The sequence below is a fragment of the Microtus oregoni genome, unplaced genomic scaffold (genome assembly GCF_018167655.1).
Source record: "Microtus oregoni isolate MIOR12 unplaced genomic scaffold, Mior012 000046F_ref0000063, whole genome shotgun sequence".
Lineage (NCBI taxonomy): Eukaryota > Metazoa > Chordata > Mammalia > Rodentia > Cricetidae > Microtus > Microtus oregoni.
The window spans coordinates 1356935-1429023 of record NW_024543220.1 but is presented as its reverse complement, the minus strand read 5'-3'; the positions used below and the strand labels follow the sequence as shown (position 1 = coordinate 1429023).

The window sequence follows — 72089 nt, the reverse complement described above, 5'->3', positions numbered from 1 at the left end:
CCTCAACTACATGGTCTACATGTTCCAGTATGACTCCACCCATGGCAAGTTCAAAGGCACAGTTAAGGCTGAGAATGGGAAGCTTGTCATCAACGGGAAGGCCATCACCATCTTCCAGGAGTGAGATCCCGCCAACATCAAATGGGGAGATGCCGGCACCGAGTATGTTGTGGAGTCTACCGGTGTCTTCACCACCATGGAGAAGGCTGGGGCCCACTTGAAGGCTGGGGCCAAGAGGGTCATCATCTCCGCCCCTTCTGCAGATGCTCCCATGTTTGTGATGGGTGTGAACCATGACAAGTATGACAATTCCCTCAAGATTGTCAGCAACGCTTCCTGCACCACCAACTGCTTAGCCCCCTTGGCCAAAGTCATCCATGACAACTTTGGCATCGTGGAAGGACTCATGACCACAGTCCATGCCATCACGGCCACCCAGAAAACTGTGGATGGCCCCTCTGGGAAGCTGTGACGAGATGGCCGTGGTGCTGCCCAGAACATCATCCCTGCGTCCACTGGCACTGCCAAGGCTGTGGGCAAAGTCATCCCAGAGCTGAACGGGAAGCTCACGGGCATGGCCTTCCGCGTTCCTACCCCCAATGTGTCCGTCGTGGATCTGACATGCCGCCTGGAGAAAGCTGCCAAGTATGACGACATCAAGAAGGTGGTGAAGCAGGCATCCGAGGGCCCACTAAAGGGCATCCTGGGCTACACTGAGGACCAGGTCGTCTCCTGTGACTTTAACAGTGACTCCCACTCTTCCACCTTCGATGCTGGGGCTGGCATTGCTCTCAATGACAGCTTTGTAAAGCTCATTTCCTGGTACGACAATGAATTCGGCTACAGCAGCAGAGTGGTGGACCTCATGGCCTACATGGCCTCCAAGGAGTAAGAAGCCCGCCCTGGACCACCCATCCCAGCAAGGACACAGCAAGAGTGAGGTCCTCGGCTGCTGAGCAGTCCCTGGCCTAACTAACCCTTGACACTGAGCATCTCCCTCACAGTTTCCATCCCAGACCCCCAGAATAGCAGGAGGGGGCTTAGGGAGCCCTACTCTCTTGGATACCATCAATAAAGTTCATTGCACCCTCAAAAAAAAAAAAATAACTTCTTTCGACAGGCATGAATCCCTTTTGAGAGAGATGTTTCCAATGACCTAATTACCTTCCACTTCCCTCCCTGTCATGGACCCACAACCTTTTATGTGGTCACACTGGGAAGTTATTGCACCATGTTGTGGAGAAGGGAACACTCAAGAAGAGCAACATAAGTGACCTATTACCAACTACCACCAACCAGTCAACTTGTAACTGAACAAAATATTCTAACTTAGCTTTTTCCTTGGCTTCCTAAGGAAACTGTAAAACGTATGTATTCCATTGCATAGTTTATTTAATAAAGTGAATATTCAAATGAAGCATATAAACTTTGTCTAAGTGGAAAATATTTTAAATGTAAATGATAATTCTTTCAAATTGACATTTCATAAATCTTCACAAATATCAGCGTGAAGTGAAACTCAGCTAAACAGCTGAGCTTTCCTACATCAGTGAGTATCCAAGAAATCTAAAGATAAAGGTCAATAAACCGTGGACCTTGGGGAAAGATCAGTGTTGTTTTAAAACTAAAACAAGGAAAAACAGCATTTCCTGTGTTTTCATTTTGCAGTGGTGGCTACTAAATATACGTGAACCCTAAATTCAGGTAGGAGCACTGATATCGCCCACAAAATCTTTGGGAAGAAAAAGGTGACTTGCAATGACAGAGAAAGGGATCTCACTGCAAATGAATAAATTAGCATGATTCTGAGAAACAGCTGCCCTAAGCCCTGGGATTTTGCTTTAAAGTGAGTCCAATCTTTTAATGACCATAAAGTCCCTATCACATAGTAATGTAAATTTTTGCTAAAACATTAATTTTCAGAATCCTATACCCCAAGCAGCTGATACATGACTCCCAGCATTCAAATTCTACCACAGCTTTATTTGACCTTGATATGTGGCAATGGACATGTTCACCCGCAGGTGCATTTAGGAAAAAAAATTAGATGGTATAATATTAATGAATAATTAAAGATTTATGAAGGTCTCTGGAAGTTTCCCAAAATATCACAAGGGTTCACCGTATTTTTTTTCTTTGGTTTTTGGTTGTTTTGAGACAGGGTTTCTCTGTGTAGCTTTGGTGCCTGTCCTGGAACTTGCTCTGTAGACCAGGCTGGTCTTGAACTCACAGAGATCTGCTTGCCTCTGCCTCCCAAGTGCTTGGATTAAAGGAGTACACTACCACCACCCAGCTGATTCACCATATTTTTAAGAAATTTAATAAATAAAAATATCTGCAAAAGAAAAGTAAATTTAAAAAAACAATAACAGAAATTACTGTAGCTAATAAAAATCCATAATCTGACTGCTAGGTACAATATAGTTATAACTCTTCCTACTGAGAGTGACAGAAGCTCAGTTTGTCATAGGCAATGGATTTGTTCTCATTGGAAACTAGCAGGAAAGGGTTAGATGGCTGGAGCACATCCTGCTCTTGCAAGGGACCCAGCACCCACTTAAGGAAACTTAAAACTGCCTTTAAGTCCAGTTTCGAGGGCTCCAAAGTCTCTGCTCTACTCCACGAGCACCTACGCTCGCAGCAAATATACCCACTCACAGGCACACACACACACACACACACACACACACATACACACACACACACATACACACACACACATACACACACACATACACATACACACACACACACACACAATTAAAAATTAAATAAACTTTTTAAAAAAGTCTTTTAAAAGTGGAGCCAGGGACATGGCTTGCTACTCTTCCAGATGTCTTGAGTTTGGTTACTAGAAGCCATATTAGGTGACTCACAACCATCTGTAACTCCAGATTTAGGGACTCCATCACCCTCTACGGCCTCCACGGGCATCCACTCACAAGCATGCACCTCACATATGTGGATGCTAGGAGTCCAACCTAGATCATCCAAGCTACCTAGAGGTTGAGGAAGGAAAGTCACAGGTTCAAGCCTGTGCTGCATAGTGAGACATGAAGAAATTTTTTAAAAGATGAAATGTAAGGGAAGGATGTGGGAGGTTAGGGAAAAGAGAGAAAGGGGGATTGAGGTAAGAACCATAGGTTGGGAAAGACTGCTGCCAAGTGTCTTCTGGACGTGGGAGGAACATTGACTCACCAACTCCCAGCAGTTCTCGTTGCCAGCACAAAGGTCAAGCCACCCACATTCCAGCATGGAGAGGGAAGGGACTCATGAGAAGAGGAGGGGAGGAAGAATGGAGGAGGGACGAAAGAAGGGAACAGATAGAAAAGGGAGGAAATGAAATGGAAGGGAAATCCCAGGAAGAGTCTTAGGGTTGATTTGGTCAGAAGTCCAGACGATTTTATCAGGGCTCAGGTTCTTTCTGTTTCTTTTCTTTGTCTTCGCCCTCCATTGTCTTTATTCTCACTATCTAGCTGTGGCTTGAGCTGCTGTTCCCACAAAGAAAAAAAGACCTTCTGCGATTCCTTCCTCAATACCTTTTGTACCTTCCATACATACGTATGTCTACTCCTGATTAGCCAGACCTTGGAGACATGTGGCACCTCTGGAGAGAGAAAGGAGCCCCCAACCAAGCTATAATCCTCATTGACTGACATTGCAGAGAAATTATTCTACAGAAACATACAATAAATAAATGAAATAATAAAATCAAATGAATTCCAGGTATCCCAATCTAAAAATATACACAATGGATGACTAAAACAGTAAATTTTTCCTATTTATATTTAAGGCAAAATTGGAGATGGTGGTGTAGCTCAGAGCTCAGCACTTGCCTAGCATGTATGAGGCACTGGATTCAATCTCAACACAGCGACAAGAAAAATGAAAGAACCCGAAAACCAGGGACTCCGATATTTGAGAGCTGGACCCTAAACACAGGGCACTGCAGTATTAAACCTTCGTTGTTTGGGAAGGCGGGGAAGATCCCAGGGACTTAGCGAAGGCAAATGCTCTGGGAAACAGGCAGAATGTGACTATTGTGTGGCCCCTCTAAAAATAATCCGAAAGCCTGGTGAAAGCCTGTTGCCTTTCTATGTTCAGATTCAACCACCAATGTACCGTCATCAATGTAGTACTCTGTACCTAAAATAATGACCTCATTTTCCACTGAGCCTTTAATGCATCCAACAAGTTCTTTCTTTATAACAAACACAGGAGTGTCTACATTTGTTAGCTGTCTGCTTTGGGTGTGTGCGTGTGCTCTCAGATATATCTTGGAATAGACAGTGACATCAATTTTAGTTAACAGACTGAAGATACTTGAATTCTTGAGCTAGAATTAGGCTGTGTAAAAGACTGACACTGTGACCTCAGTGTATTTCTCTAAACAAAGTGAATAGATGTTTTCCAATTAGCTCTCTCTCTCTCTCTCTCTCTCTGTGTGTGTGTGTGTGTGTGTGTGTGTGTCTGTCTGTCTCTCTGTCTCTCTCTCTCTCTGTCTGTCTCTGTCTCTCTCTGTGTCTCTCTCTGTGTCTCTCTCTGTGTCTCTCTGTCTCTCTCTGTCTCTCTCTCTCTCTCTCTCTCTCTCTCTCTCTCTCTGTCTGTCTGTCTGTCTCATAGTTACATCTCAGATAAAAGCTCTCAGGTGCTGTTACAGCACCATGCCTGCCTGACTGCTACTATGCTTCTCACCATGATGGTCATAGACTCATCCTCTGAACTATAAGCCCACCCCCCCAAAAAAAAAATCTTCCTTCTGTAAGCTGCCTTGGTCATTGTGTCAGATCACAGCAATAAAGAAGTAACTAAGACAAGAGTCTATCTCAGAGGCTGGAGAGCTGGCTTGGAGGTCAAAAGCACTTTCTGTTCTTGTGGATGATCTAGGTTGGGCTCCTAGCATCCACATGATGGCTTACAACCATCCTTAACTTCAGTCCCCCATATCTGGGGCCATTTTCTTGTCTCTGCAGGCACCAGGCATGCATGCAGTACACATGTATACATGCAGGCAAAATATTTAGAACTTACATACATAAAATAAAAATAATAAATCAAAGAGAGAGTTGTGTATCCCTATCTCAAGCAGGCCAATGATTAAACAAGGGCTCAGAATCATAGATCCCTGCTGTGCTCATCTAAACAGGCCACGGGACATGCAAGGGCCATGAAATCAGATCCACAATTTAAACACTAGTTATATTCTGTGACCATAAGCAAGTTATCTAGACTCTCTGAGCCTCATTTTTCTGACCTGTAAATCAAGTTGAAATAGCTCTAACCACGGTGATATGAGTCACTATCAATTAGTAGCTTACCCGTAATAGGCATTGAATGAGTGCTCATTATTAACATAACTACATACAGTCGGTTTTCCTGCTTCTTTCTCTGAAATTTCAAACCTGTGTATGGTGTGTGTTTGTAGGGGCATTTTAAGATGCATGAAGTCTGTAGACCAACATTCATATTGCTCTCCTCCTTATTTTTGAGATAGGGTCTCTCACTGACCCTGGAAATTATTGATTGACTAGACAGACTGGCCAGCGAGCTCCAGGGATCTCCCTGTCTTTTCATCCTCAGTGCTGAGATTATGGGTATGTGCCATTATACTCAGCTTTTTACATGGGTGTTGGAAATCTAGACTTAGGTCTTCGTGCTTACATAATAAGTACTCTAGCAAGTGAGCCATCTCCCCAGTCCAAATCCTATTTTATGCCACGTAATTAATCCAACCTAAAAATGTCAATCATCTACCATTTACATAATGTGGGCATATGCTTCTGGAATGATATATGAATGTATACATATATGTGTATACACACAAACACACACATACATATATATATATATATATATATATATATATATATATATATTGTATGTTGGTGCTGCAGCTAAATTCTTCTCTTAGTTCTGACACTAACCCTCTGAGGTAGGTTCTGCTATTATTCTTCCTTTATGAGGAAAGCGAACCCCAGAGAAATTAAGTGACTTACCTAAGGTCACAAAGTTGGCAAACATTATTAGATTGAGGGTTGGAACACAGAGAATCTTGTTCCTTCGTCTTTGTGGGGATGGGCGGTAGCTAACTATGTTACCCAGGCTCATCTCTAACTCTTGAATCTTGAGAGACTGGGACTGCAGACACACATAGCTGCACCCCGATGCCATTTGCTTTATATATTTGCTGTTCAGAGCAAAGATGACAAATAAAGACAGTTAAAAGATAGAGAAAAGAGCCACCAATCCCATCACTTATTTGTAAACACCTACTGCACTGCCGCTTTGGCTGCAAACCTTGACCCTTGCCAACAAATCCTCTTTATACAGTGGATGGCAGTTAGAAGGAGGCTCAACAGTTTAGGGTATTAGCAACTGTGGGGTGTTCATCACTAATTCACATCCCTTCCCCACCAAGGCTCAGAGAACATCACAGAAGGATAGTCAAAGGGAAAGGCCATAGGTTGGAAGACCCTGCTGCCAAAGATCTTACCAGCATGACAAAGCCATTGTACTCATGAGCTCATGGAAGCTGTGGTTGCCAGCTCGGGCATGCACAGGATCAAACCAGTCAGTCGGCACTACAACGTGGAAAGGGTAGGGTCTCACAGGCCCTGTCCATAGCTGCAGGGTTATTGGCAGCTCATAGCTGCTGGAGTAGGGAGAGTTACTTTACTTCAGGAGTTGGTCATGATAGGTTTTCCTGGTGGAAGGCACCTACATTCAAGTGAATATTGGCAGCAATAATTAGACCCAGTGAGACAAGAAGAGGAAAAGAAGTTGGGAGGGAGGTGTGTGGGGCGACCCCGGAGGAGCTAGAGAGTGGGGAACAGGGAGTGGATAAGACTTAAATATGTTTGTATTCAAATATGAAGTTACTAAAGAATAATTAAAAGTTATAAATAATTTTAAAGAGCACTTAAATGGCAGCTTATTGTATTTACTATAACACCCCTATGAAGTAGGTGATACTATTACTGTCATTTCAAGCATAAAGAAAACAAAAGTTTAACCTGGGCAGTGGTGGCACATGCCTTTAATCCCAGGCGGATCTCTGTGAGTTCGAGACCAGCCTGGTCTACAAGAGCTAGTTCCAGGACAGCTAGGGCTGTTACATACACAAAGGAAACCCTGTTTCAAAAAAAATTAATTAATTAATAGTTAATTAATTGAAAAGCTTAAAAATATAAACTATTTCCCAGGGTTGCATGAGGGGCGAATAGTGAAGGTAAGCTCCAATCCTGGCCATCTGGCACTTGTGTTTAAGTACAACCCTCCCCTGACTCCCCGACCTGTGGGGTAAGTGTGGCGATGCTATCACTATTAAAAACCATGTGTCTGTTTATTCAGACTCCATTCAGAGGCCACTGGCCACTGACACTGTTGTCCTTTAAAGACGGTGACGTGTAGCCACCGAGGCTCCAATGACACGCAGCCGGTCTAGTCACTGCAAAAGCAAACTGCGGGCAAATGTGTGAAGCAAATTGACGTTTCCTCTGGGGCTTCCAAACTCTTTCTCAAACCTCTTTCCCTCATCTTTAAGATTCCCCTCAGTGCTATTGGAAAGGAATATGTCCTCTTCAAATTATTATGACTCGATTAAGAACTCAAAATGGGTTAATATAGAAATATCAGTGTGAACTTCTCTGAATGCTAATGCTGTCGGTAGAAAGTTCAAAGGCATGATGCTTCGGTGAAATGTGAATTTCAAACATTCCAGGGTGTAGCCAAGGACAAGAACTCTCTGCCACCCAGAGCAAAACTGTGGAAAAGCTGGAACTTTGAGAGAATTTTTGGTTTAAAACATTAAAATATATGGAGAACATTTTAGAAGCAGACAACTTAATATGCTGGAAATAGAGTTTAATTTATGGACTTTTTGTTGACAGAGTCCAGGGATGTGAAGGTTCAAGTAACTCCTAGGGAGGCAGGTTCAACCTAAAGCTGAAAGGAACATCAACACAGATAGCAAACACAACAAATTCTCATACACTGTTACTCCTCATAGCCTCCTTGGGTATCCATGAACAAAATGTTTTATTAATGAGCAAAATGATTTTTTAAAAAATAGTTTGGATGTGAGCTTGAGGCCAGCCTGGTTGGTTTACAGAGCAAGTTCCAGGACAGACCCCAAAACTAAAGAGAAACCCTGTCTCGAAAAAAAAAAATAGTTTGGGGTAGGGAAGATAAATGCCTAGTTTTGACTCCACACATTTTTATTCTGTTCCATTAGGCTGCGCCTCTCCCGGGACCACAAAACCCACCCAGGCCAGGGGAACTACAAAAGGCTGCAGAGAAAAGGAAGCAATCTGCCCCCAAACTGTGCCTGTAATTAACATACACCATCACAGCCCTGAAGCAGGAGTTGGCTACCCTAGGCTGTGTCAGTCTCGGGCTTACCTCTGTTACATTTCAGAAATGAACTATTCCACGTAAGATCACTTTTTGATCCCAGCTGATGGAATTATCTAGGGAGGTTCTAGAAACTTTAGAAGATAGGGCCTCACTAGAGGAAGCAGATCAACGAAAGTGTGACGTCACAGGTTACAGATGGCCGCCAATCCTTCCTCCTCCACTTTCTATCCAGGACGCGGTGAGGAACATCCCCGGCCACACCGTCAGTGCTGCTATGTGTTCTGCCAGAGCACATGGGGCCAAGTGACCAGAACGGAACCTTCTCAAAACCGTGAGCCAAAGCAAACTTTTCTTGCATTAAATCGTTTAATGAAGTGATGTCAGACACCCATCACAGCACCTACTGCTGAGACGAAGAACGTGATGACTACTTGTGCTCAGCGTCCTTTCTCCCTTCTTACACATTCCAATATCCTATCTTGGAATGGGGCTTCCCACAACAACTAAATCAAGATAACCCTGGACCGGTGTGCCCCGAAGCCTGTCTCACACAGGATCCTAGAATTAGTCAAGTTGACAGTTGAAATTACCCCTCCCTTTAGACCAAAGAACCACGATAATGTTGCTCTATTGGCGCCTCACTACAAGGTCTCCAATAGGCTGAGGCGGGGACTGTTTTGTATCTCAAAATAATATCATTGGGAAGGGAGTGTAGCACCACAGAAGAGCACGTGCCTGAGTGAGGCCCGGCATTCCATCTTCAGCGCGTCAATAACAATAGCAATGAAGAGGAGGAGGCGCTGTTCAGGATCCACGTCGAGCAGGAAATACACATTGATTTTCAAGCTCTCGCGGGGTGCATCTGAAGAAGTGGTCACACTGCAGTTGAGCTCTCGGAGAAAGGAAGGGCTGTGAGAGGGGTGTTACAAATGGAAGCCTGGCGGCCAGAATGCTTTTAACGAGATTTTAGTGAGAATCCCAAACACACTTAGGTATAAAGGGGATGGATAGCCACACCTGTTTGCGACTGACATCAGTCTCTACCTGAGTTTATGGGGGGAAACACCAGTAAATTTAGCTCAAATAGAGTAGAAAGAAGACAAGATAAATGCAAATACAAAACAGAAAGCAAATATACAGAGATTACATTGCTGTGGGGTGTCCTCCTGTGACTACCCAGACACCAGCTTAAGCCAGTACAAAGTCTTTACCAGCGACTGAGTTGACAACTACACAAGCATTTGGGATCCCAAGCCTCTCTCAGGATGAGCTTTTAAGCACAAAAACCATATCCTGGGTTGGCACATCTTAGTTAACAAGAACAGTTAGCAATAAGTGGAACTATAAAAACCAAAAGGTTAGTACATTTAAAGGCTTCCAAAAATACAGATTTTCATAGTTTAGGTCTTTGATTTTGTTTTGGCAGGTGGTGCTGTCTATGTGCTGAGTTTTATGGCCTGAATGGTACTTTTATCATGGAGTCAGTTGTGCTAAGGTTTGGGAGCATATCAGGGTCTGGGGACCTACTAAGGTCTGGGGGGCTGTTACAATATCAGTCTGAAGTTGTTTCTTTAAATATTTATAACCTTTAGTATATAGTGCAAGCACAGATTAAATTTTTTGTGATATCAACAACTTTCTAGAAAATATATATCTTGCCAAAATGGATATAATGACAAAGAAATTTCTAAAAAACATTGTCTTAAATGAGCAGTGAGAATTATCAAAACAATAAAAAATAAAGAATTTGTAATTTAAGGCCTTGGTACAAAAAGAAACTTAGATACAGATAAATTCAAATACCAGCAAAGTCTATCAAATAGTTTTAGAAGTATCAATGCTACTTTCACAACTCTTCCAGGAAACACAAAGAAGGGCAGTCTTTCCCCTGTTAGTGTGACTTTGACACTGAAACCTGGTGACTAGACTTAGAGAAAGTAAAATTATACACCAATCACATCCCTTAGTACACATGCAAAATTTCCAAATAAAATATTCTCAGGCTAAGTAGAGAAAAACATGAAATAATTGAATTTCACAACCAAGCTGAGTTTATTCCTAAATTAAATGGTAAAACAAGCAGCGTAATAGAGAAAAGGATTTTTTAGCTATATAGTCACTGCAACTTGTACCCAGAAACACATGTAATAGGCTTCAACACCGATGATGACAATGATGCTGATGTATAGATGAAGATGGCAACTTCCAGAAATCCCAGGAGCAGAGACAGCCAGGAGTTACAGAGAGGAGATGAGGTAATTACATTGGTAACAGTATCTTAACAAAGGGAAAGTGAAAATGCCACCAGGAAGCAAGTGCCTGAGAGAAGTTATGATATGCCAATCATGCTAGGAGCCTAATTAAGAGAAATGACTAAAGACTCGCAATAAGAAGCATATTTCTAGCATCTGAAGTAGCTAGAGGGGCCTGGGGGCAGGTAAAATGCTTCGTGTACAAACATAAGGACCCGTGTTTCAGTTCTCAGGACCCACAAAAAGAGCAGGTACCACAGTACAAGCCTGTAATCCCAGCTTGGGGAAGACAGGAACCAGTGGGTCACTGGAAGCTCCCTGGCCAGACAGCATAGCTGAGTCAGTGAGCTCACAGTTCAGTGAGAGGCTCTCTCAAAGGTAAGGTAGAGATGACCAAGGACGACACCCGACTTCAGCCTCTCACCTCCACAGGTACGCACACACAAACATGTATCAAACATGTGTATATACACTCACACACACATGCTCACATACACACAGGCAGCTTGAGGAGAGACCTGCAGTGATGAGACTCTGGAGTGTGGAAAGCCGTTAGCGAAGGTTGAGGGAAGGACACAGATCTGTACTCCACAAAGGATCCCTGCTACAATGAGGAGCGTCTACTGGTGGAAGGGGACTAGACAGCAGGTCAGCCTGATGCTGTGCCCAAGAACTAAAGGCTAAGGGGACTTGGGGGGGGGGTAGATTTGGGAGAAGGCAGCTGGGAGTTCAAGGATAGTAGATGAATGTCTGGTGGGAGCATCTAGATAACAGTGATGTGTTTTGTCAGAACGAATAACATGAAAAGAGGAAAAACGATGGGTAAAACAGGGGCAGAGAGTGAAACTAAAGATAGTCTGGAGATGGAGAGACAGTCTGTGATGGAGAGACAGTCTGGGGATGGAGAGACGATCTAGAGGATGGAGAGACAGTCTGGGGTGGAGAGACAGTCTGGGGATAGACAATCTAGAGGATGGAGAGACAGTCTGGGGATGGAGAGACAGTCTGGGGATGGAGAGACAGTCTGGGATGGAGAGACAGTCTGGAGATAGACGATCTAGAGGATGGAAAGACAGTCTGGGGTGGACAGACAGTCTGGGATGGAGAGACAGTCTGGGGATGGAGAGACAGTCTGGGGATGGAGAGACAGTCTGGGATGGAGAGACAGTCTGGAGATGGAGAGATGATCTAGAGGATGGAGAGACAGTCTGGGGATGGAGAGACAGTCTGGGGATGGAGAGACAGTCTGGGATGGAGAGACAGTCTGTGATGGAGAGACGATCTAGAGGATGGAGAGACAGTCTGGGGATGGAGAGACAGTCTGGAGATGGAGAGATGATCTAGAGGATGGAGAGACAGTCTGGGGATGGAGAGACAGTCTGGGGTGGAGAGACAGTCTGGGATGGAGAGACAGTCTGGAGATAGAGAAACGATCTAGAGGATGGAAAGACAGTCTGGGGTGGACAGACAGTCTGGGATGGAGAGACAGTCTGAAGATGGAGAGACGATCTAGAGGATGGAGAGACAGTCTGGGGTGGAGAGACAGTCTGGGATGGAGAGACAGTCTGGGGAAGGAGAGACAGTCTGGAGATGAAGAGACGATCTAGAGGATGGAGAGACAGTCTGGGGTGGAGAGACAGTCTGGGGAAGGAGAGACAATCTAGAGGATGGAGAGACAGTCTGGGGATGGAGAGACAGTCTGGGGTGGAGAGACAGTCTGGGGATGGAGAGACAGTCTAGGGTGGAGAGACAGTCTGGGGTGGAGAGACAGTCTGGGGATGGAGAGACAGTCTGGGGTGGAGAGACAGTCTGGGGATGGAGAGACAGTCTGGGGATGGAGAGACAGTCTGGGATAGAGAGACAGTCTGGAGGATGGAGAGACAGTCTGAGATGGAGAGATAGTCTGGGGTGGAGAGACAGTCTGGGGATGGAGAGACAGTCTGGGGAAGGAGAGACAGTCTGGGATGGAGAGACAGTCTGGGGTGGAGAGACAGTCTGGGGAAGGAGAGACAGTCTGGGATGGAGAGACAGTCTGGGGTGGAGAGACAGTCTGGGGAAGGAGAGACAGTCTGGGATGGAGAGACAGTCTGGGGTGGAGAGACAGTCTGGGGTGGAGAGACAGTCTGGGGATGGAGAGACAGTCTGGGGATGGAGAGACAGTCTGGGGATGGAGAGACAGTCTAGGGTGGAGAGACAGTCTGGGGTGGAGAGACAGTCTGAGGATGGAGAGACAGTCTGGTGTAACATGGAGAGCCAGGCCTACTTGTTGTTGGGGTTTTTGTCCTGCCCGGTATCCCCAGCTGTTTAGCCCCAAAGAAAATCACACATAGATCTTTATAAGTTATAAAGCTGATTGGCCCATTAGTTCTAGCCTCTCACTGGCTAACTCTCACATCTTGATTAACCCATTTTTCTGATCTATGTTAGCGGTGGTCAGGGCAGAAGTGGGAGGAATCAACTTCCTCCTTCCCAGAATTCTCCTGTTTTCATTACACCACTTCTACTTCCTGTCTGGTTTTCCTACCTATATTTCCTGCCTGGCCAACCGGCGTTTATTTATAACATGATTGACAGAATACAGACAATTCTCCCACACCAGTCTGGGGGATGGAGAGACAGCTCTGTTAGTAAAGTGCTCATGGTAAAAGCTTAAAGACTTGAGTCTGACCCCAGAACATGAGTAAGCAGCCAGCTGTGGTCAGACGCACTTGTGTTGCCAGTGCTGGGGAGACAGAGACCCAGTGTCTTAGTCAGTGCTGCATTTCTGTGAAGAGACACCATGGCCACGGCAGCTCTTATCAAAAATAGCATTTCATTTCTTATAAGAAAGTGGAGGTTTGCTTAGTTTCGGGGGTTCAGTTCATTATCCTCATGGTGGGTAGCCTGACGGCATGCAAGCAGACTGGTGCTGGAGACTTAGCTGAAAGTTTACATCTTGATCTGCAAATCACACAGAGACAGAGAGACTAGGCCTGGCATGACCTTTGGAAACCTTACAGCCCACCGCCAGTGACATACTTTCTCCCACAAGACCACACCTCACAGTCCTCAAATAGTCCCACTCCCTGATGGCTAAGCATTCAAACACATGAGCCTGCGGGGATCAATCTTATTCAAACGACCACACATGTATATCCCCGGAGCTCACTGGCCTTCAGCCTCATCCAATTGGTGAATTCCAATTGATGAGAAAGAAACTCTGTTTCAACAAGCAAGGTGGACAGCTTATGGGGAAAAAATCCAGCAAGATAATTGACATCACACACTATTTATGTTACTACTTGTAATTTAAAATATGCATACTAGGTATTGCTTCCCAACCCTTAACAAGTCTGCTACATGTTAGATACACTGGTAGTGGGATATAACCAATGCAATTATGGAAGACTACTTGAAAGTCTGTAAACACAAAGATGACACTTCAGGCCCCTCACCTGAAGACATGCGTATGTATGTACTAAAAGGCAGCTTGCAGGAGGATGTTCACTGAATGCTTCTGATAATAAAAAAATCTAGAGACAAGTATTTCCTTGGTGCCAAATGTTAAATAACCATAATATATTCATATAGTGGAATACTCTACATAAATTAAAATAGATTCATTACATATGTATATATTAAGATGTATGACTCTCAGAAACACAACTTCAAGTGATTAAAATAAGATGCAAAAGATGTATATAGGAAATTCCCAGATCTGTGGTTTTGAAATGAAAGGCATGGCTTCTGTATTCTATTTATGACACATATAGATGTCCAAAAGGACAAATGCACACACAGGAATCAGACACACCAATCTCAGAATGATCATCATCTTCGAGAAGACGGAGGATAAGAGAGAAAGTAGGAGGGATGGAGCTTCATCTCTTCTGTATTCATATCTGCACAGCAAAATCTAAATTTTAAAGAGGAAGAAGTAGAGGAAGCATTCATTTGACAAGCTATAAAAAGAACACCTCTCATTTTAAAGCCGGTTTTCTGAGTTATCATTTACATACCACAAGATTCAGCCTTTTCTACATATACAGTCTGATGAGTGTTAGCAAACAAGTACAGTTGTGTAACCACTAGTGTAATGGAAAAAGTACATCCACTGCCCAGAAAGTTCCCTCAGCCCCTCTGTGGCCAATTGCTCTCCCTCGTCACTAGCGCCCCCTATGGTCATCTGTCCTGTAGTTTCCAATCCCAGTGAAGCCTCTCCACAATGCTGCCTAAATGGACTAAAAGGCATGTAGCCTATTGGGTCTTACATATCGCTTAGCACAATGCTTCTGAGACTCACTGACATACTCATATGTTGTCCTAGATAGGGTTTCTATTGCTGTGATGAAACACCAGGACCAAAAAGCAATTTGAAAAGTGTATTGAATGTAATTGGCCCCCATAAACTCATAGGGAGTGACTATAAGTAGTTGTGGCCTCGTTGGAGGAAGTATATCCTCCTTACCTGGGGTGGGCTTTCAGGTCTCCTGTGCTCAAGCTATGCCTACTTCAGTTCACTTTCTGTTGCCTGGGAGTTAAAATATGGTACTCTCAGCTCCTTCTCCAGAACCATGTCTGCCCTCACACCACCACATCCTGCCATGTTGATAATGGGCTACCCCTCTGAATCTATAAGCCAACCCCAATTAAATGTTTTCCTTTATAAGAGTTGCTATGGTCATGTGTCTCCTCCCGGCAACAGAAACCCTAAGACAGAAGGAAAGGGTTTATTTGGCTTACACGCCCATATTGTTGTCTGTCTTGAAGGAAGCCAAGACAGGAACTCAAGCAGGGCAAGAACCTGGATGCAGGAACTGTCGCAGGGCCCATGGAGGAGTGCTGCTTCCCGGCTTGCTGCCCATGGCTTGTTCAGCCTACTTTATTATAGAACCAGGACTGCCTGTCCAGGGGTGGCACCACCCACAAAAGGTGGGGCCCCATCCATCACTAATTTTAAAAATGCCATTACAGACTTGCCAACAGATATTGAGGAAGCATTTTTTTTAATTGAGGCTTCCTCCTCTGATGACTTTAGCTTGTATCAAGTAGATATATGACTACCCAGCACATAAGAATACATAATTTATTCCCTTTTGTTACTTCATAGAATTCCATTGTATAAAGGTACCACCATGTGCTTCTCTATTTATCCACTGATGGACCTTTGGGTTGTGTCTTAGTGTGGGCTCTTATAAATAAAACTGCTATGGTGGGATATGGAGGTTTAAGTCTGTAACTCCAACCCTCTAGAGACTGAGGCAGGATAACTTTTAACTTCAAGATCAGAAGTCACACAATCACAATAACTGCAAAAAAGGCCTTTGTCAAAGTTCAATAACTTTTCATAATAAAAATCCTGAAGACAGTAGCAAGAGAACAAACATACCTCAACATAATAAAGACTATATATAACAAATGTATACCAACATTATACTAAATAGAAAAACAACTCAAAACATCCTTCTAAAATCAGGAGCCAGACAAGAGTGCCCACTATGATTCCTCCTATTCAATACAGTCTTCTGGATCTTAGCTAGAGAGATAAGGCAAGAAAAATAATAAAATATCTACAAATAGGAAAGGAAATCCTTATTTGCATTACCCTATATTGTAATAGGCTCTTCAAATGTGTGGTCAAATTAAGGGTCTTGAGACAAAAAGCTTCTCTTGGATGAGCCAGATGAGCAGCAAATGTAATCATATATCTCTCTTAAGATCAGTGGGAGCCAGGCGGTGGTGGCGTACACCTTTAATACCAGCACTTGTGAAGGCAGAGGCAGGCAGATCTCTGTGAGTTCAAGGCCAGCCTGGTCTATAGAGCTACAGAGAAACCCTGTCTAGAAAAAAATCAGTAGGAAATCACACACAGAGGAAAAGGTGAGAAGAGTAGGGAGAAAAGTATTATTTGAAGATACTGGCCTTGAAGATTGAAATGATAGGGCCACAAACCAATGCGCGCCAGTGACCACGAGATACTAGAAGAGTCAAAGAACTGGTTCTCCCCAAAAGGAGCATATGCTTCCCTAGAAGGAGCATAGCCCAGACAATATCCTGATTTTTAGTTCAATAATACTGAATTTCAACTTCTGTCTTCCGGAAATGTGATGAACAAATGCATTGTGGTAAGCCACTGTGTGTGGCATTTTATTACCTCAGCTTCAAGAAAGTAACATGAGCCCCATGAATTCTACTTAATGGCAGGCATGGTGCCCACTACAGCCTTCTACACCTTGTGCTATGGTTTGGACATGGCTTGGGGGTATCATCCAAGCGCTCATGGGTTGAAGTTTAACCCTCACCCTGAGGTATTAAGAGGGTAGAAAATTAATCCATCGTGGCATTTAGAGATGAGGCCTTCGGGAGGGGATTAGTACTAAATAAATAAACCATGGAATGGAGTTCTCATGAATGAATGCTGGTGGTTTCTTACGAAAGAGACCAGGGAAGATACATGCATGATCCATCTCTTGCCATGTGCTGTTCTTTACCCCCTTAAGATTCTGCATGCAAGAGATGATTGCCGGAAGCACTGGGATACAGCTCAATGAGTGCAGTACTTGCTGTGCAAGCCGGACAACCTGAATCTCCAGCACCTGCACAAAAGCTGGGTACCAGCGCACCACCACTAGGAGACCAGAGCGGAGAAGGAGCCCGGCCAGGGGCTCCCAGGCCAGCTAGCCTGCTGTACACAGCAGTGTACTGTAATGATCCTGTCTCAGACAAGGCGCAAGGCAACGACCAACACCTACACTTGTACTCTGCCCTCCAGACATGCATGCAGACATCCACACTCACATACAGGAATGTGCACGCAAACATTGTGCACAAACCCCAGAAGAGAAAGCCAGTGCAGAATGTGGGCCCTCTCCTCCAGAACAGAACCAGAAGCCAAACTAAACCTCCTTCCAACACACCAAACGTTAGTAACAGACAAAAAACTAATACACCTTGGTGCTCTGGTTTTTTGTTTGTTTTTTTACATTTCTTTTCTTTTCTATTGAGAAATTCTGGAAATAACCACAAAAGTACAGTACAACAAAAAACTGGGGCTAGTTTTTAACAACCTGAAAATTTCAAATTCTAGAACTGTTTTTTTTTAAACTAACTTCCAAACAAGATAGGATAAATAAATAAAGAAATAAATAATCATGGATGTTCATGACAGTGCCCAGACAGCTTACTGTTGTCATGCACCTTCAGGACAAGGTAGGTAAGGTTTGCTTCAGGAACAACCACAACACAACAAAGCAACAATCACCTTAAAAACAAAGGACCTACCAGGAAAGTCAGTCTCAAATGTCAGAGTCAGGCGCTCCAGTCCTCCTCACCGGGCACAGGTGCAGTACTGGGCCAGGCTGGCTGACCCTGCTGCTCCACCTCAAAGCCTGCAGAGTGGTGGATCACACTTGGCAGGGGGCGCTTCCTTGGGAGAGCAGCCACTGAGTCTCTGGCCGGGTGCAGGCTGCACTTACAGGGGTGGCTTCTGTACTTCTTTGCATTTGTTTCTGCCTGGTCTTGGTGTGCGCCAGATTCCTCGCTGCCCTCATGCTCTTGCTCTTTATGGGAGGGCAGTGTGTTCTTAACTGTGTTAATCAGGGATCTTTCATTTGTTCCAGCAGTCCATCAGTCCCACGCTCTCTGCTCTGTTTGCCCCACGTTTTGCCTCCTTTCACATTCTTCTCGGTTTTCCTCTTCCATGGAGTATGGGGGGGGGGGGGGAGGTGTTCCTCCAGGAAATACTCAAGTGGCACTGGCCTAAAAGGGGCTCTTCCCCATATCAGGAAGGGTGCAGGGCAGAGAAGGAAGTAACCACTAATCACCTTGATGTATACTAAGAAAGATTTATTTCCAGACATGATGGAGCATGCTTTTAATCCCAGCACTCAGGAGGCAGAGTCAGATGGGTCTCTGTGATCCCAGGGCCAGCCTGGTCTACAGAGTGAGTTTCATGTAAGCCAGGGCTACATTGGGAAACTCTATTTTAAAGCAAATAAATAAAAGAAAGAAGGATGGAAGAAAGGAAGGAAGGGAGGGAGGGAGGAAAGGAGGGAGGGAGGGAGGGAGGGAGGAAGGAAGGAAGGCTTGCACAAAACATACTAATAACACAAATCAGCAGAGATGGCTCAACAACTGGGAGCACATGCTACTCTTGAAGAGGAGAGCCCAAATTCAGTTCCCAGATTCCATGTCAGGTGACTCTCAGCCACCTCCAACTCCAGCTTCGGGTTATACGACATCCTCTTCTGGCCTGCACTGGAACCTGCCATCATGTGAACATACATACACACACATACACATACTCAGACACACACACAATTAAAAACAAATATTTCTAAAATACAGCAAATCACTTAAAATGATTTTTAAAAAGACATGAAGCAGAACCAACAAGCTTCATACAAATATAGCAGGCCCTCCATGTTCATGGATCTTCCACTCATAGATTCACTTAATAATTTGGAGGGTCTTGTATCTATAGTAAGTGTAGACAGACATTTTTTTTGTCAGTATTCTCTTACCAATACAGTATAACAACTATTCACAGATCTTTTACACTGTATGAGATAGCATAACTAATCTAGAAATAATTTGAAGTATATTATAAGCTGTGCATATATTATATGCAAATATCAGTCTATGAGTTGAGCAACCACAGATTATGATGTCCATGGAACCAACTCCCCATATGTAGTGAGGATACATTTAGAATATTTTATGCCATGAGTCAATTACAAATCTGGCTTTAAAGCTAACAGCCAATATATAAAGGAGTTTGTACTGGTTAGTTTTTATCAGTTTGACATAAACTCGAGTCACCCAGGAAGAGGTGAATTTAATTGAGTACCTGCCTCCAGCAGGTTGGGCTGAAGACATATCTGTGGGACATTTTCTTGATTAATCATTGATGGGGAAGCCATGCTCCAGGTGGGCTGTGTCATTCCTGTGCAGGTAGTCCTGGGTTGTAGAAGAAAGCAGGCAAGCAAGCCATGGGAGCAAGCCAGTAAACAGTGGTCCTCCATGATCTCTGCCCTGGGTCCCTGTGATGGTCTCCCTGGATGATGGACTACAAGGGGAAGTCAAATCAACTGCCCCCAAGTAGTTTTTGGCCAGTGTTTCATCACAGCAACAGAGAGGCAAGCAAGGATAGAAGTCTTCTTGTTTACAAACTCTAAGAGGGCATTGGTTAAAAACAACCCAAATCTACACAAACTGCAAACGCAAGGTGAGATTTCTCCAAGGATGGCTGCTGCCCAGGATACTGTGAGGTGGGTAGCTATAGTTATGTATGGGATTTTAATAGCCTCGGTATAAATGTCTAAAAGATTGCTTACTATAGCATGGTTGATAACATATTAATACCTGGCAAACAACAATTCTATAGGAGTGGAGACAATGTCAACTGAATGCCCTTTAGATATAGAACTCACTGCTGACTTGCCTTAATTCTAAGATCTATTTTACTGTATTTTTGTAAGGCCTTGATTAATGCTCAGAAAATAAGGACTGGCTTCTCAATCAAACTATCAAGCATTCAATAAGTGTTGTGCAGAATCCCTATAAAACTATTGAAAGCAGATTTGCAAGGGGTAAAAGACTTAGAGTATTTCTGTTGTCGATGAAAGACTTAGCTAACCACTGAGAAGACGTGCTTTCTTATGAGCGGGGTTTCTCAGCTCTTGTCTTTTCAAGGAAAAATTCAGTGGAGACTCGCAGTTTAAGCAGTTTACTTAACAAAGAAAAAAAAAGTTGCCAAGAAGTGAGCTGTCCCAAAGAGAAGGGGAGTAGCATAGTACATTCTGCATTGTAAATTTTTTAATTCTTATATTTATAAAGTGGGTGTCACACCAGTAGAGTAAGGTGAGCCTTCTTCCTTCCCAAATCATGGTGAATCAGATTGCCTTTTTTGCAATATTTCTTCCCAAGATCCTCTAAAAAAAAAAAAAAAAAAAAAAAAAAAAAAACCTTATAGTAGAGGCCAAAGCCACAATGAAAATGAAGTCTTGGTCTTTTTAACATGCAAACCCTTCACTAGTGCACAGATGGGCAAATACCTCAGTGCCTTAGTTTTTGATATGGTGTGAACAACCCATCTGTGGCCCCAAGGACAGATAACCAAGAAGGGAACTCTGCTGTCAACAGACACAGATAAAACTGTACTTTTCTTACTCCACATATCTGATTTCCTTTCGAGATTGCCCAAGGTCCCATGACTGATCTCACAACTGTCCACTGGTTAAGACATTTTCCTGCCCCACAGTTAAGACATCTTGCTTTTCTTTCTTTTTTTTTTTTTTTACATCGAAACTTTATCATAAAAGCTGGAAGCAGATGTGGCAATTGTATAGCTTGGTCTTCTTATGGGACTTCTAGCAGTGGAAGCGGAGCCTGTCCCTGACTAGGTTTTTGGGAACCTATTCCTCATAATGGGTTGCTTTACCAAGCCTTAACACGTGGGGAGGAGCTTAGTCCTACTCAACTTGATATGCGGTACTTTGTTGACACCAATGGGAAGCCTGCCCGTAGTAATTTAAAAAAAAAAAAAAAAGCTTAGAAGAGAAGTCATGCCATACAAAGCTCACACTGGAGATTTATTGGAAGAGGAGAGAGAAGGAGTAGAGAAGGGGACAGAGAGGGAGGCAGAGACAAGTCCCTGGAGACAAGAGTGGCGGAAAAGAAAAAGAGAGGGAGGAGAGAAAGGGAAAGAGAAAAAAGAGAAAGCGATGGGAGGTGGGCAGGCCCACCTTTTAAAAAGGAACATAGAGAATGTGCACAGGAGGTGCTCTTACTAGCTATCGCTGAGGACGCATCCTGTTAGGACCCTACGGGCAGGCCAGTACAGATGCCCAAATACTAACACTGCCCCTTTCTGAACAGAAACAGAGGAGGAGTGGGTGGGGAGGTGGGGTGGAAGGAGAGGACAGAAGGGAAACTATGGTCAGGATGTAAAATGAATGAATAAATGTAACTAATAAAACATTTTAAAGAAAAAAGTTGGGAGCAGAATTTTTTTCTTTATTTTTTTGTTTTTTTTTTTTTTTAGTTGTTGAAAAAAAAATTTCAGCCTCCTCCCCATTTCCCATTTCCCTCCTCCAATTCCCTTCCCCCCTCCCCCTCCCCCCACTCCATTCCCTCTCCCTCTCAAGAATGAAGAGCAGTCCAGATTCCCTGCCCTGCGGGAAGTTCACGGTCCTCCCACTTCTATCCAGGTCCAGGAGGGTAAGCATCCAAACAGGCTAGGCTCCCACAAAGTCAGTTCATGTATTAGGATCGAAACCTAGTGCCACTGTCCTTGGCTTCTCATCAGCCTTCATTGTCCGCCATGTTCAGTTGGGAGCAGAATTTTACAAGAGCTTGTCCAACTGTAAGAGGAGAATCATAACCTGGACTGTCTTCCAAGACACAATTCTCTCCATGCTACCGCCCCTGTTTATCTTCCACCCGGCAGTTCCATCACTGCGCCCAGAAGAGAGAAATACAGCTTCAAAGATAACCCCTTGCCTAATACAAAGGAATCTTCCAAAGAGGCTCAAAAAGACTCCGATCTAGCATCAACTAGTATCTTTGGAGCACATAGGACATGAGAAAAAGAAAAGACAATGAGAAAGGAAAAACACTGCATTTCTTTCTATTATCAAAGAGCAAGTAGCTTCAGAGACGATGGATGCAGCGCCGTGGCCATTCTCAACAAAATGAAGCTTGCGAGCCCTCCAGAACCTTCTGAGAAAGCCGAGCCAGCCTCGTTCTCAGAACCAACCACACAGCTTTTCTCACCGGCGGAGGCCCTCGGCGCCGAGCAAGCCAGACCGCTAGGTGTCACCCGAGGCCCGGCCCCCCAGGGAACCCTAGTAGTTCCGGGTTGTCCGTGGCTCCGCTCTAGCCGCCAAGCTTCCGCCTCTCCCCTGCTCTCCGGAGCTGGGGGCGGGCGGGCGGGGGGCGGGCTTTCCGGGACGCGCGCGAGCAAGGTCAGACGCAGGTAAGGCGCGCGGACAGTCGGGGTCGCAGCCGAGGGCGGCGGCGGTGTGGGGCAACCCAGGTAGCTCTCCTGGTCGCTTGCCTGGATCCAGACGAGTCCGTTAGGGGCCCGCCCGGACGTCCCACGTGTACCCCACACAAACACCCTGGCCTTTCCCTGCGTCCTGTGGGGAATTGAACCAACCAAGAATGCACTTCCTGTCCCCCAGTTAGCCCGCCCTCAACACTGTGGTTTTGTATGGGAGGTGCAGACTGTGTTTGTTGCTAGTTTTTATAAATGCAATTAAAATGGTACTTGAGAAAATGTATGATACCGCTCCAGCTCCATCACCTGAGTAGTGACCGAATCAGACAGCGGAGAATATGAGTGGTCCATAATGAACGGAATAAAGTTAATATCTATTCAGTGGCGTTCTTGCCCTGTGACCTAGTGAAATCGTTGGCACCAATTTTTAAACACTCGTTCTGATTAGGTTGCTTCTCAGTAACAGCACATGTGCGTTCCTTGGGTCGTGATTGGGCAGGCACCCTGCCTTCAGTTTTGCATCAATCTCACAATCCAGGAAGACCATATGACTGTCTTCATTTTACTTGGGGAGAGTATAGTGGCAGACAAGGACGGCAACAACAACATGACTTTTATGTAAAAGCATAGAAAGGATCCTAGCTACCTTTCTACATCAAGTTCGGTACACTCTGTACTCTGCTTTGAGGAACTGAAGAAAGCTTCCAGGGAAATGCATGATCTAAACAAGCGGTTTACAAATTCAGAGACAGCACACTTCACCTTTCAAAAAGGAAAAGCAAACCTAATCCAAAGCCAGCTACCGAACTAGAATTGATCTTTTAAATCAAATCTAGAAGCTGGAGAAATGGACCTATGGGTGGGACCTATGGCTTACCGTGCATGCATGGGTACTTGAATTGTATCCCCAGTACCCACGTTTAATAAAAACAGACAACAACAAAACAAAAGCGCTGGAATCTCAGGGACCTTTGCTTGGGAGGCTGAGCCTGAACTCACTCCTCAGCCAGTCTCGCCCAATCCATGAGCTTTAGGTACGATGAAAGACCTTGTCTCCAAAAATAAGGCAGAGAACAAATGGGAACCTGATGGTAACCACTGACCTGCATACACTGTAACTAAATGGAACAAATCAGACCCATCAGAAAGATAAGAAGCTTGCCTTTTTATACCAAAGGAAAAAGATAAAGGAATTTTGAATTTTCAGATGTGGGCTTAATGTGTTTTCCTTGACATATTTAAGTAATTTGGTTTTGTTTCTCATTTTTAACAATCATTTTCTCCATAACTGTATTTTTATTTCGTTCACATTTAAAGAAACATGACGTTTCAAGGGGACTAATTAGGGAGCTGGAGAGATAGTTCAGCAGTTAATAGTGCATATTGCTCTAGCACAGGACCCAAGTTGAGTCCCTGTGTCAGGTGGCTCACAACTGCCTCTAACACTGGTCTCGGTCTCGAGCAGCGGTTCCCAGTCTATGGGTTGTGACCCCTTTGGGGCTCACATATCAAAAATTTAGATTACGATTCAATACAGTAGCAAAACTAGAATTATGAAATAGCAACTAAATTTTAGTTTGGGGTCAGCACAACATGAAGAACTGTGTTCAAGGGTTGAAGCATTTGGAAGGTTAAGAACCACTACTCTGGGTGATCCAACACCGTCTTGCCTCCTCAGGCCCTGTGCTCACATGCACATACTCACACAGATCCACCCACATAAATTTTTAGAAATTAAAATTTTTCACACTATTATGTAACTCCTAGGATAATTATATATGAATTAAAATCTAATTGACATGTAAATTATTTGACTTGATGTCATTTTTAAAAGTCATATTCTTCCATAAAGTTGAAATCCTGTAAGAAAGCATGCTAAGATCTTGAAAAGTCCTAATTTTTTTAATTTTATTTTACGTGTGTGTGTGTGTGTGTGTGTGTGTGTGTGTGTCAAGATGCAAAGGTATCTTGGGGGAGTCAGTTCTCTCCTTTCACCATGTGCGCTCCAGGGATCACACTCAGAGCGCAGGCCAGGTGGCAAGCACCTTAAGCTGCTAAGCCATCTTTTGGGTCTTATTTTTTCTTTCTTTTTTATTTAAAGTTGGAGATGGGGGGGAAAAAAAACAGCAATGTGTTAGTCTTAGGACTAGTAGCTACAGAAAACAATCTTGGTTAGCTTGTGTTTTTGTTTTGAGATGAGGTCTCTCCACATAGCCCTGGCTGGCTGAAAACTTCTTAGAACAGGCTGGCCTTGAACTCACAGAGATTCGCCTGCCCGTGCTAGGCTTCAAGGCCACACCTGGCCTGTGTTGGTTTATTTGTGTGTTTGTCTGTACTTTAAGTTCCTCAGACCAGTGAGATAGCTCAATAGATAAAGACACCACAGACAAATCTAATGACCTGAGTTCAGTATCAGAGGCCCTTATGGCAGAAGAACCCTAAATTACCCTCTTACCTCCATTGTGTATTGTAGCACAGGTGTGCCCACATCCTTGCATACAACATGGCACAAAATAAATGAATGCAATTTTTTAAAAAAAAAAAGCACATCCTTTATTTTTAAACTTTTTTTTTTCCAAGTTCCTCTGTCATTTACTAGGATGTGTGTCTGTGTTATGGACAGAAACTAAAGCCATGGTGCTGGAAGTGGGGTTGAGTCAGGGTCTCGGGTCTAAAGAGGTTTATTCTCTTTCTTTGTCATAAAGACTTTGTCACTTCAGGACATGAGTTTTGTGGTCTGTGTTGCCATGGATTCTAATGTGATCTTATTACTGGTCGTATATCCCACCTGTCTACTACATTGCAAAGTGAGTATGGAATTACCTTAGCATCCTGTGCCGGCTTTGACTGTTTCTAGAGAGCCCTTTCCCCTCTTTCCTACCTATTGGGTTACCAAGGAGCTGGTAGCGCCACCCCCCTCGTCAGGCTTTGTAAATGAAGGTATCATTTCAGGTAACCAGCACACACAGCTACGCCTGAAATTTTATCAGGCGTAACCATGTGTGCGTGTGCACTCTCTCAAGGGAGGACGAGAAATCAACAGATGTGTCTGTGTGAACACACGAACGCCAAGCTTTCGGAGAGGTGTAGAGTTGTTCCTTTTTTGAGTCATCATTTACTGAGTATCGCTGCCCTACTTCTCACAGTATTGCTGCAACCTTTCTTTTCAGAGAAAAGGGAAAGTCAAATTTAGACAGGCAGAGTTCAGAATAGACAGAATGGCGGAGCCAGGATGCAAAGCCAGGTCTCATACTGTAGCCTCTATTTAAGAATAAAGTGATTGGGAATTCAAGATTTATTTTCCTTTAAATGCTAGTAACAAAATGATAGTTCCCAGCCTGCCGTAAAGTATCTCTGTAAATCTTCTGCAGTTACAATGGAAATCTATTCTTGTATTATACTGGTAATTAGACAAAAGAGGGCAAGTGAAAAGAGTGCAGAAGCAATTTGTTTGTTTCAAACTTGTGTTTGGAAGAAGATTCAAGGTCTTCCAAAAGAAAAGCGTGCATAGAAACATGGCTGCTTCTGAAGACTTCTGGATACCTGCAAAGCCCTGGAGGGTTGTGATGCCTGCCGGTCATTATTTTCTACTTTGATATTAAACTGGTCATGACATTTTTCCCCTGATAAAAATGAAACCCTCATTCTAATAGCACCAGCCCAAGCCCATCTGCAGCCACACAGCCAAGCAAGAGATGGCAGAGAAGTGTGTGAAAAAGGAGGAGCAAGGAAAGCTGAGCGAGCCCAGATCCCGTGATGAGGCTTCCATTCTGACTCTTCTGCCTTTGCTGGCCTTTGGGTGGCACTGCTGGCCCAAGATCATCCAGTTGGCATTCAAGGTGGTAAATGGTTTGAGGCTAACATTCTACAGTAGGATTCAGGTCAACCTCTCTTCTGTTTCTGTTGAAATAGCAGTAAAACTTTCTTCAAGCAAACTGAGTTTATTTCTTGCGAGCACTATTTTGAAGTTTTATCAGGTGTCCTACACCTAGCCTTGTCTTTCAGCAGGTGTGTGGGACCTTGTCTCTGCAGGTGGCAGGTGGTTTTCTTGGCGCTCTTTCTTCCTCCCACACTCCTGGCATTTTTATTTTTGAAGTATTGGTTTGATGGAACCAGACTTTGCAAGGGTAACGTGAAAAACTCTGAAGAGCTGTTTTATTTTAGCACCCTTCTCCTTGGGAGGTTTTGGTACAGTTCTTCCATCAGTTTTTTTTCAAGATAGATTTATGCCTTTTTTATGTTTAAAAACCAGCTCCTTGGGCTGGAGAGATGGCTCAGCGGTTAAGAGCACTGACTGCTCTTCCCGAGGACCCAGGTTCAATTCCCAGCAACCACATGGCAGCTCACAACTGTCTGAAAATCCAGTTCCAGGGGATCTGATACCTTCACACCAATGCACATAAAATAAAGTTAAATAAACCATAAAAAGATTAAAAAAAAAAACAACCAGCTCCTTTTTCTCTCAGCCAGACTGTCCCCCAAATAGTCCTTTAGCCAGCAAGTATTCTCATCTTGGCATGAAAATTTCATATAAATTAGCGTATTCTGCCGACAGTAACCCATCTATCTGGCCTGGGATGAGATGACATGTTTATTCTACTAGAAGCATTCTTTTTATTGTTGGTGGTAAATATTTTTCACTTTTTCTTATGTCTGTGTCTGTGTGAATCCATGCCATTTGAGTGTGGTGCCCACAGAGGCCAAAAGAAGGCATCAGATCCCATGGAGCTGGAGTTAGTTCCAGGCACTTGTGAGCAGTCCAGCATGGGCGCCATGAACTGAACTGTCCTCTGGAAGAGCAGCAGCAAGTGCTGTTCACTGCAGGCTGTCTCTCCAGCCCCCAGAAGCATTCTTGATTTTTACATGTCCATGTGTAGGGTTTTTTTTTCTGTCTATTAGCTATAATTTTCAATGCCCTAGTTATCATTCTTATATCTGTTTCTACATTCTGTACCTCTGAAGGAAAAGGTGCTGTTGAGTTGGTCTGCATTACGGCTGATGAATAGCATCATAATTCCTAGGTGACTTTTGTTCAGGGATAACAGATCTTTTAAGCTGATGATCCTTATTTGAGCTGTTGAGTTTTGTTTCTATAGAACTACTGTCTGTTTTTCCCAAATGGCTTTCAGTTGCTAGGCAGAATTCAATCCAGTAACCTAGAGGCCAAATGACCTCATAACTCATTAGCAGTTCTCAGAGCCATCTGGTGCCCTTGAGGAGAACCGTGTTCAAAGGGCTGATAATAAAGACAACAGCATAATTACTTCTCTGCCATGATTACACCTTTAGATGGCAAGCAGTCAGCATATTTATCTGCAGATTGCCTGGGTGGTTGTTTTCTGAAGGTATAATAACGATGCTATAGCAGAATAACTTGTTTCCCTGTCCCCTTCATCCAGCTTGCAAATAAGTAAACTTGACGACAAGTAAATAGCCTATTGAATCACAAATTGTAAGAAAGGCAATACACCAAAGCAACATAGTATATAAACACAAAACATAAAAACCACAGGCCTGAGGAAAGAAGTAGCTCCAGAGTGGATATGTCTCAACTCCAGGGCAGATCTTGCCAAAGGAACACGGTAATTCATGGGTGGCTTTCTGTGTTTCATTTTCTACAATGTTACCAGATAAGTGCAAAATTTCTCACGCTCGCCTATTAATCTCCTTTTCTCTAGGGAATCTTATACCTCACGGCTTAAGAAATGGCTTCGCTTTCAGAATATGCACTGCGCATGTCTCGTTTAAGTGCCCGAATCTTTGGTGAAGTGGCCAGGCCTACCGATTCAAAGTCCATGAAAGTGGTGAATATGTTCAGGGAGCAGCCCTTGGCCAAAAAGAAAGAGACTTACGACTGGTATCCAAATCACAACACGTATTTTGCACTCATGGGCACACTCCGTTTCCTTGGCCTCTACAGGTGAGGAGAGATAAGATAGGGCTTGTCAGAGGCGGTGTTAGCAGAGCAGCAAAGGAAAACAATTAGCCTGTCTCTCCCTACAGTTCTGTGGTTTTTACGACAGAGTCCAGGTACATCAAAAGATACCGTGTGTGGGGGTAGGTGCTCTTTCAAAATTGCTTGTTGGAATTATGTCCAAAACATAGCCAGCATCAAATTGTACTGAGCTATAGAGAGACGTACAATTGCTCATTAATTAAGGGTGCTCTAAAAAGGATGGGGGTAGGGAGTAGGCCAAAACGTAGAGGAATAAAACGCACCAAGCACCATGCCTGCCAGAGCAGCTGATTGTTGGTACAGAGGAACAGAACCCTGCCCCACACCTGATCTGCCTCTTACTGGGTGTGTGGGAGCCTCCATTCTCCGCTGGTGGCAGTTTTGTTGACATTCTTACTCCGCCTACTCACTTCTGGCATTTTGATTTTGTGTCCTTGGTATATTAATTTGACTTTGATAAGCTGTAGTTCACTTTTAATGGTAATTTATAAATCACATAACTCTTAATACTGTGTTTTGTTTGTTTGGTAGGTCTAAGAAGTGAGTGCCTAGGACCCTTGTAGAAAAAAAAAATAGTAATAAAATACCAAGATGGTCGTTTTTCTTTTAAAAAAATTTAAGAAGAACTAAAATAGTATATTTTATTAAATTGAATTGTATACCATCTTTAAAATATAACATGTCCTAACTCCTAACTACTACCGTTTGTTGTAATATAAAATAAATAGTACAGCATGGTACTCATTCCAGAGAGCTAAAGGTTGGCATTCATTTATCCAACATATTTTTAAGTACTTTCCATGTACAGGTATTTAAGATGAATGTTAAAGGACCAACAGTAAACAAAACAAATGGATATTCTAAGTTAATAAATTAGTAGAAGCCGGGCGGTGGTGGCGCACGCCTTTAATCCCAGCACTTGGGAGGCAGAGGCAGGCGGATCTCTGTGAGTTCGAGACCAGCCTGGTCTACAAGAGCTAGTGCCAGGACAGGCTCCAAAACCACAGAGAAACCCTGTCTCGAAAAACCAAAAAAAAAAAAAAAAAAAAAAAAAAAAAAATAAATTAGTAGAGATTATAATGTATGGCCTACTTTTGAGTGTCTAGAATTGCTAGGGACTATCTCCTTTGCCATTAGTCTTGGCTCAGAAAATAAAACCTAATTTTATTATGACCCAGAATAAAATATCAGAAGCCAGATCCCATGGAATATTATAACCCCTAACAAAATCACATTCAACTATTTTAATATGTCTGTTTGATATTGTTCTTCATTTATTTGAAGAACAAAGCCCCAGCTATCTTTGGGAACAAGGGAAAAAATGCTAAATATTTAGTTAGTTGTTCATTGAGAAGCAAAATTATTTTTATATGTTTAGTCAGTAGTTATGGTAAATGATGCCTCCAATGGCCATCTGTAGCATCAGACAGGATGGATGTAGACATCCCTTCAATAAAGTCTGATATAAAAGCCTGCAGAAGAGGGAGGGAAATAAAATCAACCAAAACAGTTGATTCACTCGGTTAATAAGCTGCCTTGCTGTGCTAGCAGCCTTTGTAGTTTTCTTTTGGTGGTGGGCAGAAACAGTGAGGGATTGAAGAATGGAAAAATGATGTAATGAATAATATGATATGTTTTGTGACAGTGTTGAACATGCTGGGTGACGGGGACGGAACTAGCTAAGCAGGATCCAGAGTGCTGACAGAGCCTGTGGTGATCTGGGGAATAGGCATGGTAACAGCCTTAAACAGGGCAGTCAGGGTCAGCCCCAGAGAGGAGATTGAGGTTTAGGCTGAGGCTCGTGGGTAATGAGTGAACCCGGTGAGACCTGTAGAAGAGCTTGTGGGAAAGAGACGAGTGAACAAAGGCCTCTCTTACTGAGGCTGGATTGTGCCTGCAATGGCCCAGGAATAGTTTGGGCTAAGGGACCAACTGGGAGACAGGAGGCAGGTCACAGGGGTCTGTGAGTGCTGTGGTAAAGAACAGGACTTTTGCCCTGGACAACAGAGTTTGGACAACATGATCTGACATCTATTTTGGATGAATTGTTATGGTTATATTGATAATTATTTGTCAGTCATAGCTAACCCCAAGGAGGTCTGTGCTGTATTGTCCATCATGTTCATAGAATGAGATATCAAATTCTATAAAATCAATCTTTTAAAAAAAATAGTTTAGTTGGGCCCAGCAAAGCATCCCTTTTTAATATATTTAGCCCATTTTATTAAATCCATTGAATAATGTATATTCAATCCATAGGCCATTATTGCTCCCTGTTACAGAGGAGGAAACTAAGGTGCAGTGGGAGAGCGAGGTCTCGTATCCAAAGTTACAGAGCTCGTGTTTGTCTGGTGGAGCTGTGTTTTAAAACCAGGTTTCCATGGGTCCCATGGCTTACATGTGTTTACACGTTTTGGGGTATTTAGTCTTAGGATGTAGACATGATACAGTTGTAGCCTTCTTCGCCTTCTGCGCTGCCCACATGTGTAATTAGTCCTGGCTGCTGTGACCCCTAGAAGGCTTATCTTGATTTGCTGTCCATCTGTGTGAGCCTTTCCCAACAGCCTTTACGTATGGGGCATTCACTGCCATGCAGGGTGTTCTGCAGAACTGCCCATTTTTAGTAGACGCTGATTCCTAGGGCAATCAGGATCTCTGTGTAGCTACTGAAAATTATATTCAAGTTTTGTTTTTCAAGACAGGGTTTCTCTGTGTAGCTCTGGCTGTCCTGGAACTCACTTTATAGACCAGGCTAGCCTTACAAAGATCTGCCTGCTATTGTCCAAATTTTACTCCTCTCAATGTTTAGTCTTTTTTTTTTTTTTAGGTTTTGTTTTTGGGGTGTTTGTTTGTTTGTTTTTAGATACTGGGCATCTAACCCAAGATATTTATATATACCTATTTTATATAGAGAAATGTTGGATGGTGTATCTCATAGTTACATAGGTTTACTTGGTCTCACCTGGAAGTATACTACTCTTTGTAGTATTGTGTCTGTGAAGGAAAACTGACATCTGAATTCTTACAACCCAGCCAGTCTATATGTTGGATATACTTTCTGTTCACCAAACTAAGCACATGCCCTAAAAAGCCATGCTCAACAGCCTAAGAGAACAGCTCTAGATTGGTACTTCTCTGGTGTGGTAAACATAGCTGTAGTAAACAATTTTTTGTTTTTTCTCTTTCCTCCTTTATCAAGAGATGAGCATCAGGATTTTAAGGATGAGCAAAGACGTCTAAAGAAGCTCCGTGGAAAGGTGAAACCAAAGAAAGGAGAAGGGAAAAGAGCTACAAAAAAGAAATAGTACCAGCTTGTCAAGAAAGAAAATTTCTTCCTCAATGACTAAGAAAGTGTATCTCATTATCTTTTCATATATTAGAGCAACATGACCTTCCTCAGTAGACACCAACCCTGTGTTCACATCCACTTCAGTTAAACTGTAACTGGTTTCTTGAAGATATTCTAATTCTTCAAAATTATACTTACTTTGGTTTTGTAATATGAAGTTTACCTAATTCTCTAATGGAATGAATAAACTATTGTCTTGTGATTTGTTTAAGATGGGAATGAAATATTGTGATTTGTAAACAGAGACCGCTTATTTGTTTCCCGGCCACCTAGACCTGAATAATCACACAGAAACTATATTAACTATAACACTGTTTGGCAAATAGCTTAGGTGTATTCCTAGCTAGCTCCTACATCTTTTTTTTTTTAATTTATTTATTTATTATGTATACAACATTCTGCCTCTACCCGCATGCCAGAGGAGGGCGCCATATGTCAGTACAGATGGTTGTGAGCCACCATGTGGTTGCTGGGAATTGAACTCAGGACCTCTGGAAGAGCAGCCAGTGCTCTTAACCTCTGAGCCATCTCTCCAGCCCCGCTCCTACATCTTAAATTAACCCATTTCTATTAATCTGTGTATCCCCACGAGGCTGTGACTTACCAGTAGATTCTGATGTCCTTCTCCTTTGGCAGCAACATGGCATCTCTTTGACCCTGCCTATTCTCTCTATATATCTCTGTTCAGATTTCCTGTCTGTCTTTACTCTGCTAAGCCATTGACTGAAACAGCTTTATTCGTCAACCAATCAAAGCAATACATATACAGAAGGACATCCCATGTCATCTCTCCTTTTCTCTCTAATTAAAAAGGAAAGTTTTAACTTTAACATAATAAAATTACATATAACAAAACAGTTATCAAGCAAGAATTATAGTAACAGTATTTAGTCTTTACATTTGGCAAATTAAGAAAAATACTCTATTATCTATCCTATCTTTGTGGGCCTAAAGTTTTATATCTAATTATCTTTTATCGTAACTAAGGAAAACTATATAACTATCTGGCTTCAACTCCATCAAAGACCCCAGAAAGATATAATATTACCCAGGTAAACAGGAAGTGCCTTGTAAGCAACTTCCAAAACTAGAATTGCTAGAGACATCTCATTACCTGGGCAGTCACCCAAAATTCTTCTGTAACATTGGGGCATCCATGTTCAGCCTGCAGGCCCATAATATCTGGCAGACTTTTCCATGAAGCAGGAAATGTGAAGATCTGTTCTGCCTTGTACTGGCAAAGTTCATCAGTTGCTTTCTTCTGTGTCCTGCAGAATGTCTGGCAGTTTCTTCTGTGAAGGAGGAACCCTAAAGAACCCTCTCACCTTCTTTAGGCAAGTTCAGCAGTCATTTTTCTGTGGGTCCTGCATGTCCAGTTTATACAGTATATCATCAAGCAGTCCAGGCAAGAGTAGTTTCTTGCCCAAATGGCTAGCCTTGTCACATTGGAGGCAAATTCCATAACAAGTTTCTTCAATGCCTGTCAACCTCTCTTAAGCAATTGATGCTGCCAGAAACATGTCTCACTGTTGAGAAAAGTCTAAGTTTTTAAAACCTTTTAAATGCCATATTCTATATATCTTTGAAGTGTTGAAGATTATCTAACTGAAATATATCTCTGTATATCTAGAAAACCTAACTAACATAACTACAAGTTTGACTATTATAAATGACTATTAATCTATAATTTTTAGTTTTACATTTTTAAATGAGCTATATAAGCATAATACCTTAAACACAAGTAGAAATATACATATAATTGACCTTAAATTTGTATCAATAAACCAAAGTCCGTATCAATATAAAGTATTCATTTCTGTATCATATCCCCCTTTTTGTTCTTTAGAAAAACTTTGCCTGGGGCCATTAAGCAGTCATAATCAACCCCCTTTAAATGAAAGCAAACACTTATAAACTATCATTTTGGGAATTTGGGCATAGTTTTCTCTAAACTGCTTCCTGCTGTTTGTTGGGGAAAGTGTCTTTATGTTTCATTGAGACCTTTCAGGGGGGATCTTGTTCCATCAAACCACGTTAGCCTGGAAGGAATCCACAGGTTCTCATTTTCTGTAGAAACAAAAGCAGAACCTTTTTTCTAAAGACTCAAATTCTGAAATCAAGATACCTTTATATTGGTTTAGCTTAGGAGCCCCCAGAATCAAATTTCTCTCTGTACTTAGCACATTCACAGTCAAAAGTCAAAGAAAACACGATAATCTGCATAATCCAGGCTCTGTACTTTCCAACTTTACGTGGCTCATTTTCTTTACTTCTTTAATCTATGACTGTCTATATTCTTTTATATTACTTTTACTGTCTCTTTAAAGACGTTGCTTTATTTTTTAAAACTATTTCTGTTTATAACTGTCTAATAATCTTTTTCTTCTCTCTCCCAAGCCTACATACATTTTTTAAACACACTGTGACTCGTTCAGAGGTTTATTTTTGTCTGAGTCTCTTTATTGCATATCTGTAATCATTTTCTGACCAGGAGCACCTTTCTTTTTTTAAATACTAAGCAGACATGGCTAGGACCAACTCCATGGCCCTGCTTGTTGACTCCACCCTGTCCAAATGGCAAAGGTGTGTTCACCACCTCTGCTAGCCATGCTCACCACCCCAGCTCCAGAGATGCAGTAGGTCTATGTTGCCATTAAACACTAGTAGCATGCTGCTCACAAGCCCCATTTAAGTGCAGGACCTCCCAAAACAGAGTTAGTGCTGCCAGCATGAATCAGGAAGCCATTTCTTAAAGAAGCTGTGCAGATTTTGCAACTAATTCCGAGTCAGGAAGCCTTCTCTTAAAGGAGCTGCACTTCGGCTTGCCGCCAGAAAGCAGAGCAAATCTGGAAAAAACTGAAGCTACCAAGAAGTCATGCTTAACTTTGTTCTTTTATGTCTAGAATCCCTTCTCAGGCTCTCTCAGGTTTCATGTGAAGGTAGTTACCCCACATTGGGCACCATTTGTAAAAGAAGATTGTTCATTTCCCGACCACCCAGACCTGAATAATCACACAGAAATTATATTAATTACAACTGTTTGGCCAATAGCCTAGGCTTATTCCTAGCTAACTCTTAAATTAACCCATTTCTATTAATCTATATATTGCCATGAGGCTGTGGTTTACTGGTAGGTTCTGACGCCCTCCTTGGGAAGTTACATGGCATTTCTTTGAACTCTGCCTATTCTCTCTATATATCTCTATTCAGATTTCCTACCTGGCTTTACTCTGCTAAGTCATTGGCTGAAACAGCTTTATTCATCAATCAATCAAAGCAACACATATACAGAAGGCCATCTCACATCGGGGATTGGAATAGGGGAAACCCTTAAATGAGTATTCTTAATTTCTCTATTGCTTCCCCATCCAACCCTAACCTTTCCTCTCTCTGACCATTCAGCTTTTGTCTTCACCTTCAAGCCTTCTCTTTTGAAGGTGCCTAAATGAGATTAAAAGCTTTCTGGGAAAGGGAAGATTGAATGCCTGGTGTATACAAGATATTGGAGTCTTGGTAATAGAGTGATAGTTTTTAGTTCACGGAACTTTTAAGTGTTATAGAAGAGAATAATATAAATACATATATTTAATACAATTGTCATTTCATTTATCCATAATTGTATTAAGTGCTATGAAGAAAACTACTTTTTGAGATGGTGAGTGGGTGGATAAATGAAAATATTGGCAAAACCACATTAAGAAATTTAGAAACCTTCCTAAAGAAAAAATAAATTATATTTAACTGAAGACAAAGGATAAATAAGAGAAAAAATAATGAGGAAAGTGTTTGAAGTGAAGAAAGATTGAAAATTCCTAAACTAAGAAGCAGTTCTTGGCCTGGTGGTAGTAGTGGCATATACCTTTAATCCCAGCACTTGGGAGGCAGAAGCAGTCAGATGTTTGTGAGTTCAAGACCAGTTTGTTCTACAAAGCAAGTTCTAGGACATCCAGGACTACACAAAGAAACCCTGTCTCAAACAAAAAAGAAAAATAAAAATTCTCATTCCAAAAATTGAAAACAGACCTCTGACTGACTCACTTAAGGACATAGACAGGCCAGGCCAGTTCTATAACCTAGCAGTGCTTGGGAGGCTTAGGCAGGACAGCAAGTTTGAGGCCAGCCTCGAAAATTTAACAAGACCCTATATCAAAACAGGAAAAGGAGAATGGTATATGTCATGATAAAGTCCTTTTTACCCTTTTGGTCAAAATGTGAAGTGCAGAAGCAATAGTAGATATAGCAGGTACTTTAAACAGGATTTTCTCTCCCTGAACATTGAATGAGTCCTGGACTAGTAAGAACGTGAGTGCATATGTTTAGACAAATGTTATTTTTAAACTTGCATAGTCCAGATGGCATGGCTAGTGCTTATGTAGCCTGTTGGGGGGGGGGGACTTAAAATTGGGTGATTTGTGTCTGATAGAACTGAACTCAAACAGAAGGTTCAGAATCCATTCACTTAACACTTTCTGCTGAGCACCTGCCACATGCCTGGCTCAGAATAGTTGTGAGATGATTGAATGAATAGATATGGTCTCCCCAAGATTGTGAATGAGTGCTGCTGCTGTTACAAAGTAAAGGCAAGAGCTCGGGAATGTGCTTAGAAAAAGTGCCTCTGGCAGTGCAGCTGACCCAGGGTAGGCACAGAAGTGGAAATAGTCATAGCCTGAACCTGGGACAGCTGTGATGATTCTCCAGCTTTTAAATGAGCCCCAGGGCTGAAGAGGTGGCTCAACAGCTAAGAGGACTTGTGTTGCAGAGGATCTGGGTTTGGTTCTCAGCACCTACGCATTGACTTACAACTATCTGTAACTCCAGTGTGAGGGGATTGGATGCCCTCAGGCATCAAATGCACATGTACACATATATACATGCAGGCAAAACCCAGACACATAAAATATTTTTAGAAATTTTAAAGAAACCCTGAATCAAAAGGAACTAAGAAGACATAAGAGGATATATGAGCAGATAATTGAAGTAGATGCTAACCACAGACCTCAGGCAAAAAGAATCTCTCCTGGTTAACTAATGGAAGAGCTTCAATAGCTCAGGCTACAGGGAACCTTAGCAATGGCTGGTACGGAATTGTTACTTACTCCTGTGGTGGTTTGAATAATGGCTCATATATTTGAATCCTTGGTCACCAGGGAATAAAACTGTTTGGAAGAATTAGGAGGTGTGGCTTTGTTGGAGGAAGTGTGTCACTGGAAGTGGGCTTTGAGGTTTCAAAAGCCCATGCTAGGCCCAGTTCTCTGCTGCAGGACAATGGTTTTACCCTGTAAAGATTTGTTTCATATACTTGTTTAATAAAATGCTGATTGGCCAGTAGCCAGGCAGGAAGTATAGACGGGGCAATGAGAACAGGAGAATTCTGGGAAGAGGAAAGCTCAGTCTGCAGTCATCACCCAGACACAGAGCAAGCAAGATATGACTGCCTTGCTGAAAAAGATACCAAGCCACATGGCTAACACAGACAAGAATTATGGGCTAATATAAGTTATAAGAGTTAATAAGAAGCCAGCCAGTTTATAATTAATGTAGGTCTCAGTGTGTTTCTTTGGCATTGAATGACTGCGGGACTGGGTGGGACAGAAACCTCTGTCAACAGTTCTCTCTCCTTCAGTCTGCAGATCAGGATGGAGTTCTCAGCTACTGCTCCAGGATTATATATGCCACCACGCTCCACACCATGATGATGAACTAAACCTGAAACTATAAGCAAACCCTCAATTAAATGCTTTTTTTTATAAGAGTTGTCTTGGTCATGGTGTCTCTTCACAGCAATAGAACAGTGACTAAGACAACCCCACAGCAGATCCGTGTGCCGCTGACACAAGCTGAAAACCACAAACAAGTTAGGATTTGTTTGCACACAAACTGCCCAAAAAGCAACTGCTAAAGTGAACGCCATGCAACTCAACACAGCCTACAACAGACTACTGCAGACCCATGGTGGGTAGGATGGGAAGGAAGAATTACCTAGGTCCATAGGAGGCAATGCAATTCAGGACACAAGTGGCCAAGGTTCAGTACAGATAAATACAACCGGGGTGGGGCAGGGGAGGGAATATCAACTTTAGACTTAGACCAACGACATTGCTATCATTAGATTTCTTATCAAAACCTAAACGACTTGTGTTTTTCTTCTAATGTTTGATATTTAGTGTGCATAGAGGATTTTACCATGGATTCTGGTATAGTGTCGTAAAAAGGCTGAGTTTTATATTCAAAAATTGAAAGGTTATAATGCAGCTTGCTTACTGTAGCCCTACAGTACTTTCCTGAACCTCTCTGAAAAATCATGATAGTATTTTACTAGATTGCAGGCCAGGAAAGATGGTTCTGTAGTACTGGGCATGGTGACATATGCCTTTAATCTCAACACTTGGGAGGCTGAGACCTGTCTCAAAAAACAGCATACGCACATACGTACATAAGTATATTTGTATATATGTACTCTAATGCTTTTACTTATACTACATCTTCTAAGATAAAGTAATACTTAAAATTCCACTTTCCCTTTTCATATATCTTCACTAAAACTCCTAAAGTTACTAAATTTAAAGCTCAGTCTGAGATGGAGCTAGGAATAAACTTCAGGAACAAAATGGATAGCATAAAACATTTTTTAGCTGAGTGGTGCATGCCTTTGATCCCAGCACTTAGAAGGCAGAGGCAGGCAGATCTCTGAGTTCAAAGCCAGCCAGAGCTGTTACAGAAATCCTGTCTCAAAAATAAAAACAACAAAAACAAAAAACCAAAAACTCCCAATCCTGTTAAGAGGATTTCTTTAATCCTAGCACTCAGGAGGCAAAAACAGTAAGTCTGAGGTCTACAGCCTGGTCTACATAGTGAATTCCAAGCCAGTCAGGGCTACATAAGACCCTATTTAAAATACACATGATAGATAGATAGATAGATAGATAGATAGATAGATAGATAGATAGATAGATAGATCTTTTTAAAAATGAGACCAAAACCTACTGACTGGATCATTGAGCACAAAAACAGTGCTAGAGAGATCGCAGAGGTTAAGAACATAGACTGTTCTTCCCAGAAGACCTGACTTTGATTCCCAGAACCTACCTGGTAACTCACAACCATCTGTAACTCCAGTGTCAGGGAATCTGATACCCCCTCCTGGTCTCTACATGCACCAGGCATACACATGGTCCACAGACATATGTGTTCACAAAATACATAAAAATAAATAGAGTAGAATAAAAACAGGAATTCAAAAGATAGATCAAAAGTTTCGGTGAGGACACAAATTTAATCTAAAAGGCTCCTATCTGAGTATCCATGAGGACTGGCCAATTCAGTGAACATCAAACTAGTTACCAACAGAGCAATACAAACATTTAATAAAGAGTTATAGAGATAGGAGAGAATCTTGGTTTGCATAGGAATGAACTCCTAAGCATTGAAAACAATGAATGCAAGCATGCCGACATTCTTATAGCACTCTTCACAGCCAGGACATCGTGTGCTGTAGATCCTGTCTCCTTAACCCCTTCCTTTGTTCCATGATTAAATATTCCTATTTTAGAAGAGTCTGAGGATTAGATCTTACACCCAAGATCCGATATCTACAAATACCTAGACAATTTAAAATCTTTATCACCAGACTCATTTTTCACAAACATAAAGAAAAATTCAAAATAAACAGCATGCACACGTTCTAGAAGGAACCATGGAACACTAGTGCATGCCCTAAAAGGCGTGGTCTGCCAGTCTCAGGATCACAGCCTTGATAAGTCAATACCCACACGTCAAGTCCCCAGTGTGCTTTCGGTTGTTTGGTTCTGCAGTGCTGGGGCCAGCAGCCAGCCTTTGGCTCTACTGCAAAACTACACCTGTAAGCCCATGCTCTGTGATGACATAGCTATGCTCTTTGAAGGTCAGCGCAATCACTGTCAAGCTCTGCCTTTTGCTAGGTACTCTACAGTTTCCTAAAGCTGTGTCGCTTAGTCTCTACAACAGCACTTTGGCTATTACTGTCCCATCTTATACAAGAACTTGAGTTTGGATCTGTGAGAGAACCCCGGCTACATGGAAGAGGCTGAAAGCCCCTGTCCCTGGTACTCTTCCAGACTAGTTAAGAGTTGAAGCAAGCACGAGGCATTAGCTAAGGCATTGATTGGTGTTTGAAAAACAGCTTGTTTTTACCTTGGTGGGGGTTTTCCTGTTCCTTGTTGTTTGTGCTTACTTTTCTGAGGATTGAATCAAAGATGTCACACACGCCAGACAGGCACTTTCCTTGAGCTACACCCCAGCCCTGCAAATAACTCCCGAGGTGGCTCTGCTGTGCATCCAAGGCTAAGAAATAGCACTGAACTTGGCTGTGTGGCTTGTAAATCCCAGCACTAAGGAAGCAGAAGCCCGGGTTCGGACGGATTGCTGCCATGCTGGGCTGCTGAGGCCAGCCTAGGCTACGGAGACCCTGTCTAAAAAAATAAAAATAAAAAAAGATTGCTGTCAATCACTTCATGTTTCTCAGATCAAGTATTCCTCAGTATCCTACTGAGATCTTGTTAGGCACGGATGGGTGGGTGGATGGATGGGCCCCACTGGTGAGCCTCACTCAGGTCTCTGGCAGGGCACCGGATTTACATGTGTAACAGGCTCCTAGGGCTTGCTAATGCTGCTCATCTGGGAAACTTAACAACACGGCTTAAAGTAACTTGGCCAAAGTTCCCTAGCTGATAAACTATTGAGTTCTTTAACTCCGGTAAAATTTCCTAGGTACCCAGGGGCCTTTTTCTAATCAGAATTTAGCAAATCTTTAGAAACTGACGGAAAATCCAAAATTTCACACACTTAATAAGAAAGTTGTCATTGATATGCAAAAAGTTTGTGAAACTACTAAACCTTACAACAGATAAACAAGCATCCCCTGTACACGAAGGGGAAGATGAAGTGGTATAGTCACGTGGGTGCCGAAGCAGGGTGTGCACCCTTGTGCTTAGCGCTATGAGGTAACAATAAGGCACCAATAAGGAACACGACAGATCAGTCCTTACCCTCCTCCAACGACATCTACGTGGCCAAGCTTGAACAGCTTTGGACTCAAAGGAATAGATAAAATGATGATTCAATACATAAAAAGTATTGTAAACATTAGTAAAAAATGATTCCATAGTTGCTTGTTTGCTTAGGTAATATATTAATCCCAGCACTTGGGAGGCAGAGGCAGGCGGATCTCTGTGAGTTCGAGGCCAGCCTGGTCTACAAGAGCTAGTTCCAGGACAGGAACCAAAAGCTACGGAGAAACCCTGTCTCGAAAAATCAAAAAAAAAAAAAAAAAAAAAAATGATTCCATAATTCTGAAACAAATGTAGATATCCTATGTACCAGCCAGAATGCTCGGTGAGCTGTGGAAGACTCAAGACAGGAGATGGCAGCTGGGATGGCGCTCTGTGGGAACCACTGTACCAAGGACACTGGTTTCAGTCCCCTGTGCTGTACAATAAATAAATATCCAAATAGAAAAGGATATGGGACCACGTTGACTTTGAAAGAAGCCTGATCTACACAGCAAGCTCCAGGCCAGCCAGAGTTACACGGCAAGATCCTGCCTCAAAACAAACAAACAAACAAACAAACAAACAAAAACAGCCGGGTGGTGTAGCACACGCCTTTAATCGCAGCACTTGGGAGGCAGAGACAGGTAGATCTCTGTGTTCATGAGTGAGAGCCAAGGTTACATTTTTTTTTTTTTTTTTGCCTTAGAGATCCAGGAAACAAAAATGCCTCTGATTGCAAAACACTTGCTCAAGGACAGACAGTTCCTGAAATGCTGGAGGCTGTTGTTTTTGGGAGATAACAAGCCTTGTGCTTTTCCTTCTCGGAAACAAGTTTGTTTGACCCCTCAGCACCAGAGGTGCTTGATCACATATGGGCGGAAGGTTCACAAGCCAGAAATATGTTATCATATATGCTTGTCCCTGACTGGGTGTAGGCTGCAGGTACCTCAGGAGGTACGCTTGCCCCTGACTGGGTGTAGGCTGCAGGTACGTCAGGGTGTATGCTTGCCCCTGATTGTACCTGATGGGAAATACAGTGAATTATGGGTTTTCTTTCTTAAGCCACGCAAACCACGATTTGGGGCTATTTCCCAGGAACCTGGGTATAGACCTGCCCAGAGCCCAGCCACCTGGCCACTATTTAGTAAAACCTTGCTTTAAATTTGGCTTTAAACTGTGGTAGTGGTCTTATCCTCAATTGGTGGGATTTACACAAGGCCAGCCTGGTCTAACAAAGAGAGAGTTCCGGGACAGCCAGAGCAACACAGAGAAACCCTGTCTTGGAAAACTAAAAAGAAAAAAAAAAGGTTTTTTTTCCCCTCGGTGAAATAGTGATAAAAGATTCGCAGTTACGAGAAACACAATGTTTAAAGTTTTATAGCGTTTTTGAATGGTGTAACACCTCAAGGAACTGGACTGATCACCACAGCTCTTTACTGTGGTGGAAGGGAAAATACTGAAGGACTGACATAGAGGCTCAAAGTCAGCATCTTCCGAATGACGCCATGACAATAGACAGCGAACGCCAGGAAAGAAGGGCCAGACCTTGCCGTCTGTCAGTTTAGAGTGTTCTGGAGAAACTAGAAGATAAGACAATGAGTACAAAGGTAAAGACAAAGGAATCAGTAATTCTGGGATAATAAAAAGAACAGAGGTTAAAAATGGTATATTAAGATATATGTACATATATGTATGTAAATATATTTTTTTAAATATATGAATATTTCCAGGTCGTGATGGTATACACCTTTAATCTCAGCACTTGGGAGGCAATGGCAGGTAGATCTCTTATGAGCTCGAGGCCAACCTGGTCTACAAATTAAGTTCCAGCAACGGCTACACAAAGAAACCCTGTCTCAAATCATAAAAAAAAAAAAAAATATCGATGCAAGAATATATAACTGGGAAATTATATTACCCCAAAATATTCTGCAATGTATAAGAATTAATGTATAAGGACCTAGAGAGATGGCTCAGGGGTTAAGAGCGCTTCCTGCTCTTCCAGAGAACTTAAGTTTGATTCCCATCACCCACATCAAGCAGATCACAATTGCCTGTAACTCCAGCTCCTCCAGAGGATCTGACCCCAGTCCTGCTGGCCACTTTGGAACCTGCACACATGTGACAGACACATACATAATATAAAATAAATAAAATGCATTTTTTTAAAAAAAGAAAAGAACTAATCTCTCAGGAGCCAGCAATATGACTCAGCAGGTGTCAGCAAAATGACTCAGCAGGATGTTTGCCGCCAAGTCTGATGGTCTGGATTCTAGCTCCACGAGCCATGTTATGGAAAAAGAGCACCAACTCCTGTAGCTTCTCCACTGGCCTACATGTGTGACATGGCATGTACCCCACACAAACACAAATAAATAAACAAACGTGATTTTTTAAAAAAAAAATTGGTTAACAGATGAGATGTGACAATGTGTGGCAATAGGATTGATATTAAATGAGCTATTTCAGTCATCATCTTATACCATGCATTTAAAACGTTTTGGAGGGGTCAATAGTCAAACATTAAAAATATGGGACTAGTCGGGCAGTGGTGACACATGACTTTAATCCCAGCACTCGGGAGGCAGAGGCAGGCAGATCTCTGTGAGTTTGAGGCCAGCCTGGTCTACAAGAGCTAGTCCCAGGACAGGCACCAAAACTACAGAGAAACCCTGTCTTGAAAAAAAAACAAATATATATATATATATATATATATATATATATATATATATATATATGAGACTAGAGAGATAGCTCAGAAATGAAGAGGTTTACTGCTCTGCAGAGGAACAAAGTTGGGTCCCCACCAATCATGGGGGATGGGGGGGGGCTCATGGCACCTATAACCCTTGCTCCTGGAGATCTAATCCTCTTCTGATCTCCTTGGGCACCCATATACATATGTGCATGTCCCCACACAAACATAATTGGGTTTTTTTTGTACCTTAATAACAGGTTTCTCTGCCGATGCAGTAATCAAATCAAGTAGAACTGAAAAAGTAAAAGAGCGGGTTTATTTGAGCAAAGCGACTCCTGGGCAAGTCCTCCAGCCCCAGAGACTGAGGCCAGAGAAGTCACACACCCAAACTAAAGCATAGAGATTATATAGCCTGTAGGGGAGCGGTGATGACATGTCCACCACAAGCTGGGTTTGAGCCTCAGTATGGTCAAAAGCTGGAATGCTTGGGCGGAATTTGGGCTGCCTGCACTTCAGGGGAGGAGCTGCTATAGCTACCAAGAATGCAGAACTGGGCTTTTCCGTGCCTCCCCTTTGTTCAGAGATTCTCTGAGAGGGCACGGTTTGGAGAGAGACAGTAATGGAGCTTTCCAGATCAATCAGGAGTGAGCTGGAGGTTCCAACCAAGCAATACACATAAGTTAAATTTTTTTAAAGCGTAAAACACTATTAAGAGTGGCTGGAGAGATGACTCAGAGGTTAAGAGCACTGGCTGCTCTTCCAGAGAACCCAGGTTCAATTCCTAGCACCCGCATGACAACTTACAACTGTCTATAACTCTAGTTCCAGTGGATCCCACACCCTTACACAGACATATATGTAGGCAAAACACCAGTGCATGTAAAAAATAAATAAATAAATCACTAAAAAAAACTATTAAGGCTGAATGGTGGTAGAGCACACCTTTAATCCCAGCACTCAAGATGGATCTCTATGAGTTCAAGGTCATCCTGGTCTACAAAGCGAGTTCAAGGACAGTCAGAGTTACACAGAGAACCCCTGTCTCAAAACAAACAGAAAACTATTAAAATAGAAGCTTTAAGTAAATAGAATGAAATAGTTTGTTAAATGTAGCGAGCACAGGGTCTTCGAGCTCTGAGACAAGCACTAGGGAAACCAGGAATGTTATGCACACAGGCTTGTGTTGTCTGTGCAGAAGAGTGGGGGAAGATGTCATTAATAGCCCAGTGGCCTGTGCTAGCTGTAGGGCCTGGCCACACTTGAATCCCCTGCACTACTGTGCTTTTCCCAGACTTTCCCTCCCAAGGTCTTTGTCTTGAGCACTGTTTCTCAGTCAACAGACCCCATCCTTATGGGGAGATGTCACCTGTAATTTACAAAGGGAGCAGGGCCTGGGTGACCTCTGTGATATGTGGGTCAGAGCCCACACCAGATCCTGGATCTTAAGCTATAGAACCCATCTTCATGGTAGAGGTCACAAGTACTTTGCAAAAGAGTTTCAATGTCTCAATGACACCTTAAGCTTTATCATGCACAGGGGATTGAGATAATTGTTATAGGAAATTTTCCAAAATTGTACTGTACTTAAATACACCTAAAACAAGTTGCTGGGTGGCAGACTCCAGAAGCTTGAACGAGCATCACTATATCCTGTTGAACTGGATTTCCTTCTTGCCTCCTGCAGATCATGCCTCTGCTGGCCGCAGCATTTATAGGGACCCCGCAGTAAACATAGATATAGAGGTTCTTCTCTAAGTTGAAGTAATTACAGAAGCCCCGAAGAAAAGACAAGAAGATTCAGAATGGGTGTCCAGGGAGAGGATTCTGGGAAGGAGCATCAGGATCTGTCTCTACTTGGCCGGCAATGGCCCTGGCTCTGTGTGTCAGGTATAATTATTTTAGAACACTAGAGTGTGTTGAGGGTTTACAGCTTCCTATGGAAGGCTTGGGAGGTAAACCACACTTAATTTGGGTCCGTTTCAGCGCTTAGCATGGTAATAGCTAAGCATTCCTCCTGCACAGCCTTCACACCCCCTGCAGGAAACACAGTGGGCAAAGCTAAACCTTGTCTTCCAGTGCTCGACACTGACAGCTGCCCTGAGCACACGTGGTGTAGGCAGAGACAAGCTGGCATGCTTTGTACCTTTCTCTTCACTGGTTCCTAGATGACGTGAGTTCCAAGCATTTAAGGGGCCAGTGCCCTTCTTCCCTCCCCATTTTTCTAATTTTTACCTTTTGGGAGCTACCCATTAACGACTGGTGTATCCAAAGCACATCCAGGGGAAATTAAAATGTGACCATGTGTGCCCAGAGAAGGGCACAGAGACAGAAAGACCTGAAAAGACCTTAAGTTTATATATTTATTGATCTGTGTCACAGAGATAACCTACAATAGTGAAACACAAAACTTAGGGAAAACAATATAAAACCAAAACAGAAAGACCTATGGAAGAGAGAATGAAGTTTGAGACTTGCCACATTATTAGATCCCAATGTCGTTTTCAACAGTAACAGAAACAAAATCACAAGGCATGCAGATAAACATTTGGACCATTCCCCCTCATCACCACCAAAAAAATAAATAAATAAAAATAAAAAAAATTTTTAAAAAAGAGGGAGGAGGGGAATGGAATGGCTGTGGTAGAGAGCTGATCTAGCATGTGCAAGGCCCTGGGTTCAATCCTCAGGAAAAACAGAAAACGCAGAGACTGGACAGTTTTTCCTTTCTGCTGGAGTGTCCTGGCTGGTTTTTATCGCAACTTGACACAGCTAGAGACATCAGAGAAAAGGAGCCATAACTGAGAAGATGTCTCCATAAAGTCTGGCTATAAGACATTTTCTTAATTAGTGATCAATGGCAGAGGGCCCAGCCTATGGTAGGTGCTGCCAACCCTGGGCTGGTGGGCTGGTGGTTCTGGGTTCTATAAGAAAACAGTCCAAGTCAGCGATGGTGGAACATACCTTTAATCCCAGCACTTGGGAGGCAGAGGCAGGTGGGTCTCTGAGTTTGAGGCCAGCCTGGTGTACAGAGTGAGCTCCAGGACAGCCAGTGCTACAGAAAGAAACCCTGTCCTGAAAAAAACAAAACAAACAAACAAATAATAATTTTTAAAAAGAAAGAAAGCAGGCTGAGCAAACCATGTGAAGCAAGCCAGTAAGCCCCACTCCTCCATGGTCTCTGCAATAGCTCCTGCTTCCAGGTTCCTGCCCTGTTTGAGTTCCTGTACTGACTTCCTCCATTGAGGAACAGCTGTGTGGAAGTGTAAGCTAAATTAACCCTTTCCTCCCTGTGTTACTTTTTGGTCATGGTGTTTCCTCACAGCAATAGACTAGCAATAGAAAGCCTGGCTAAGACATGGAGTCTGTGCCTCAAAGGAAAACATAGACATTTACCCAGAAAAAAAAAAAAACCTACATAGTTAGTCTACAAATACTTTAATAAAACAAATTTCTTACCCGGGCGGTGGTGGCGCATGCCTTTAATCCCAGCACTTGGGAGGCAGTGGCAGGCGGATCTCTGTGAGTTCGAGACCAGCCTGGTCTACAAGAGCTACAGGCTCCAAAACCACAGAGAAACCCTGTCTCGAAAAAAAGAAAAAAAAATTCTGAAAGAGCTACAAAAAGATGTGATGAAAGTAAAAGAGAGAGAGAAGAAGTAGAAGAAGAAGAAGGGGAAGGGGGAAGAAGGGGAAGAAGAAGGGGAAGAAGGGGAAAGGAAGGGAAGGGGAAAGTATTAAAAAACAGAATCATTCCAAATACAGGTAGAAAGTCTAAGAGGGACTGGGGAGATGGCTCAGCCAATAAAATGCTTTCCACATAAACATGGGAACCTGAGTTTGATCCTTGGTACCCACATTAAATTTTTTTTAAGCCCCAAAAGTTGGCATTTGTAATCCCGATGTTACAGTACCACTGAAGGCTCGTTAATGAAAACTATTACTGACGAATTGTCAAAAGATTGGGATCTACCTCTTCTGGTCAGGCCTGCCAAGCACCTGGCCAGGGGCCTACCCCTGGGGAGAGGCTGGCTCGCCTCAAGCCATGCTAATGAGATATAGGAAGAATTAGTCCTTTAATGAGAATTCCTGTCCCCTAGTACAGTCCATACAAGCCTCCGGAAGGGCATGACTTTTTCTTTTCTTCTCTTCTGTCTTTCAGGTACTGGCTAGAACCTAGGTAGACTTTTCCCAGTATCTGGGCTTTTCCACCCTCTCTGAAGCTAACCTTCTCAGCATATGGCTGACCTCCATGCCAGCACGATTCAAACAGCATGCCTCTCTCTCCCTCTTCAGCGCCCATCTATGCATCTACAATAAATGTCTCTCTAAAACTTCCCCTCTGTGGTCCATGAGTTTCATTTTTCAAGTTAAAGAAACAAAACCCTAAAAGCCACTGGTTCAAGAGGGCTTTGGTGACCCTTGATGAGTCTTCTGCGACCCCAGCCTCCAAGTTGAGAAAGGCAGATCTGAGCAGGCTAAAGACACAAAGGGGAAGAGAATGAAAAAGGATTAAAAACTATCAGAGCTTAACAGACCCATGGAACACCATAAGCAGACTAGCACAGACACACAGGGAGTCTAAAGAAGAGAAATAGAACATTAGATATTAGAAGAAATAAAAGCTAATATTTTCCAGATTTGGTAAAAGTCATAAATATATACGTCCAGAAAACTCAATGAATTTCAAGGACAGAAATTCAGAGGCCCACGCTAAGAAACAGTGTAATCCAGTTTTAGAGAGTCAAAGACAAATGCTAAGCCGAAGGGCAGCCAGAGTGACGCGGTTCACACACGAAGGTTCCAGAGTGTCCCTGTGTCCCCTGCTTCTCACCAAAGGACAGCAGGAATGGAGCAGCAGGTACAGAAGAAGTGCTGAAAGGAAAAACTGTCCCTCTAACGTGAGAACGGCATTAAAGCGTTTCCCGGTCAAAAGATGCTGAAAGACATTGTCACCACTAGACCTGCTTCATAGAAAATGAGCAAAGAAGCCCTGCAGGGTAAAAGAAGGCGTGAAACAGTGACCAAAGCCATCTAAGCACATCAAGGAAGGTAAACACCAAAGCTAGTATAAAGCTGTAACAAGGGTTTTCCGCTCTACTTTTTGCTTTATGTGTGATTTAGGAAATCAACAGTTTTTATCTCTATTTTATTTTGCAGTGCTGGAGATTGAACTCAGGACTTTGTACCTGCTAGGGAAGTGTTCCACCACCAGCCTACCTCTCTCATTCATAGAACAGCAGCACTTTGGAAAACTAAACAATCATTAAACAAGATATGGTGGCTCAGGGAGGATCACCACCAGCTAACAGCCTCCCTGGACTTCAGGTGAATCAGGGACCATCCTGGGATACAAAAGAGTCAGGGGCCATCCTGGGATACAAAGGAGTCATGGGCCACCCTGGACTATAAGGAAGTCAGGGGCCATCCTGGGATACAAAAGAGTTATGAGCCAGGCTGGGCTTCAGAATGAGACCTAATCTTTAAAATGAAAACAAAACTTATTCTAAAAGCTACTATTAACACAACTTCAGTTTGTAAGTATTTCATTTACTACACAATCTAAGAATGTTTAGCCTATAGTTTGGGCTATATAATATATAGATAGAATTTCATATCAATAATCAAAAGGGATGTGGACAGAGCTATAAGACAATGTTCTATGGATCTCTACATTCAAGGATAGCATGGTCTATATAAAGAACTCCAGGCCAGCTAGAGCTACAGACTGAGACCCTACCTATAATCCCAGCACTCCGAGGCAGAGGCAGGCAGATCTCTGAGTTCAAGGCCAGCTTGATCCACAGAGCGAGTTCCAGGACAGCCAGGGCTACCTAGAGAAACCCTGTCTCAAAAAAAAAAAAAAAAAAAAAAAAAAAACAGAAACAAAGAACAAACAAAAACCCCAGCAGTTTTACATGTGATTAAAAGTCAGCTTTTCAATGTAAACACTAAGGTAGCTGCAAACTCTTTGATCTACAATGGCATACTGCCTGCAAGACACGCTAGGACAGGGGTGACCCAAAGGTTGTGGGAGAAACCAACCCATAAGTAATTTGACTTAAGGTCCACTCCACAAGATGAAGCTCATACCCAACACTGCTTGGGTGACCAAGAACCAAAGACTAGATAGGGCAGGGACCTAGGGTAAAACCAAAAACTACTGTTCTAAAAAAAAAGGGGGGGACACAAATAAGTAAATAAATAAATTAATAGAATGACTTCTAATATTCTGTTATACTCATAGATTGGTACCTTGTTCAGCCATTATCAGAGAAGCTTCCTCTTGCAGCAGATAGGAACAAACAAAGAGACCCACCGTCAGATATTACAAAGACAGTGAGAGATCTTGGAAACTCAGCCCTAAATGGGATGTCTCCATCAAATCCCTTCCCTCGGAGGACAGGGAACCCTGTGTAAGAAGAGGTGGAAAGAGTGTAGGGGTTAAAAGGGATGGAGGACATCAAGAAAACAAGGCCCTCTAGATCAACGTGAGCAAAGCTGCCGTGAATTCACAGAGACTGAAGCAGCATGCACAGAGCTGCTCAGGTCTGCACCAGGTCCTCGGGGTCTATATCATGACTTCCAGTTGCGTGTTGTTATGGGATTCCTGAGTGTGTGAACAGGTGGGTCTCTGAACCGCTTCTCCTTCTGTTGGTTTGTCTTGTCCAACTTCAAGATAATAGTTTTTGGTTTATCTTATTGTATTTTATATTGCTATTTTGTTATTTTTTTAAAATGAATGAGTGACAACTAGGATAAATGCTAACAACTGAACTGAACATTTATATCTGCTGGGAGAGAAAATCAGTTTTCTCCAGTAAGTGACACTGGGCATATCAACCACTCCAGGACAGGCCTCATGTTCAGGAATAGTTGACCAACATATAATGAACGCCACATGTTTAATCTCTGTGTGTATGTGTGTGTGCTTTTATTGGGTTACAATTTGGGGGGAGGTTTTTTTTTTCTGTTTGAGTATTGTTTTACTTTGTTTTCTTGGTTTTGGGGGAATTTATTGCTGTATTGGGGTTGTTTGTTCGCTTGTTTTTAGAAAGAAATTAAAGTTGGATGTGTAGGGGTGAGGAGAGGACCTAGAAGGGCTTAGGGGATAGGAAGAATATGATAAAGATGTGTTTTATTTTATTTTTGGTTTTTTGAGACAGGGTTTCTCTGTAGCTTTGAAGCCTGTCCTGGAACTCGCTCTTTAGACCAGGCTGACCTCAAACTCACAGAGATCCACCAGTCTCTGCCTCCCAAACGCCGTGATTAAAGGCGTACACCACCACTATCCAACTTTTTGTTTGCTGGTTGGTTGGTTGGTTGGTTGGTTGGTTGGTTGGCTGGCTGGTTGGTTTTTGGAATATGTATTTAATTGTTAGAGTTGTTTTAAATAATAAAAAATACATAAAGAAAAAAGTCAGGTCTTGTAAATTTAGAGTGTTATAACTTTAGGATGTTAAATGCAATCGTCCTGGCAACCACAAAGAAATAATTGTGTAATCTGCTCAAAATTAAATAAGAGGAAGAAGAGTTAAATATTTCACTACCAAAAAAATCAACTAAACACAAAAGATAATAGTATATAGATAGACTAGATAATAGTGAGTAGAATATAGACAATAAGGGACAGATTAGCCATAAAACATATAGAAAGCATATAAGTGGCAAAAGAAAATCCTTTTATATCAGTAATTACTTTGATGCCAATTGATCAAATTCTCTAGGTAAAAGACAGAGACCAGAAGAATGAATATATATATATATATATATATATATATATATATATATATATATGATCTGGGACCAACAAGATACTTGTGCAAGCCTGGCAACCTGAGTTCAATCTCTGGAATGGACATAAAGGTGGAAGGAAAGGACTGACTCCAGGAAGTAACAGTCTAACCTCCACACACATACCATAGTACCTACTCCTGCACACATGCTAATAATTCATATATACATCTACATTATATATAGTAATATAACCATGTGCTATGTATGATTATTTTCATTCCAAAGATACCAACACATTAAAAGTGAAACTATAGAAAAAGATATTCCACTCAAAGAGCAACTAAAAGGCGATCGAACTGCCTAGAAACTGGCTTGGTATTGGCATCACTAACGGGCTGCTAAATGAAGGGCATGTTCAAACTCACTTGTTTGGGACTGTAAAGTAAGTGAGTTGGTTTTCTTTGTTTGCTTTGGTTTTTGGTAGATTAAACTATGAAGTGAGAATGAAAATAAAGGATAAGAGAAAAGAGATAAATGATAATTCAAATTGACACTGGCATTTAGTAACACTGGAAAATACTGATGGCAGGGTCTCTAGTGTAATCTTATTTAAAAGACTCTGTCAACATAGATACTGCGCCATTAATAACATTCATGTGTTCTGGTCTAGAAATACAACTAGATCTAAATCTCATTCTCTAAATACTATTCTTCCACCAAAGGAATCACAGTTCCTGAACAAACAGTAAATCCCAAGGCTGAATCCAGCAAGTATCAGTTGCCCCAGAAGGCAGCACCTCCAATGCATCATTCTCAAAACAAGCTTTCTCCAGACTGCAGAAGGATGGGTAAACCCTGTGAGTGCCCTACACAGACACTAAGATACTTACCGTAAGGAAGTAGCTCACAATTATGGAGGCACCCAGTGACTGCCCCTCAATCTGCCAGCTATAAGCAGGTAGTCAGGGAAGCTGGTGGTATCATTCAGCTTGGCTGAGAACCAAGCAGTCAGTGAAAAATCGCAGTTCAGTAACAGATGAGGTAGGATGGCCCAACTGGACCGGTCATGTTGGAAAGGAGGCAAATTCTCCCGTTCTTTTGCCTTCTGTTTTATTCAGGCCTTCAACCAATGAGGTGGTGCCCACCCACATTGAGGAGGGGACTGATTCTGATGTTAGTATCATCCTGAAAAGCACAGACACACCAGAAATTTCTAGCAAAATATCTAGACACCCTGTTAACCAAGTAGAGTTGACAAGACAGACATGCTAGATGGTGTGGGTTCGGAGCTTGAGGTGAGAACATGTGAAAGCTGCCCAGGGTGGAATCCTCCTACCTAGGCTCCTTCAGCCTCTAGACTTATCTCTTTCTTCCAGAAGCTCACGTCTGGTGGGTTTTCCCCCTGGTGAGTCTTCAGCATTAATTGCATTTATTCTAGTCCAATCTCGTTTTTCATAATCCTTTGGTTTTATTTGACCCTTTAAAATTTTTCATAAGATATGATTATTATCTCCAAATTCATATATCTCTAAATATATACATATATAAACATATATAAATATATTTTTCACATCACATATTAATCATTTTATTTATAGTAATAATATCTACTTAGTAAGTATCAAGTTTTATGATTTTAAAAAAATCCTGGCGTGCCCCTGGCGGGCTCGCAGAGCAGCCACTAGCCCGGCAGATCATCTGTTGTGGGTCCCTGGGTTTACGAGCGGTGACCCATTTGGGGCGGGCGGGCGGGCCCGCTCTTTGGCCAGCAGGCAGAGACAGACCACAGCAATCCGGGAGAGCCAAGCGGGCGGGTGTGAACAGGAGGCGGGTAAAAGGCCCATAGACACAGTAAATAGGCATAAAGCTAAAACCATTTATTACTCAAAGGAGGGGGGGGCACGGGTCAGAGGTCACTGGGAGTGGGCGTGGCTTGTCCCTTAAAGGGACCAGAGACCAAAAGAATAACATCAAGTATACAATATTGTTAACTCTAGATACTGTGCTGTATATCTCCATAACTTACCCTTTTTTTAACTTTTTTCATTCTTTTTATTGAGCTATATATATATTTTTCCCACACCTCTTCCTTCCTCCCTTCTCCCCTTCCACCCTCCCTGCTGCCCCTTAGCTCCTAATTCTCTGGAAGTATGGATTAGCCTTTGCTTGGCTTTGTATCTTCTATCCACTTATGAGTGAGTCCATACCATGTCTGTCTTTCTGAGTGTATTCTAGTCCAGTCTTATCTGCACGAGGGTCTCAATGTGGGGCATGTTTGGAGGTAAAGCTAATGAGAGTATCCCAGTCCCTGATGCTAAATTTCAGTCACGTGGTCTGCTCTAGCTCATCTATATAAGCTGCAGATCTCACAGGCTAAGGAAGGCATGGAGAAAGCTAGGGTTCTCCTAGAAAAGTCCTCCCACTGCATCTCACAACCAGCACCGAGCATCAGGGGAGCTGTGAGCACTTAGCAGTCCCATCTGGAGGTTGCACAACAGGCGGGCCCTCCAGCTCCGCTTTGACCACAGGTTCTATTGGGCCATATTACCAACCCCTCACTAGTCCTCCTGGTTTCACAGAATCAGAGAAGCCAAGGGGGAGACTAGGAAGCTAGAAGAGGAAGGATTTATTTCAAACTATTTATTCAACTGTGACAATCCCTAAATGTCACTTATTCTTAACTGATCTACAAAGAGCAAGTATTTTTAGATAAGGCGATGCCATGAATTCCAATCAACACGTCCCGGAATGGTGTGGCTGTTCTCTCACTACAAACTAAACGTCTGAAAAGGCGTAGTCGAAAACAGCTGAAAATGTTGATCTGGCTTGTGTTCCGAATTATTATGCTGAAGGAGTCCCAACCAATTAAAAACCTGTGACAACTCCAAGGGTCCTGCCTTCCTCCCACCCTCCATCACAGGCCTCTAGACTCAGAATTTCACCACTGGGTGGCTACTTTCATCAACAGGACTGGCTGAGCCCCTCTAACCCTTTCCTTCACCTTCCCTGCAGCACTGCCTGCCCCGTCATCCAGGCAAGCGACCCCCAGGATGGGTCAGTCAGTCTCTAGTTGCACCCAGACTGCTGCAACTATAATCCGAATCTGTCCGCACAATGGCCTATTTTCCAAAACGAGCCTCCAGGTGCTTTTTATTAATTTGCTTAGAGGCAAAGGCAAATGTGCACTCTGCCTTTTGCTCTGAAGTTGTGCCAACTAACAGGAGCAACCGAAATCACTGTCTGCAGCGCCTAGAGCCTTTCTACTCCGAGTGTGGTCCACAGAGCCCAGGGGGCTCTTCAGGAATGCAGGCCTTCTCCAGATTTTCACAATCAGAACCCACACCTTCAGGAGACCCCAGATGTTCTGCACACCATGGGAAACCTGCTAGCCTAAGGGCTTAGAGTAACTTCCCGTGTCCTCCAAGGTCACAAGAGCACCTGGGGTTCATGCTTTCCCGATAAAGCTTACGACTCTCCCATCCTGGAAACATCTATCAAGTCTCGTCCTCTGTGCCCATATCACGTTGAAGTCCCCTGACACCCTTCACCTTTTCCACATTACGTCCAGTATTACACAGTCTTCCTATCATAGAACGTGCTCATCAAAGTGAGTTCTTCAAGGACAAAAGTGTGTCTTATTCTTCTACATCCTTGTTGCAGGAGGTCCTTCTGCTCCTCCAGCCTATAACCGCTGAGATACCAGCCCATTGGGGCGTGGTCTCTCTTCCTTTAAAAAAGTGGCCACTTCCCTCTCCTCTCTCTTCACTTCCTGCTCTGCAGCGACTAGACTCCCTGGTTGCGCAGAGGGCTGTTGTCTCGGACGGTGATCTGTAAGTTTTTTTCCCCTTTAAATAAATACCACCCTATTAATCATAATTCCAAACTGGTGTGGCATTGTTTGTGACTTACGCCTTCACATCCCTTGCAAGTAACCCAGAAGAGACTCAGCAAATGTTACAGGAAAGCTACCTTTGCCTCCATTCTCCCACTGTTTCAGAGTAACATAGGAGTGAAGGCTTATCCATATGAAGACTATTACATTTTAATCTCGCCTTTCAAAGCTGTTCTTATACTTTTAATATAATTTTAATTGATGCATAAAAGTTTTACATATTCCAGACCATGTGTTGTTTTGATACACTTGTATATATTATATAACATTCAAATTAGGGTATGCATATCAATTTACCATTACCATTATCAGAGAGACAGAGGCAGAGAATCTTGCTATGTTACCCAGACTGCTCTCAAACTCCTCAACTCCAGTGACTCTCCCACTAAAGCCTGCTGAGCGCTGGGACTCACGAGCTTGACTTCATGGTAAGCGTATCTATCTCCCCAAACATTGTTTCTTTATGATTAAACATTTCAAAATCCTTTCTTCTTTTAGTTTTTTTTTTTTCATAGGATCTCACTATGTGGCCCTGGCTGCCATGATCGACCTCTCTTAGCTTTTTTTTGAATTGCTGCATTGATGAAGAGACCACTCACTGGTCTAAAGCCAGTTCTTAGCTTTCTTAAAAACCCACAAAACATTACTGCTATATGCAGTCACCTTACTTCTTCTTATATTTTCCATATGCTAGTTTACAGTAATGACTCCAAACGCTTCCGTTGACCTGAAAACAATCTCTGAACCCACATTTCATTGGGATAACCATTTCTGCCCCTCCCCTCGCACAACACCCTTCTCCTAGCACAACAACCCGCTGAAGATACAAATTTAGCTTATAGGTATGTGGAAGAATTATATTTATTCACTTGCATTAAACCTTTCTTGGTATTTCCAGTACTTTCCTGAATATACGCAAGTGATATTACTACATTAGCAGCAATTAAAAGACAGGAAAATTGTCAAAAGAAGCAAGAAAAGTAATGATCCAAGAGTCACAATAATTAGTAGCTCTATTCCTAAAGTAAACACACCAGAAAACACGCAGGTAATTAAAAGCACTTAGCAGAGATGGCATAACCCCTCGGGTTAACAGTGAACTCTTGAGTGACTGTGGTCATGTACCAACTTGCACGGGAGAACACAGCCAGAGATGTTCTCTGGTAAGACCCAAGGGCGTCAATCATTGTTCTGTGTGTGTCAGCAAAACACGGCAGTGAACAGGCCATGGGCGTAAGGAACATTCAGATGGAACACAGATCAACCCTAAACACCGGTCACACTTTTTCTGAATGTATTGTTACAGCACCTGTCACCAAAAGAAGCCATTCCAGTTGAGTTTTGCCATCTAAAATGACCCTTGAAATATTTACCAGTAAATTCAAGGTGGATGCTCTTTGACTCAGGGATTCCACACCTAAACTATATAAATAATTACAAACACAAAAACGTCAAACGTGGTGGTTTTTCTATTAGAAAAAGGAAACAATCTCCATGTTGGTGACTAAGAAGATCATTAAATAAATTGTATTATATTCAGACCCTAGATATAAGGGGGGAGCTTTAAAAATAAGAAGGCATGTATGCCTCACACACATACATACAAGAAAATATAAATTATAATATCTGGAATCTGAGTCAGAAGGGTCACAGTCTGAGGCCATCTATATAGCAAGATATTTTAAAAAAAAAGCCAATAAATAAAAATTTTTTAAAAAGTCAAGTAATGATTCATGTAAAATACTGTCCAAGTCCTGATCATCTGAGTTGATTCACAGAGCCCCACAAGTAACTTCCACATGTGCACCCTGGCGTGTATGTATCCTCCACACACACAGAAAGGAAGGATTTCCTTCTGTATGCTGTGATTACCACTAATGAATAAAGAAACTGCTTTGGACCTATAGCAGGGCAGAAGTTAGCTAAGCAGGGAAGACTAAACTGAATGCTGGGAGAAAGAAAGGCAGAGTCAGAGAGAAGCCATGGAGCTGCCCCTGGTGACAGAAGCGCTGAAACTTTGCTGGTAGGCCATCACCTCATGGTGATGCACAGATTAATGGAGATGGGTTAACCTAAGATAAAAAGCTAGAACTAATGGGCCAAACAGTGATTTAAATAATATGGTTTCTGTGTGATTATTTCAGGGCTGAGCAGCCAGGAACCACCAAGCAGCCTCCTCCCAACAACAAATTTGTGCCAATGTGGTGGACTAAATCCATGTAAAACCTGAGAAAGCTTATAAAAGAATTCTAAACACAAAAATACAGAGTTTAACACAGCTTCTTGTTGTTTGCTGGTGGCATGCCACTTCTCCTTTAAGAGAGGTTTTCCTGATTCAGCGGTAACAGAAAAAAGCCACGCAGCTTTGAAATGCTGGCTTTCTGGGCCATACTGCCAGTGCAGACTCTGCCTCTTCCAGGAGACTGAACATTTAAATGGGGTTTGTAAGCAGCGTGTTACAAACTGCTCAATGGCTTGACATAGACCCACTGCATACTTGGAACTGGGGTGGTGTGCATGGCTCAAAGGTGGTGAATGGACTTCCCCTGCCATGTCGGACTGGTCGGAGCAAGCAGGAAGTGCCTTATATATCCTAATAATGCCACAGCTTAGGCTTTTAAGAAGTGATTAGCATTTTAAGAAGCACTTCTGGTCAAAAGATAATTACAGATACACAATAAAGACAAATTCAGATGGAAAATACCTCTAAATGGGTCACAGTGTTGGATAAATGTACATAGGCTTGGGAGAGAGAAGAAAAAGAGTAAAGAAACAGTAAATATAATAAAGGAGTAAAAATAATAAAATAAATACTAAAAAGTAAAAACAAATAAGCCACGTAAAGGTGGAATATACACAGAGAGTATGGATTATATATATTATTGTGTTTTCTTTGAAGTTTTTGGCTGCAAAGAGACATTTGATTCTGGGGATTGCTAAGCTAAACCGACATATATACTTTACAGGTATCTTGTTTTCAAAGCTTGAGTCTAAGTATTTGTTGTTTTGGGAAAATGCTACAAAAATTTCTTTATAATCTTCACCCAGATACCCCAAAGGTTAAAAAGGTAAAGACCTTCTAGTCCTGCTTTCACTTATCTCCCCCACCCCCGTCGTGTATGTGTGTGTGTGTGTGTGCGCGCGCATGTGTGTGCGTGTGTGTGCACGCATGTGTTATGTGTGCATGTGTGTGTGCGCGTGTGTGTGCGCGCATGTGTTGTGTGCATGTGTGTGTATGTGTGCGTGTGTGTGCATGTGTGTGCGTGTATGTGCGCGTGTGTGCATGTGTGTGTGCGCGTGTGTGCATGTGTGCGTGCGCGCATGTGTTGTGTGTGCATGTGTGTGCGTGTGTGTGCGCGTGTGTTGTGTGCGCGTGTGTTGTGTGCATGTGTGTATGTGTGCGTGTGTGCATGTGTGTGTGCGTGTATGTGCGCGTGTGTGTGCATGTGTGTGTATGTGTGTGTGCATGTGTGTGTGCATGTGTGTGTGTGTTGGAAGGGTAAGTGAGGAAGGGACATGTATGTAAACTTTAAAACTTCTTGAAACATGGTGTTCCTTAACCTCTAAATATTTTCACATGCATTCTCTAAATCAAAGAAATTCTGTTACATAACCTAATACAATTACCAAAATCAAGTTGATTAAATTATTGATATTGATTAAATCTTCTTAAAGTTAATCTTAAAGTCATATCTAAGTTTTTTCAATTGCCCCAATATTGACATTTGTTGTTTTGGTTATTCTGATTCTGGCTCTATAGCCCAAAGCTGCTTGGAATTCACAGTCCTCCAGTTCCTGCCCTACAGTTCTCAGGATTACAGGTTTGTGAGAGGGGCAGACAAACATCATGACAGGAACCAACAACTCACCTAAGAATTAGACTTCTGTTCCTGCACATACTAGGCCTGGACCACCACCACCACCACCACCACCCCCCCACACACACACACACACAGGTGATAACTGAATAAGAACAAAGCCTGGGACTTGTCCAGACTTGCCCAAGAATGGAAAAACTATTGCCTTAGCCCACCCCTGCTAACCCTAACCAATTAGAAATGTACTAATATGATTGCCACTTGCCTAAGCCAATCCTAAGCAGAATGGTCACACTGCTTTTAAAATTCCTGTAGCTGTGCTTAAAAGGATCTTACACGTCCCTCTTGGGGTCGTTGCCATTTTGTATAAGTGTGCCCCCTCCATGTACATGTGGTATAATAAACACGCTTGCTGATTGCATCGTGACGGGTGGTCTTTTGGGGACGTCTCACGGATCCCAATAGCTTGCATCACCATGCCCAGCCATTAATGAGTTTTATAGAAATGAAAGCCCAGATGATGAACCAAACTCAGTTGTTCTATCTCTTTGAAGCCGCTCTTTAGACCTTCCTCATTTTTCATGAGCTCTGCCTCTGCCTCTGAGTGCTGAGATTAAAGGCATGCATCACCACGCCCGGCTATACTACCCTTTAGAAGAAAGATACTTTCTGATCAGTCCAGTCCAGTTCTTCTGCAGCAGGCTGCTCACTCTGGGCTGTCTGATGTTTCCTCATGACTGCTGTCTTACTCATGTGCAGTCATATCCCGGAAGTAAAGCCACGTTCCTCTCTAAGCGTTCAGCCATAAGCGTGTGATGCCCCATTCCAGCTAAGGATCAGGCCATGACTTCCGGGCTTCTCTACCGCTCATTTACTACTTTTCCTTCGAAGAGGTGACTTCCACATCCTGTTTAGGATTTTACATCTATTCCCTTTTCCATGCTTACACCATCTACCGCGCACTCATCACTACGAACTTTCGGGCTTTTCTTTGCTGCCATGACTCCGTTTGGTGCATAAACGTTTTTAAAAATCTGTACGAGTATTTTCGAGCTGTACACATTTGTTCCTGGTGTCAGCAGAGGACAGAAGAGGGAGTCAGGTCCTCTGGGACTGGAGTTACAGTTACAGAGGGTTCTGAACTGGCATGCAGGTGCTGGGAATTGAAGCTGGGCCCTCTGCTGGGAAGAGCAGCCAGTGTCCCTAAACTCAGCCATCTCCCCAGTCCCTGGAACAATTTTTAAAAGGTAGATTTTTTTTCTTTCCCAAAGATAGAGATGAAAAACCTGAAGTCAGTGTCACAAGACTTCAGATTTAATGACTTTTATTTTTAATTAATACATGTTAATTGATCTATGTAGCAATTTCTTTATTCAATATAAATTCCAAAGGACTGTGTAAAACTAACATTTGTTAGTCATTTCTTGACTTCACTGTTTGTTTTAATATATTTCCCTGTAATTAGGGTATGTTCCACCAGGGGGCAGTAGTGCTCCAGCTACAGTAATTTCTCCAGTAAAGATTTTACTAATAAAAGGATGTTCAAGGACATGGGTGTGGTTCACATCACCAGTCATGTGAGAGATCCCTGTTTTGGTCCCCAGAACTACCAAAAGAAAACAGATAGTATAGCCAGGCATGGTGGCACATGCCTTTAATCCCAGCACTCGGGAGGCCAAGGCAGTCAGTTCTCTGAGTTACAGGCCAGTTTGGTCTACAAAGAAAGTTCCAGACCTGCCATACATGGTATGTCTTTCTTTCTTTTTTTTTTTTTTTTTTTTTTTTTGTAAGGAAGTTTCTGGAACTTGCTTTGTAGACCAAACTGGCCTTACACATTAGTATATATGTCTTTTTTTTTAAGTGTATTAATGTGTAAGGAATATTTTCAACCTAATTGAATATGGTACGTTTTTAAAACACAAACAAACAAAACAGCTCTTTGTCGACACCAGTTTCAGAATAGGAGCAGCAGTGTCCGAGACTCCATCACTAACATGCAGCTTTTTGTCCAAACCTAGGGGAGCTCCACACTCTTGAGTTACACGCCAAGATCAAGCTTAACTGGAGGGCACCCCAGAAGAACAAGTCTGACTTTGGGCAGGCTTGAGCTGGAAGATGAGGCCACTCAAGGCCAGTGTGACCACAGGGGGCCCTGACCACTCTGCAAGTAGCTGGCTGGGAGGTAAAGTCCATGGTTCCCTGGCCCAGGCTGGAAAAGCACGAGGTCAAACTCCTAAGGAAGTATATTAAAAATCAGACTTCCAACTCACACCGCTCCTATCTCTCCAATATTCTAATCATCTAGGAATTTCGGGGTGGCTTTGACTGTCTGAAAATGCTGTCTTCATATGAAGGAAGAAGGCGAGAAGTGCTCCCTCCGTCTGGTAGGTAGGCCCCTGCAGCCCTTTTACAAGCAAGCTGTAAAGCAGGAGAAGGCTTAGAGACATAGCCCAAGTCTCCGCGCTGTAGCTGAAGAGTCTGCCCTCAATCCCTCAAAGGTGCAGAATCAGACTCACGTTATAGAGGCCTCTTGGCAAACATGATCAAACAGACACGTGTGGACTTGTGAAATCTGTGGTCACTTCAGAAGGCCAGGCTCACAAAGCCAGTTCTTAACAAACCGAGTGGTTCCTCTTAGTCACGATGCCTGCCTTTCAGAGAGGCTCCAGAGCAAAAGCTTTGCTGGGAGCTACCGAACCACTCATTAGACTCTCCCGAGGAAGGGTGGTTATAAAGACATATAGATGCGACTGAAAAAGAGATGTGTTTGCTGAATACATCCCTGATACAAATAGTTAAATAATCCAAAATGGCAAAAATAAAAGTAAGCCGGACAGACCACTGTGTCTGCTTCCCAACTACCTGACTCACCTGTACCCTGAGGCTCACATTTTCCACTTTAAGGAACTGCTTCAGGTTACTTCAGGAAAGGTGTTCTCAGGCAACGCTCCTCAAGAGCTTAGTTCCCCTGTCCTCACCCCGTGTGTGTGTGTGTGTGTGTGTGTGTGTGTGTGTGTGTGTGTGTATGAGCGCGCACGCGCCCAGCCTCCCTCCCGTCCCTGTGGGTAGGAATTGAAGGGTGCGGTGGGGGCTGCTAGGATCAAAGCCAGGACCTCTACCACTGAATTGCATGCTCCTCTTGTACTTGTGTCTGTCGGTGTCTCTGTAAAATGAACCTCAGAACATTCTACCACCCCAAGCTGTCTCACGTCATCATTCCTTAAGTCTGCAGATGGCGTTAATTTCCTCTAGAAACTCAGATGTGGGGAGGGGAGAGGAGAATGGAGAACTTGGGTGTGAAAGTTCTTTCCTCCAGTAACCTCTGGTGTTCTGGGATCAGCAGCTCCTCCTGAGTGCCACATGCTCAAGGGCTTCTGTTGGGATTTGCGGCCCAACTGGTTCCTAGCAGGCAACAGTTTTAACTCCGTGCACCTTGCCTTCCTTGAGTCGACTGTTCCGTTTCCAGACCCAGGAGGGGGCAGGTCTGTGTGTCTGTGTGTTTCGCATTCAAAACAGTTTATGTAGCCATGTGTCTGTAATCCCAGCGTTCCAGAGACTAAGTAAGGCACAAAGATCTCTGAGCACCGAAGTCCAGTCTAGGCTGCACACATACAGTGTGAGACCCTGTCTATAAAATTTAATCTGAAAACCAAAGGTTACACACACACACACACACACACACACACACACACACACACACAATGAAAATAGAAGGCTTTATCGAATCTTATCAACTGGATCTGAAGTTAAAAAAAAATTTTTTTGTTTCGTTTTGGTTTGGTTTGGGGGTTTATTTTCTTGTTTGTTTGTTTGTTTGTTTATTGTTGTTGTCTTCGTTTTTTGTTTTTGGAGGCAGTCTTTCTTTGTGTAGCCCTTGCTGTGCTGGAACTGTCTCTGTGGACCAGGCTGGCCTTGGTCCACACTTGGACTTGGTCCACAGTCCCACTTGCCTATGTGCTACCACCACCCTGCTAAAACTAAGTTCTGAAAAGGGAGCTGGTGGGGACTGGAAAGTTGACGGGGCAGCTAACTGTATTTACTGCTCTTGCAGAGGACCCAGACCCAGTTCCTGCACATCCATGGCAGCTCACGGGCATCTGGAACTCCAGTCTAGACTCCCTTTCTGGCTTCCGTGGGAACAGACACACATAGTGCATAAATATACAAGCAGACAAAACACTCATACACGTACATTTTTAAAAAATACGAAAAGGCCGGGCGGTGGTGGCACATGCCTTTAATCCCAGCACTCAGGAGGCCAAGATAGGTGGATCTCTTGTGAGTTTGAAGCCAGCCAGGTCTACAGCAGCTAGACAGGCTCTAAAGCTAAAGAGAAACCCTGTCTCGAAAAACAAATAATAATAATAATATAAAAATAAAAAGATAACTGGTCATAGTGGCACATGCCTATTATCCCAGGACTCAGGAGACAGAGGCAGATGGATCTCTGAGTTAAAGGCCAGCCTGGTCTACAGAGCCAGTTCCAGGAAAGCTAGGACCACACAGAGAAACCCTGCTTCAAAAAAAAAAAAACAAAACAAAACAAAAACCTATACGCAGAGTTGGACTGTTGGCTCAGCTTGAAAACACTGTCTGTTCTTCTGGTAGACCTGTGTTTTATTCCCAGCACCTACATGGTGGGTCACAGCCATCTATAACTCCAGTTCCAGAGAATCCAAAGCCCTCTTCTGATTTTTGTGGGCACCAGGTATATGTTTAGTGCACAAACATGCGGGTGAAATATTTCTACACTAAATAAATAAATAAAAGTCATAAAAGGGAACTGAGGGTATAGTTCAGTGGAAGAGCACGTGCTTAGCATGCAGAAGACCCTGACTTCCGTCCCCAGCGCCAGTAAAAAAAAATAAAAATAAATTTAAAAAAATAAATAAAGCAAGCCAGGCATGGAGGCATATGCTTGACAAACAGGAGGCTCATGGGTTCAAACAAGATTTTTGTCTGCAAATGAGAGAGACTGACTGACTATGGAACAAAAGGGCCGTGACACAATTCAATGACAGAGTACTTACCCGGCATGCAAGCCTCCGGGTTAGAGCCAAGGAAGGAAGGAAGGAAGGAAGGAAGGAAGGAAGGAAGGAAGGAAGGGGTTGAACTGCATAAATATTTATATTTCTATGAACTAAAAAGACACATGCAAGTTTGAAATATACGAATAATCATTCGAGAGAAATTACAAAAACAAACATTGAGTGAGCTCATATAAATGAGTCAAACAATAGATAACTCTAAATTGTCACCAGACAGCAGACCGGAACATGGGTGTGAATACAGTTAAACAGCAAGCATTTGGTTAAAAAGAACAAATCCATCTATAATTAAATAGCTGAAAACGAAAACTGCCAGCATATTAAACTTTGTTTACTTTCCAAATTAGCAAAAGATGTAATAAGATGTGTCTTTCTTGGCCAGCACGGGGGTTAAAGTGTGTTGGCTCCCATTCTGCTGGTGGAGGGAAGGAAGCTTGGTGGAACCTCTATGAACGGCAACTTTACAATGTGTTCAGAGAGGCTTCAAAACAGTCCTCTCTCTTGCCTGTCACTCCAGTCTCGAGATCTGTGCGAAAGAAGTGACCTAAACTCTTCACAGATACTTTGACGTTAAGTTACTCAATGCAACACATTTCACATTAGAGGTCTATCCAGACAAATTCCATGAACAAAACATTCACTAGCCTCTTAAAAATGATAGCTACAATTGACTCTTAAATATCTTACAACAGTCAGCGTAGGAAGCAGGACGTAAATATTTTTTGCACGAGTGGAAAGATGTCTGTAAGAGGGTGCGGTTTCCCAAAGCTGGTCCTAACTGAGAAGCAGAATCCAGTGCCTTTGTTTCTGAGTTCTGTACTTTAGTGAACTTTACAGACTTTATACCTGGCATGTGTTATTTTTCTAGTAAAAAAGAGAGGAAAGAGAGAAAACTAAAAGAGGGCATAAAGGAAAGAGAAAAGTCGAAAACAAAGTAAGAATTACCCAAAAGAAAAGGAAAGTCTCCACAGCCCAAAAGGGCCACCCTGCTCTTGGGCTGCTGTTTACAGAGGAGCTGGCTTATTGCAGTGTTACTATGGGAAATTGAGACATGCCCTAGTTCCTGCTACTTGAGTTTACAGAGTGCTGCGCTCTCTGCAATAACATGCATAATAATCTTTTTAGCAATCCCTGCAATTAGGGGGTTGCCGAACTGGAATTGTTACTTTGAGACAGGCACACACACACACACACATATGCATGCAAACACAATAGCTGAAACATAGAACCAACTACCCCCTTGAAGAAAAACAGCATAATAGCTCTTCTTCAGATGGGAAGATATTCGACAACCTAAATATAAACAGACGGGGTGCTTTTCTTTCCTTTAGAGAGAGTTCGCAGATTTCTAACATGCATTAGCCACAAGTCAGATAGGTGATACTATCTGTCCACGTTATTATACGCTTGTGGATCTTGCAACAAACTCAACTCTTGACTGGCAGGATAGAGAGACCCCCTCCCCCGAGCTCTGGAATAAGCTGGAAAGAGAGTTCTCAGACTGCAGCGTGAGAACGAGTTCTCTCACGCAGACTTAATTACAAGTATACAATTATCAAAACATTTATGGAGGATGCTAACCTCACACCCACTGCTAGGCTTCTGTTAAGCCAATAGCCTTTAACTGAATTGTTTCTGTCCACTCTGCTGTGTTTTAAAAAGGGGAAAGACTGAAGGGGGAAGGGGAAAAAGCGCTGCAGTTGCTAGTCCATCACTCAGCAGGGGCAGACTGATCCTGGCCCTCATGAGTTACACACTCTGCTCATGGTCTTTGACATTCCAAAATGCTCTCTGAAGAAATTATATTTTAATAAGATGGATGAATGTCAGCTCAAACAGATATATACATTACATAAATAAATTCTTATTTTGCAGCATTGCCCTACTTCAGTTCACAGTAGACCTAAGAAGAAACATTTCATATAATATGCATTCTCTTAGACAAGCTAAATTGCATAAGACATGCTCACAGACAGCACAGATCAGCTGGCCAGAGGATGACTGATAATCTTCCATGAAAATAGCCCAAAAGATCAGTATTCTTATGCTAGAACAAAGACAGCTGCATTGTCAGAACATATTAAACTGAATTCTGGGGCTGGGGAGATGGCTCAGAGGTTGGGAGCATTGCCTGCCCTTCCAGAGGTCCTGAGTTCAATTCCCAGCAACCACATGGTGGCTCACAACCATCTGTGATGAGATCTGGTGCCCTCTTCTGGCCAGAATATTGTATACATAATAAATAAATAAATATTTTAATTAAAAAAAACTGAATTCTGTTGACTTTAATCTGTGAATTTGCCTACTTGGAAATGACTACTCTATACTTCAACACTACGTATAAAGAATTTATTTCCAGAGCAAATCAGTAACAATGAACCCTTAAATAGCTCCTCAAAGTTTAAGTCTTTCATATGTGTGTGAGCCATATATATATGGGGTTTCTTGAGTGTTAGACCCAAGGCCTTCCATATTTTGAGCAGGCATTCTACCCCAACCCAGCCTTTCAGACATGCAATTCCATTTGATAGATACGGTACTAGTGTCAACTTTGGGACCCCATGAGTTTTAGTCAAGCTCAGTAGCACGTTCTGAAGAAAGTGTAGTATGATGAACCACATCCTTCTTAGAGTTTGGATGGGGATTGTTATCAAAAGTCCACACTGGGGAGTGATAGAACTTTGAAGAGGTAGGCCGACTGGGAGAACCACAAGACCCTGGAGTCAGAACCTCAGAAGGAACTGCAGGCCCTACTTTCCTCCTTTCTCTTTGGCTCCCTGGACATAAGGTAAACGGTCTAGCTGTCCATATGGTCCCATGTTGATGCCCTGCCTTGCCATCGGGTCAAAGCAGCAGAGCCAGTGTAGACCTCGGTAAACCCCGCACTGGGGAGAAGGAGGTGCCAAAAGCTCAATGTTACCCAGGCCTTGTCCAAAAAAACAAAGTCTCTTATAGCATAGGCTAGCCTTGAATTCAATCCACGTTACATGTGTACGACCTGGAGTTGCATGAAGTATTTCCCAGAGGACCCCATGAAAGAAAGAGGCGACATCAGAAGGCAAGAATCATGTGAAACAAACCTCTAAACAATGAGAGTAAGAGCTGGGCCTGTAGGAAACACTTCTCCCACACCACAGGAAACAGACGAATGTCCCAAGGGGAAGCCTCTGGAGACCGCACCGAAGAGAAGTCCATGGGAAGAAAGTCAGTTTTAAACCCTCGACAGACCCAGACTCCAAGACTACTGGTAAAATAAGAATGTTTATCATGCCATGCCACACTGAGGGTGAAGTCACCAGGAAAAAAGTGTGCCAGTGTATACACACACATCAAAATATCCTCCCATGGGACTGGAGAAATGGCTCAGTAGTCAAGAGCGCTTGTGCTCTTGCAGAGGACCTGGTTCGATGCCCAGCATCCATAGGATGATGGCTCATAACCTTCCAGAACCCCAGTCCCAGGGATTCAACAGGAAGGCATGCGGTGCACATACATGCAAGCCAGTAAAACATTCACCCACATAAAATAAGCCTAAAACTTTTTAAATATCTTCCCATACTTTAAACCAAGTGGAAGAGGTAATAAAGACTCTCTGTTCAAGATATATAAATACAGATGATGTCTTGTGTAACCCAGTCTGTTCACACAAATAGTGGAAACCCTCTTAGACTCACCCATCAAGGGATAGCATGTTCTAGGAACTTTGGGTGGCATGGTAGCTCAGTGTAATAAAACAAAGTGATGGTATTCTTTATTTATATATTTACCATATGTTCATCCTTACTTAGGCTTCCAATGCATTCCGTTGTTGAGCTTGACTCTTAGAACCCTGGAAATTTTGTGTCTACAGTGAGTGACTCTCTCCAAGCCCCACTTCCTGGCTCTGCTTCCCTTCTTCCTTCCCCACCTTCAACTCAAAGAACCCAGGAACCTCTGCTAGCAAACTGGAGGAGTGTCGGTGGGGAACAGAGGTGAAGGAAGCCGGTGTTCTGTTTTGTTTTCCTACCCACAGATTATCACAGCTGGGGCAAGGACAAGTGGGTTGTAAAAATGAAGCATTTTCCGAGTCTATCCCTTACGATTTGCTTGTTCAGTACCTAGCAAGGGCTCTTCTCTAGTTCCTGTAAGTTAGTAACCTCCATTTTTCCTCCACAATTCCAGCGAATATTAGTGAGCACAATTTTTTTTTTTGAGACAGGGTTTCTCTGTAGCTTTGGAGACTGTCCTGGAACTAGTTCTTGTAGACCAGGCTGACTTCAAACTCACAGAGATCCGCCTGCCTCTGCCTCCCAAGTGCTGGGAATTAAAGGCGTGCACCACCATTGCCCAGCTCAGGAGCCAAATCTTTTGTGAGAGAATGGGTAACAAGGGGAAAGCCATGTATATGCACTCTCTATAGTAAGAGCAAGATGCTAGAGAAAAATCCAATAGGAGAGCATCTACCCAACCAAGGGGCTTAGAAAGAAGAGGACTGAGCTGATCTGGTTAGGAAGAGATAGGTCATGTGAAACTGCCCAAGAGTGTCTTAGCCAGAGTGAACCGCAGAAGTGAAAACATGGTGGGGAAGGGAACCAAAAAAAAAAAAAAAAAAAGATAAACTCCGAGAAGCAAAGAACAGCATAGACAGAAAACACGGATCTGGAGGGAGAAGAAAATGAGGAGGTGTTGATCAAGGGGCCAAAGACGCAGTTATGCAATGAACAAAACCTTATTGTACGGCAACGTGAATTCTGTACAAAACTTGAAAACTTGCTAGGTGTGCAATCCTACATGTTCTCATCATACTCACAGGAGAATAGTAACTGTGTGAGGTAACTGGAGTGTGGCAATCATTTCACAACATGTATGCAGCAGCAAAACAAGCTGCAGCTGCTCAGAAGGCCAGGGCAGGAAGAACATTTGAGCATGCACAGGGTGAAATAGCAATACCCTGTCTCAAATGAAAGCAAACAAAAAGAAAAGAATAATAATACCAAACACAAGAAACAACAAAAGTAACAGCAATAAAAGGCCAAACACAATACAATGCAAACTCCATTAAGTTGCACACGTAAAATATACACAGCTTTAGTCAGCGAGCCTTAATAAAAGGGGGTGGGCGGTGAAGCGTGGAGAGCAGCCATGACTTCACTGGTGTGAGGGACAAAATCAGTGAGGCCCTATAGTTAAATATCATAGGCACAGAAAGGAGCCTCAAAGAGTTAAAGCTGACCCCTTATCATGCTGTGCCTGCTGTTGTTCCATTTCCAGGCAAGACTCAGCTACCCAAGACACTGCAGTTGGATGCTCAGCACAGCAGGCCCAGCATCTCACATCTGGATCTGGCCACAAGTCAAAAGGGTTGGCTAAAAGCAGCAGCCCTGACAAGATTTTGTTTCAAGGATAATCAATAAGCCGTAAAAACTTCCTGCACCTTCAAGAACTGTAAAATGGCCGGGCGATGGTGGCGCACGCCTTTAATCCCAGCACTCGGGAGGCAGAGGCAGGCGGATCTCTGTGAGTTCGAGACCAGCCCGGTCTACAGAGCTAGTTCCAGGACAGGCTCCAAAGCCACAGAGAAACCCTGTCTTGAAAAACCAAAAAAAAAAAAAAGAACTTAAAATGGCTATCTTAGGAGGGTGGCCTCTTGGATCCTTGCATTCCCAGCAGAAGCCACAAGCTCTAAGCGGTGGACCTTAAGAGTGACTGAGTGACTTAAGAGTGACTTAGGAGTGACTGAGGTAACGAGAGGTTATGCCCAGAGGGTGAAAAGCATAATTAACACAAAGCATTCGATTTGTCTTTCTCCTGTGAACACACTTGAGCCTATGTAATAGCTGAGCATGCTGATGACAGGGTCCGTCATTAAGTGTCTCACAGAACCTGAAAAACCAGCTGCCGCAGCGTAGAAGAAGGCCTGCCAAAGGGTGATCGCAAACCCAGAGGGTATATGCAGAGGGGACAGAATGTTTGTCACCAGGTCCTCACCAGATCCCCTCTCACCAATGCAATTGTCTAGAAACAAAACTAAGCTCAAGGGAAATAAAAAAAGCTTTGGTCTAGTCTGGTGGGCCAGTATCTTGAACTTTGCTGTCCATGGAGATAACCACTCTTTCTGAACTCGTATTGACTGATGGTCTGGAGGCTAGGAATTCTAAGAGCACGCACGACTTTGGTGTCTACTCTCTCTCCATGAAGGGCTCATGCTGTTTCTTTTCAGTACACAAAGTAGAAAGGCCAGTGGGCATGTGCAGAAGAGGGATCATGCTTCATACCGCTCTCAAGGTAAAAGTCCAGTCCTCCTGGACTGGAGGGTCATGCACCCCTGAGAGACAGCAGAATTCTCCTCAAAAAATGGGTCCCCCAAGATGCTGAGCATGAAGATCCTGAGTTCAAGACCAGTCTGGGTATCGCAGTGAGATCCTGTAAGAAAAAGAATATAATAAAAAATTCCTACACCTTTGCAACAAGGAAACCCCAACAGTATTTAAAAATGGGCAAATTGATTGAATAATAGCAAGTTCTCCAATGAAGGAATAAAGTTTCCTAAATTGCCAATGGACACATAACAAAATATTCAGTGTTGTAATCATTAGGAAATGCCACTCAAAATGATAATCTGCCACCACTTTCGTCCATCAGGACAACTACTATCAAAAATACAAATAGTGCTGCCTGGCACAGTGGCCCAAGCATTTAATTCCAACATGCGGGAGGAAGAGGCAGGTAGATCACCTCAAGTCTGGGGTTAGCCTGGTCTAGATAGCAAGTTCCAAGACAGCCAAGGCTACATAGTGAAAACCTGATCAAAAAAAAAGAAAAGAAAAGGAAGGAAGGAAGGAAGGAAGGAAGGAAGGAAGGAAAGGGAACTATGAATAGTGAGAATACCACAGAGGAACTAGTTCCCTTGTGTTCTGATGGAGGAACTGTAATATGGTTCAGCACATATGACAAGCAGCAAACTGCTTGCTCAGAAGTAACTCACAGCCTCCACAGAGCCCAACAATTCCACTGTGGAGTATATACTCCCAAGAATTAAAAGCAAGGATTTGAACAGGAATTTGCACACCCACAATATTCACTCACAAGTGTCCAGAAAGGCTGATGTAACCTGTGTCCATTGATGATGAATAGATAACAAAATTTGAAAAACAAAGACAACAGGCTATTTTTCTTTTTTGAAGATATAATCTTTGTTTTATTTGTATACTGAATGAGGTCTTCCTATATTGCTCAAGATAGCCTTAAACGCCTTAGTTCAAATCACGCACCTGTCACTGTCTTACAAGTAGCTGGGACCATCAAAGTGCAGCAACATTCCCAGCAATGAAATACTTTCAACGTTAAATGAGAAGGAAATACTGACATGCAACATAAAAAAAAACCCTTGAAGACATTATGATAAATATTATGGTAAATGAATAAGCCAGTCACAAATAACAAATGCTATATGGTCCCATTTATGCAGGGTATTTTAAGTAGCTAAATTCATAGAGATAACATAAATATGTAGAACAGTGGTTATCAGGAGGTGGTTGGAAGACTTTCATCTTACGAATGAAAGGAGTTCTACAGCTTAGTTACACATCAAAACTAAACCATAGACCTAAAATATTAAATGTTATATGCAGTTTACCACAGTTTAAAAAGAACTAAGAAAAACAAGACAAGCAACCATGGACTGTTTTTTAAAAATTCACTAAATTGATAAAAGCAGAATTTCTCAAAACAACAGAAGAAAAAGAACGGACACAGAAATTGTTTCAGTCTGAAGGAAGGCAAAACAAAAATTCTAAATAGAAAACCCGAAGTAACTGAGAGAAACAGACCAGTCTAAAGATTCCTGAAGGCTAGGAATATATACGAAAAACAGAAATCTGGGGCTGGGGATGGCTCATTGGTAAGGGGCTTGCCATACACATTGAAGGAGTGACCTGGAAACCACAGAAAAGGCCAGATGTGCAGACACGCCCCTCTACAACCCCATCACTGGGAGACCAAAC

The 72089-nt window shown here is 42.8% G+C and overlaps 1 protein-coding gene and 1 pseudogene across 5 annotated transcripts; both read left to right on the top strand.

The window, feature by feature from the left end:
* The window catches only part of LOC121435550, a 1002-nt pseudogene extending 110 nt beyond the window's left edge, over positions 1 to 892 (top strand).
* Positions 893 to 22456: 21564 nt separating this feature from the next.
* Mrps33 (mitochondrial ribosomal protein S33) lies at positions 22457 to 32103 on the top strand. Of its 5 annotated transcripts, none has more exons than XM_041634979.1 (4): positions 25293 to 25394; positions 27987 to 28169; positions 28266 to 28507; positions 31743 to 32103. In XM_041634979.1, exons 3-4 carry the CDS (start codon positions 28293 to 28295, stop codon positions 31846 to 31848), a joined length of 321 nt encoding a protein of 106 aa, XP_041490913.1. In that variant the 5' UTR covers positions 25293 to 25394; positions 27987 to 28169; positions 28266 to 28292; the 3' UTR covers positions 31849 to 32103. The 5 variants fall into 5 exon arrangements, with proteins under 5 accessions (XP_041490912.1, XP_041490913.1, XP_041490916.1 ...); XM_041634980.1 differs by lacking the exon at positions 25293 to 25394 and adding an exon at positions 26301 to 26426; XM_041634978.1 differs by lacking the exons at positions 25293 to 25394; positions 27987 to 28169 and adding an exon at positions 22457 to 22563.
* The last annotated feature ends 39986 nt before the right edge of the window (positions 32104 to 72089 follow it).

What these genes read in the sequence shown, in the direction of transcription:
- Mrps33 (XM_041634978.1), top strand. Translation starts at nt 28,293, where the DNA reads ATGGCTTCGCTTTCAGAATATGCACTGCGCATGTCTCGTTTAAGTGCC. An exon ending in CGTTTCCTTGGCCTCTACAG is followed by an intron (nt 28,508 to 31,742) that starts GTGAGGAGAGAT and finishes TCCTTTATCAAG; the next exon opens with AGATGAGCATCAGGATTTTA.